The following is a 71,922-nucleotide window of genomic DNA, read 5'->3' as shown; positions in this document are numbered from 1 at the left end:
TGTATGTTGTGTGTTTACAACAGTCTCTTTTGACAGAAATCCATTGATACCTGCATGGTTTTTAGTGGCTTGGAATGAAATGTGTGACTGAATTGAAATATTTTTTTTTTTACAAAATGCCTTGAGACATTTGTTCTGAACTGATTCTACATAAATATACCAAATTAAATTTAATTAATATAATTATTATGGCTGTTAACATTTGCACCTATATTTTGTTTTACAAGTACAAACTTGTTTTATTTTTGATTTTATGTGATAGACAAAAATACAATTTTATGCATATGTGTAAAGTGAAAAGAAAATGACAGCTTTCAATATTTTACAAATCCAAATCTGAAAAGTGTTTGTGAATTTGTATTCAGCTTCCATGTCACTGCAGGTCTTTTGGACAGCCATTCACATCTACAAAGAATACAATTTGTACATGTGCAGGTAAGGTCAAGTACAGCCAGCCTGTGTGGAGAGCAGCTGTGAACATCAGTTTTCACATTCTCCAACAGGTTCTCAACAGTCCACAATACCACCGATAACTATAGATTAACTAGAATTACTCATGACTAGGATTTTAATATTTGTGTCACTTTCTCCATCTGATCTTTAGAAAAGAAGCCATTATGGCTCAGAACCTGCGAAAACATAAATATTTTTGTTCTTATCTTACTTCATACACCCTCACATAAGAAACGTTTTCACCACAGGGGGCGCTACTGTGGCATGTTTCAAAACAGCTATAAACATCTTATCTTTTTTTCTCATGTGTTTTCTACACTTGTCTTGTTGTGGGTTGACTTTAAAACAACATGTTTGTTCTAAAGTAAATGAAAGCATGGAGTGATGTTCTAAATGGGGTTCAATGAATGATACAACATTTCTGAAGATTTTCTGTAAAATCTCTTTTCCTGTAAAAACTACACAAACTACATAAAGTCTTTACAGCAGTGGTCCCCAAACATTTGTCCGGCCCCCTGAACAATACCAGAGAGCATTTTGATTTTTTTTTTTTTCATATACCGTATTTTCCGGACTATAAGCCGCTTATATGTGGATTTTTCTTCAACCACCAGGGGGCTCTTTAGCAGGAAGTCAATCATTGGAAGTCAAAATTGGAAATAAAAGAAAGCGCCCATTAAAACGGAATTAGGTTTTAATAGGGAATTGAAATGTGAGAATGTTGTTGATCAGTTAAATTGCATTGAGGGGAAAAAGAAGATTTTTCGTTTTTTTTAAATAATACTGGGATCATTATGAGAATTTGAGGTATAGATATTAGGATCCAGTAGATGGCAGTAGAGCAACAATAATAGATGCAAGTTGCCGTTGAAATCTAAAGAAGAAGAAGAAGCAGCAGAAGAAGAAGGAGGTGCCTATTTTCATTTAGCACATGCTAGTAGCAACACGAAGGATCAGCACTTTTACTGTTACAGTTACCTTTCGGAAACTTCCGTAATCAGTTCAGTTAAATCTAATCTTGGCACCTTTTTCTTTTTGAACCGTAATAAATGTGATATTCAATTGACCTGTTATTACTCAAATTTTGGGTGTCCGCCCCCCCTGCTGCTGCTGCATCGCTGTGGAAAACCTGGAGCAGCAGAGATATCTGCGGCTCATAGCCCTGTGCGGCTTATATGTGTATGTTTATTGGTTTAAAAAAAAAAAAACTTTGGGGGTGCGGTTTATAGTCCAGTCTGGCTTACAGTCCGGAAAATAAGGTATTTATTTAATAAATAGTGTTATTTCCTGGATTTATTCTGTGAAGAACCCAGAGAGGGTTATTTGATTGTGCTTTCTGGAAAACAATAAATTTTTACATTTAGGCACTCCTACAATTGTCACTTTTTCTGTTACAAACTGTCTCCGGCCCCCACAAGAGAAGAAAAAAGTTATGTGGCCCTCACAGGAAAGAGTTTGGGGACCCCTGCTTTACAGCTTTTACTGACAGGCCCTCTGCACCACATAGGAACTACTCTAATTACCTGTAGTATTTTGGTAAAATCAGAAGAAGAAAACACATCATGAAGTTGGTAGCTCAGAGTTTTCTGAGCATCTGTGTAACATTTATTGTAAATGTGCATGGGCAGGAATCCTGGAATAACTGCTGTAGTGTCACAGTGATTGTGTGAAAGGAGTTGAGGAAGTGACCTGGCATTCTGTATGCTGACATAGACAGACGACACTTCCTGTCTCTTGCAGAGAGGTTCTTGCGGGTCTACATTGCGTTGGAGAATAATGAGTACATCTTGTTCCTGTATTTTATTTGTACTTCAAACTAAAACCACAAAAATATCCTTTATAGAATATTTCCATCTACGGTCAAACATGTCATTCAAATTAACCTGAAATGGACAACCAATTTTGTTTTGTATAATGGTTTTATCTTCAAAATACTGATCCATTTTCTTCAACCCACCTGTTAGATCCTGACTCAGGCAGTATTATGAACACAAACGGACATTCGAGAAATTGTTTCACCTAAAAACTTATATTGAATTCCCTTGTTGTGCCTCCAATAAAGAATTTAAATTGTCAGCATTTCATTAGAATGCTGAGGGGCTTACAGCAGACAAAGCGTCCGCTGTAAGTTTATTTGAAACATTACACTTCCCAGTCTTTGCTTTTTGAGGTTTTTTTTATCTAAAGGAAATCAAAATCATTGAGATCAGATGTTCCATGCTGCTGTCAGACTAAATTTAAACACTGTAATTCAGAAGCAGTCCGTTTCCTGCTGAATGAGGCAAGGCTCTGCTTGTGTGTGAGTGTGTATGTGTCTAGGTGTGTGTGTGTGTGGAAGTTTTAGGCTGCACAAGACTATCTCTTGCTCTCAGGAAAGAGCTTATCAACATCCACACACAAGTTGAATTGCTGTCTGAAGTTTCTGTCCACTGCAAAAGAAAAAAAGAGAGAAAGAGAAAGGGAACCAGTGCAGAAGATGCAAGGTGACAGAGAAAGGTTGAACAAAGCAGTTGGATGAAAACTGACCTCCTCCTGCTTTTCCCCACCAACCTGCAGTCAAACAATCGCAATCTCCACACCCCTTTGTTCAGGACTCTCATCAGTCTCGCAGTGGGAGGTGTGGTCAGAAAGAGGAGGAAATTGCTCTGAATTTGGAGGTAATTGAAAACACCTATATCCCCCCTGCGTCTCCATCTTTATCTGCTTTATAAACCTTCACACCCCTTCTTTCTCTCTGGCGCCCACTTTCTACACCAATACTGTCCTAATGGCACCCCATACCCCTCCTGCCCTCCATCTCCTATTGGACTGAATTGATGCAAACGATTGTGTGTCCATTTGCCGTCTGAAGGAGAGGTTACCCACTTGTGTGCTATGCCCACTGTTTTCTGCCCTTTTTTCCCCAATTGCAGGTATTGATGCCCTGCTATTGTTCCCCCCTGCCCAGGGGGTGGAGTGGTTTGTGGGAAAATTGGGGGACCCCTCAGGTGTTTGATGGCTTTTATTGATTCACACCAGACTCTCCATCTCCTATTTATCGAGTGCTATGCTGTGCAAGCTTTACAGATAGCAGCTAAACCGCAGAGGTGGTTATTGTTAAACGGCATTATTCTGTTTTAAAATGTAGAGGAGCACTTTTTGCCTTTGTGGGTGTGTAAGTGTGCATGCTGCTGATCGATGCTGTTTCTCAAATTAAAGATGTTCTGATTTCTAATGTCTAATTAATGTAACTCCTGGTTACTCAGAACTCCTTCAATTATCTCAGCAACAATTCAAGCACTTTAAACTTAAACTATCAACCATGAAAATAGAGCCCTAATAATCCCTGCAGCTTTCATTCCTTGTTCATGCTGTTCTTTTCTCTGAAGTTACAGTTGGGTGCAATGTAATTATGTTTGTGAAAACTCTTCTGTTTGTTTCTTTTTTGACACTCTTGAGTGTTTTAGATTATTAAACCAATTTCAATATCAGACAAAAAACCCCAGAGAAAATTAAATAAGCATTATTCTGTGGGGTACCATTAGTAAAGTTACACAGTAATAATGAACAGCAATAATTTGGGCTAGTTAGCCTGTTATAAGACAAATGTCTACTTAATCTAAATATTTAGGTTAGCACATTTTTTAGTTAACCAATTGAATATTTAACTCACAAGCTAAATTGACTTCAAATCAAATCATTAGCTTTAAACTGAACATTTATATTGCTAGCTAAATTAGCTTAAACTAAATATTCAGTTTGAAGCTTAATATTTAGTTAGCAAACTAAATATTAAGCTTAAAATTATTGCTGTGTACTTTTTTATTTAGTTTTAAAAAAAGAAGCTTTCTAATCCAGTCTGGGTCGATATCAAAAATAATTGCCCACCTTGGTAAATTATGAATTCATTCTTTTTTAAAAATTTACTTTAAATTTTTCACCTATTTTTGATTTATTGTCTGAATCAAATAATCAAGAAAGCATTTCTAATATAACTTCTCTAAGTGAAGTAGGCAAAAAGATTTAACTAGCAATTAATTATGCACCAATCTAAACAAATTCAAGAACAAATGAGAGGCAAAGTCACTGATATGTAAAAGGACTTCACAGCCATTTCCAGGGCCGGCCCAAGCCTCCATGGGGTCCTAAGTGAAATGGGGTTTTGGGGCCCTCTATTTATGCTAATAATGTGGACTGTCTGCAATCAACAGTCATGTGATTAGATCATTCACACACCTGTTATATGTACTGCGTTTCTGACAGTGCTGTTTACATGATATGCTATATGCATATAGTATACCTTTATCAACCGGTCAATTTATCGGCCTTTTTGGACCTTCAAGGAGGCTTTACAATGAAATCAGTCATTCCCAACACATTCACACTGATGATGGCTAGCTACACAAGTGCAGCCACAGCTGCCCTGGGGAGTCCCACTGATTGCAGGGCAAACTCTGTCGCCACCATCGCTCCAAATGAAGGCAAAGATAAACTGACTAAATGTAAAAAATATATATCCAAAACATTCAAATGCCCCCTGAATCTTATAAATGCTTTTGCCATCCATGCATTAACTGTGGAGGAATTTTGGTCCATCCTTCTACTCACAAAACAGTTTAAATTTAGTCAAACTGCAGTGTTTTTGACAATGATCAGCCTGTTTAAAGTCACGCTACAATATCATATTTAGATTTAAGTCATGACTTTGACTAGGCCACTCCGCAATCTTGATTTTATTTTGAGATTTTGTTTTTCGTCTTTGAAGGTTGGACATGCTTCATCTTAAGGTCCCACTCTGTTTCAGGGTCTTCTGGTAGAAAGGAGTCTTCTAGGCCCAGTATATGACTGACATTCTTTATGTAAACTGAGGACAACATTCATCTAGTCTGTTGGTGGTGATGGACATTGCCCAGAGATGTGGCCTTTTTAATTTTTCTCTGACATCAATAAACCTCATTTTGATATATGTGTTGTTTTCTCTTTTAAATCGTTGCTGTCAATGATGCTCAATCATAAAGTTGTGTTCATGACAGAGTAACATGTAGCTATTGAGTTAAAAGCTGTGGAACATCTGAGGTTCAGCCAGTTACTGTCAGAATGTAGAAGGTTCTTCCATTTGTGTTTCCCATCATGTTGACATTGTTCCTGCCTGCTTAAAAGTTTGACAATGACTTCATCATCTCATCTCCACAGCATCTTTGTGTTCAGTCTGTCTCTACAGAGTAATTATTGTCATCATGACTTAAACTTCTGACTTTCTTCTGTTTCTGAGTTTCTGCTCTGCCTGAAACTCAAACTAGTGTGAGAAACAGTATCCACATGCTTGAAGACACAAAGACTTGCTATGGAAAGAAACTGCGACTTCAGAAACATGTAAAAAGACTCCTGGGTGCGAGACTCAGTCACTGATCTCAGGGGGAGTGTGGAGCAGAAACTGGATTAATGAGCACTTAGCAGCAAACACATAGACAACGTCAAAAAGGGAAATAACAAAGATCCTGCAGATTACCACTTTAGCAGGCTTTTCAAATGTAGAACGATGAGCAGCAGCGTTTTCCAATTGGTGGGTACAGAAATAGAACAGTTAGAGACGCTTGTGTTCAGCGGCGTGAAGAAGAGGTGAGGTGAGGATTCACAGAGTGCAGGCTCTCCATGCCGATAACCAGCTCTTCATCAGCACCCTTTTGACACCAGCATTCACCCACTGGAACATATCATTTTCAGAATGCATGATGCATGCTCTCCCGCTATTACATTTTCAACTTGAGCTGCACTTGTTTATATAACAAACCCCTCCACTCAATTAGGGTGCCCTGGGGTGGGAGGAAGTGAGGCTGCATATCTATGATCTCTCACTTTTTCTTGCCTCTCAAACACTCTGATATTTGCACTGTCACACACTCCGGATCTCTATCTACCTGCAGAACAGTTTTGGAAATGATTGGAGTAAAAACATAACTTCCATCCATTATCTGAACATGTTTATCCTTGCAGGGTCATGAGTGGTCATCAGGCGAGAGAATATGTGTAAAATAGTACAAATTATTTCACAGAAATTTTATTGAAAGATGAACAGTTTTGCTTCACTAAAAGTCACATGGTTTCATATTTGCTTGGCAGGACCTTTCATGCTTTAGCCTAAGTGTCTTTGACTTTTCAAACCATCCATAGTGGTGGTGTGATGCCACACCCCTTCCTCTGCTGTACTAAGGTCAACAGGCCGGGTAGTTTTCCTTCTTATCAGGTCACATAAATCAGAATGCCACATCCCAAGAATGAAAAAAAAAATCTAGTCACAAGTTAAATTGTTCAGGAATAAAAATATACATCCCATATTTCATACTGTCATAGTTTATTACTCTTTTTCTGGTTCCATTGGATTTAGTAGGGGGAATATCAGCAGGTTCATCAAATTATAGTTCCAACTTGACAGTTTCCAGTCTTCCCAGGACTAAACATCCCAGCAGCATAAGACAGTACAGTGATGGTCAAATAAAAGTCCTGCAACATACAGTTTTGTTCAAGGAGGGAGAAATGATGACCATCTATTATCTTTGGATTACGGAATTCAGAATTGTTTAGATATTTACAAATCAGAGAGATGTTTGGCAAAAAAAAAAAAAGATTTTAGGGCCAATAAAGAAATTTTTGCTATTTTTTCAAATAAATTTAAGGCTGTACCATATTAGATCTCTCTAAACTACATCAATCACTCCACTATTTACAAGCAAGGCATAACACACTGCTTATAAAAATGATGGCAAACAGAGAGCAATCTGATGTTAGAATGGATGCATGGCAGGAATGTTTGTTGCCCCATGTAAGTCCAGTACTGGATCGAATTCAGCTGTAAGAATATAATTTGTTATATATTTGCACACAGTCCAAAAGACTAAGGCTCAGCCCTGATAGCCGCTCTGCACCCTACACCCTTCTGTGAAGTGTGGACTCAATCAAAGTTAACAAGAGTTCAAGTGTACAGGTTACAAGTAAGCAAAAATTAGAGAACTGGGACAGCACGCCTCTGCATGTCAACTTCAACATCCAAAATGGTGGACCAGTCGCTAATCAGGTGTTTGTGCTGCTAAAAGTTTAACTACAACAAAAAAAATTAACTTTTTAGCAGCACAAACACCTGATTAGCGACCGGTCCCCCTGACCACATTTAAAATCAACTACAACAAAGAAATTGATTTTAAATGTATAGTAAGGGTATTTTTGCTTTCCAAAGTCACTGCTGGAGATATTTGACTGTTCAAAAGTGTTTTACTACGACTTGTTTAATAAAGAGCAATATTTATTGTATTCACACATGTCCAGCAGAGTAAAACAAAAATAATTTCAATACTTTAAATCTGAAAACTGTTTGCCTTTCATACAACTTAAAAAAATGTTTTTTAATAAAATTTAAAAAATGCCATATTTCCACCCTTTAATTCAAAATGTCAAATGCAGTAATGAATTGTTGGTAATACACTTCACCGAAGTCTGCCTGGATGCAGGCTTAGCAGAAGTGCTAAAATAAAATTTCTCTTTTGAATTATAGAGTAACTGTGTAAAAAAAACAACAACTGCATATACTGTATTTGATATACAGTACATACATGCAGACAATGTCCTGTGACATCATTTCATTCATTCAAACAGTTTTAGAGATATCTATCTTCAACGTACCATCAGTGTTTGTGTTGTGGTTCACAGATTAACAAAACCAAGCAGGAAACTATGGAAACCTGTTTCTGCCATTCTGATAATACAATAAAATAAAATAACTCATTACAATGAGATAGTTATATCATTATATGGAAATACTATCTCATTATGATAACATTTATTTTTTCATCAGCGTGATGGAAATGGTGTTGCATAGAAAATGAACAAAGTGCTTAGTAGAAAAAAAGTTGTGAAGTGTGTGGAACACATTAAAGGTGTCCAGTTCATATAACACATAACTTCATCTAAGAAATGACACACAATGCCCAACTTTGACACAAACCAAACAAATGCAACAATTCTGCGAGAGAAAGCTGGACTTGCCTTATCTACAAAGGTGTTTCCGTTTAATACGTAGCATGTTGTAAAAAAAAAACAATAAGCGGGGGAGGTCAAAGGTAGACATACTTATTCTTTGGGAAAAAAATATGTCTACAATAATAATAATACTAATATTCATAAAAATACTAATAAAAAGCAGTGGAAATAAAAAAAACTACAATAGGTGTTCAGTTTTATCTAATTAACAGATTTCATCAGGTCCAGTTCTGAGCATCACAGATCTGGCAGCTTGACCTCTTTGGTGATCCAGCTGCATTCACCTCACATTACAACACACTGCAATCATTTGCTCTGCTTGGAGGTAATGTACTATATTAGTACGAGCATTGGGTATCAAGCTGTGCAAACACAGCCGACAGGATGTGGAGGGATTGATCTGAGGCTAAAGGTGAGGAAGTGGTGCCAACAGGTCTGGACCCCACAGAGTGGAACCAGTCAAATTGACTAATATTTGAGTTTAAACTAAGCAAAGATTAGCACAGTTTGTGACCTTGGGAATGTTACTTTATTGTTGATTTTTTATTCCATGAAAAAGAGACATTTACTGATGGAAAAACATGAGCTGTGAAGCTTTCTCCATGTTCAGATGGAGACATTTGAAGGTTTCTTTCTGCTTTTGCTCCACATATGCACTCAAGCTTTTCATCTATTGTCAGCAGGCAGATGTGAAAAGACAATATATCTATAATAATATAAACATATATGAAGTTCTTGTTCTGTTCTAATTGTCTTCACATTTAAATGTATTCATATCCCAAACCAATGCCATATTTAAGAAGAAATACCAAGATGTGTTCAAAATAACCTTTATTATCTGATGAAGAGATTTGAGCTTGAGCTAAGAGATTAGCACTTAAATGTGCAAAGTCTTTGGGGAACATAATGATGGAATCAAAAATGGTGTGTTGTTAACGTTCAAATGTTTACTTTTTTAATATTTTTTCATGTTAAATCCTTCAATATGATTTAGTCTGATAAGACATAAAGTACAGCAACTAGAAGGAAAGTGATAAAGGCAGTTTGTTCACTTCCTTCCACTGCAGTGCTAGTTGACCCCCAAGTCTATTGGGGGTCTTTTAGGATCCTTGTTATTTCATATCTAATGCTCCCACTAGCTCAGGGTGGAACAAAAAAAATACAATTATCTACCATAACTACGCAGATGATACATTACGATGCCCCCAGTTAATTCACATTTCTGCACTGAACAGATGCTTAGAATAGATACATGTGTGGACGTGGCATAATTTTCTCCAGTTGAACAAAAACAAGACTGAAGTTATTATCTTTGGACCTAAAGTGGAATGATATAGAGCAGGATTCTGCAACCGGTGGCTCTGTGGACTGTCTTCAAGGACACACACAGAGGAAAAAACATACAAATGATTTTGTTTTTTTTAAGAATGATCAAGAAGAAATGTATCAAGACAACATAACATTTGTGGTTCTAAATGAAAATATTATCCACACTGAGGTCAAGAATGGGTCTCTGTGCTATAAAGGTTGCAGACGTACAGTTTAATTTATGACAGCTGGAAACTAGAGATGAGTCAGAAATGTGGGTGTAGTGATGACTCTGACCTAGAACCTTCAGTCACATTAAAATAGTCTCAAAAGCCTCCTATCAACTGAAGAATATTTCCAGGATTAGAGGACTAATGTCTCAGCAAGATCTAGAGAAACTCATCCATGCGTTTGTATTTAGTTGCATTGATTACTGAAACACTGTTTTCAAAGGTCTGCCTAAAAAAATCAATCAGTCAGCTGCAGCTGCTCCAGAAAAGTCAGAAAGATAGAGCACATCACCCAGTTCTAAAGCCCTCCCACTGGATCCTTGACTGTGGATCATTATTTGCGGATGATGATAATGCAAAGAATTAATTTTCTTAATTTTCTTGATGAGAAAATCAAGAAAATTATGGACAGCCACGAGTTTTTCAACCACTGTTTTCCTAAGACACGAGACTGTCTTAGGAAAACAGAGTATCTTTAGTCAGAAGCTTGTTCAAATTTGCTGTGAGACAGACAAGAGAGCCTTCCTGGGAACTGCCATCACCATCTACAATAACCCTTTGAAGACTTTTAATTAATGAGTTACAGCAACACTTAATTTTCCTTTGGGATCAATAAAACAGTTTTGAATTTAATTTTAATTTGAATGTGTTTGAATGGACTTTGAATACTGCTGTTAGTTTATAAATCCCTTAACGGTTTAGCACCACAATACATTAAAGATCTGCTGTTGTAGCAACCTTGTAGACATCTCAAGTGTTTTGGTTCAGGTTCTGGTCTGCATCCCAGAACCAGAACCAAACATGGAGAAACAGCAATCAGCTTCTATGCACCACAAATCTGAAACAAACTTCCGGAAAACTTAAAAACAGCTGAAACTCTGACTTCCTTTAAATCTAGTCTAAAAATCATTCTCTGAACCATAATAAATTGGATATTGACCAACGAATATAATGAGTATTGCTGATTTTAACAATGGCACTTGCTAAAATGTAATCTTTATTGCTGGTTTCTCAGTTGGTATGTTGTTTTAATGACTATTTATTTTTGTGTTTGTATGATGTAAATCCCTTTGAACTGCCTTGTAGCTGAAACATGCTATAAACTTGATTTGATAAACATGATTGATTGTCTTTCATCAGTTTTTTTTTTCTTAAGTTTCCTAAATCTATTTTTGCAAAAAAAACATCAGTCAGATCAGACGCAGACCATCTGTGAATTTACAAATCTTGCAACACATTGATTAGATTAGCGCCAACACATGAATATGCCTTGATCTAAATCATTGTATCTCTGCTGTATATTGAGAGCTGTTGTGCTGATGGAAGGTGAACCTTAAATCAAGTTTAAGTCTTCAGCTAGATCCATTTTCCAACAACTAGGTGGATGTAGCAGTCACTATCATGTTTCACCATGGTGATGATGTGAACTCTATCATTTTTATATAGGCAGGTTTTTATCCGTCAGGGCCGCCATCCTTCACATGTCTGCTTGGCACCTTACTTGACGTGTGACAAGAGATTCTTGTTATTTTCTTTTTTCTTCTTCTTCAATGTGAAAACAAACCACACCAAATAATAAAAACAATGTCCTCTTTTGGTCCAGACCAAGGACCAGAACTAAGGTCAGGAACTTTTCAGTTTTGAATATTCATAACAAAGACATTTTGAATAATGTCAACTTTGTATTAAAAGTGTCATAATTTACCGAATGACGATTTATGACAACAGTCATAAATATTCATGAAAGTTTATTCATGTTCATGACATGTGTTATACCATGTTTATGACACAGTCATGTCAGTCTTATTCACCCCCCTTCAAATAAAGTGTTACAGAGTCTTCCACTGAATGCCACAGCGGCACACTTACTTAACATTATTGTGCCAATTCTTCCATTTTCACAATAATTCATTCTTTCCTATCTAAGGAATTACTTACCTTCACTCCTGAGTCAGAGTTTACTTATAATAAAGGCCTCAGGGGATGGCTTAAGTGTTATTATTTACAGCTGTAGGTGGAAGCAGAACAAGTTGCATGTTATGAGTTCATCCTTGGTGGTCTCTCTGGTTAGCAGAGGCCTGAGGCTGAGCCGAGTGCTTCCAGGGAGGTGTTCTCCTGCTGCCTCTCCCAGCATCAAACCCAACCAGATGGGTTGAATTATGGATAATTAGCAGTGTGATGTAAATGGAGCGCAACTCACACACCTAGCTCTGTTATTATTACAGCTTTATCTGAGCTGAACACAGACTTGATGCCTACCAAGTTGTGCTATTTTAACACTAAAACTAGAGCTGTAACAGAGACTGAACTGAATAAATTGTTCCAACTCTGTGGGTCAGGTCTGGAAACAAGACTAAGGTTTTGTCGCCAGTAACAGATGTGAGAAGGCACTTTACCTCTAACTGGATAAAGGCAACATGCAGAGACAAGCGTGTCCTGTAACTGAAAAGTGGGATCAAGTCCTGCACAGGAATGTTGCTCTTGCCCTCCCACCTTCATTTACTCTCCAACTTGCTCCCATCTAATCGTTCTCTGCATTACTTCCTTGGCCTTTTCTTGACTCCGTCTGTGATGGTCCACTTCACCCGGCTCGTAAACAATGCCCACAGTTCCTTCCACACCTTCATTCTTCCTGCCTGACTATCAGTGCTAACCTGCAGTGCTGTGGAAAACTATTTGTCTTTTGTTTTTGTTTTGCTTTTTTGGCACACATATTTCAGACAAAATATATTTTAATACCAAATAAAAATCCAACTGTCAGACAGTGACTGTTGTATTTCTTTAAGGACTTTATGAATTAATTATGAAAGATCACTTCCACTATAGGCAATTCACCTAAAAGTCCACCAAGTCTAGAGCAAATGATCATTTCTTCTGGCCTAGAAGATCTGCAGTGGGTTCATAAACCATAAAGAAATCAATTATTTTTATTTTTTTTCTACCAAAAGCAGAATTAAGCTTCCCCACTCACATTGAGGTATACTTTAGAATCAAGAAATCACTGAAACAAAACCTGGAGAAAACTCCCTCTGTGACCATTCTCAGTAATGGCCAGCCTCGCAAAATTAGCACATCAACAATTCATCTAGAGATCACCAGTGAACCTAGAACAATACCTTAAGCATTACATGTGCCATGTATCTTAATCCATCCATCCATCCATCCATCCATCCATCCATCCATCCATCCATCCATCCATCCATCCATCCATCCATCCATCCATCCATCCATCCATCCATCCATCCATCCATCCATCCATCCATCCATCCATCCATCCATCCATCCATTTTCTTCCGCTTATCCGGGGTCGGGTCGCGGGGGCAGCAGCTTCAGAAGGGAGGCCCAGACTTCCCTCTCCCCAGCCACTTCTTCCATCTCCTCTGGGGGAACCCCAAGGCGTTCCCAGGCCAGCCAAGAGACATAGTCCCTCCAGCGTGTCCTGGGTCTTCCCCGAGGCCTCCTCCCGGTGGGACGTGCCTGGAACACCTCACCAGGGAGACGTCCAGGAGGCATCCTGAGCAGATGCCCGAGCCACCTGAACTGGCTCCTCTCCTCTTAATAAAGGTCAGTAACTTTCAATAAGAAGAAAGAGACTGGGCAAACATTGTTGCAATGGGAGAGCTCCAAGACCTGAACGTACAGGTTCTGGGTTGTTTAAGTTGTTTTATTGTTCTATGTTCCTTAGTTTCTTTCTTTGACTAGATTAGCGGTTCTCAATGTGGGCGGCACCGCCCGCCAGGGGGCGTTCAGAGGTCAGCAGGGGGCGCTGGCGGACATTTTTACAAAAGGGGGGCGCTGAGATTCCTCTGGGGGGCGTTTGGTCGAAGGTAAACTTTACACCTTAAATGCACAACAATGCCAGTTTAGACTTTGAGCAACTTGGTAAAACTGTATTGTGTAACATTAAATCATGCTTGGCTGCCACTGTATCGATGGCAGCTCTTCTTCTATTCAGTGTTTGTTAGCTTCTGTTAGCTTCTTGGCGCAGCTCCGCTCTCCTGCTACTGGTAGCTAAAATCACGATACCCTCACTGAGTATCCCTCTGAAAAATGAACCCATTTAAATGAGAATAAGAAGAAATCCCTCCATGGTTGATACCACGATAGAGAGCGTTCATTTTATAGCGTTAACACCAGTGCTGTAAGTGGTCCGGTATAAAACGTGTGATAGAACAACACAGCACTTTTAAATTTCAATAATCAGAATGCAGAAATTGTTTCCATTGTTTTAAAAGGTTTATGTCAGTCTGCCTTTTCCCCATCGATACGTTTCACGACAACCCTGCACCTTAGGGGCTTAAAAAAAAGACGCGCACATTGCGCAAAACTTTGAAACAGGAGAAGCGGGACATAAAACGGAGCAAAGAACTAGATGTGAATTATGGCATAAAAACAGAGAATCCGACGCTGAACAGTGAAAAAATCAACACATGATGTGAAACACATGACGATTAGGCGGCGCAGCTGGTGATGAAATTACTGGCGGTGAGCGTCAATAAACGATCAAATAAATGTTGCAACAGGAAAGAAACTAAAGTGAACATAGCAATAAACCAAGAGAGGATAATACTAATCAAATGAAACTCAATGGAAATGAATGAAGAACAAAATGCAAGAATAAACTAAGAAACTAAAGTAAATACAGAGGAATAAACTTGTATGGCAAGACATTTCTAGCAATAATTAATACCTCTGTTTTAATTGACTGTATGGCAAGAATAATCAGACACTATTTCCAGATAAAAGGTAAAATAATATTGTTGAAATGTCATGGGTTTGTTGAGACCATATCTAGTACTGAGAATAAATATATTTTACAGACCATAACAGTAAATAACTTATCTCTTATTTATGTTTTTAACTAGATTTGATATATTTATTTCTTCAATATTATTTTTCATGTCAGTTTTAATGTCATGAGGCTGATGACTCCATGACACTTTCGATTTGACTCATTAGGATTTGATTAAGAACCAGATTTGTTCTTTGTAATTTCTGTCCATTAAAACTATTAATCTATAAATCAATAGACAGGTTTATATAAAGATAAAATCCATGTTTCTGTCTCATATTTGTATGGCATTAAAAGGATCTGGAACTTTAGTTTTTCCACTGAAAGCTCTGGTTTGCACAATAAATGTCATGTGGGTGAAGTTTTATGGATGATACTCTGATGTCCCATTCTCCTGAAGGCAGCACAGAGCTGCACCACCAGAAACCGACAGAAACACTGAAGAGAAGAAGAGTTATGATTAATGTAGTTACAGTTCTATCCATGTTTTAATGTTGCAGAGCTCAGTCGGTTTGCAACTAGTTCAAAGTTTAAACTGGCATGTTGTACATCTTTTATCTGGTTATTTTGTGGAATATTTAACAACTAGAAAATGGCAAAGAATAAGAATATTTTTTCCACTCTGATTGGCTGCCGCTAGGCCTACTGATTTTAACTTGAATGTTCATTGCATTTTCATAGACGCCTGTGAAAATAATTTCTATTCCCATAACTTTTTTGTTCTCTGGGAAATTATTTTTGATGATAAATACAGAAACAAGCATAATAATCAAAACATCTACAATAGTGATAGTAATATTAATAATAAAATAATAGTCAGTGCAAAGTAGCCTACAAATTCTTTGGTGGGGGGCAGTGAGAGACCTGGATAAAGGCTAGGGGGGCGCTGGGCCAAAAAAGGTTGAGAAACACTGGACTAGATAAAGATTATTTCTGTTTTACCTCAGCTCAGTTCTTCTTAGTTATTCTAGCTTATTATGTTTATTTCTTCTCTCTTTATTACTCTTGGATTCATTTTCTTGCCCTTCCTTGCTGCCACTTTTTCCTCAGTCTGCCTTCTGCTGTCTCCTCTCACACCTGCAAGCTGTTAGCAGCTATAAATATTTGTCCAGCATGTTTGTCCCCAACATGATTTAAACACATTTCCTGTTCTCAGTCCTTGTTGGTTCCTCCTGTTATTTCCCTGTGCATTCCCACTGTCTTTTATAATGTATTCCTGTCTTTTGTTCTGCTCTGGCTCCCTGTGCTCCTCGTCTTTTTGTTTGTTTTTCATAATTTGGATCATTGGATCCAAACATCATGACAGAAGGAACCCACCAACAGGACTCAGGTGATCTGCATAATTCCCAGGAATTTGAACATTTGAAACAGACTCTCAGACACAGTGACAAGACCCTGCAGTGCCTTTCAGTGTGGCTATGATGTGTGTAATAACAGTGCAGGACTGGACTCCTCCCTTCCCTTGGCTTGATGGAGTTGATAGAGGAGGCAAAATTGGGCCGTCAAGCAGCTCTGGCAGAAATGGCTGTCAAGAGACCTCCACCTAAGTCAGCGCTCCCAGCGTTTTACCCTTCGTCTTCCTCCACAACTCCTGCTGCTCCTTCCCGGTCTCTGTCTCCATTGTCTGCGTTTCCAACCTCTGCTTTTCCGATTCCGTCGTCCTCCCAACGCAGATATTCCGCCACCACTGCCAGCATGCCTCCACAGATTCTTCAGTGGGGCTGCAAGCTGCCCCAACAGCCTCTTATTGTGTCTGTCACTGTCTCTGTGATCCTCAGCTAGCTCCACGGCTAAAACCTTTAAAACCTGTTTCTTGCCCCAGAGCTGCAGCAGCCTCTCCTCCATCAGTCTCAGCACCAGCAACATATCCAGCAGCTGCAGTCACACCAGTTGCAGACTCTCAGGCTGCTGCTGCAGAACCCATAGCAGCCTCTCAGTCATATGTAGCCACAACAGAAGCTCCAGATTCCTGTTTGTGCCTTCCAAGGGCCGAAAGGCCGACCTCCAGATCCTCTTTGTGGGTCGCTCCCTCAGTGCTGGCACCCTCCAGACTTCAGGGTCCTCCTTTCCCAACGTCCTCCACGGTTCCTGCTCCTGCACATTAATGTAAAATTGACTGGTATTTGTCCCAAACACTTGATTTGTTGAAAGTAGCTGTTATGCTTAGAGGGTGATTACTTTTCACATAGGATCAAGTTGGTTTGAATAGGGTTTTTTTTTTTACATTTAAAAACTGTCATCTGAAAACTGCCTTTTGTATTTATTAAGGATATTACTGTGGAAAAAATGCTAGATGATCTGAACCATCTGTGTGACAAAGCATAGTAAAAATGTTAAATGTTAAAAATGTTAATGGGTGCAAATACTTCTGCCCCCTGTAACAAAAAGAAGCATAGTAAATCATATCAAACCTTTCAACAGTTTTTAGTGAGGAGACATCAATCTATAATCTCTGGAAGATGGAAAAGGCCAAGGTAAAGCTGCAGTGCTTAGGGCATGCTGAGATAATGAGAGTTCATCATTATGAACTCTCATTATCCTTTTAAACAAAGCCCAGGCTGGGTGGGAAAAATAATCACTGGTGCAACCAAAATTACAACAGAACTGTGTGAAAAGAAAGAGAAAAGGCAGCAGCTGTTGTACCAGTCAATTGTCTGAATAGAAACTGATGGGGAATGCTGTTTAGATCAATGCAATTACAAGTATGAAAAGAGGGTTTTCTTGCAAGGCTGTTGCTGCACCAAGGCAGTGCACGATTTTTCTGTTTTCACACTGGAGAGGGAATCGTTTTCAGCTCACTGCTCCGTCCCAGAGGGCACCAGCCGCCAACAATGCTTCAACAACGTTCAAAAGCCTCTCATTGAGAACTCCTACCCCTAATTGTCCCTGCAATGCTTATCAACGCTGCCAATCCCAACTTGAGCGGAAAGAGAGAGCAATTTCCCCATTACGGCAGGAGCAGAAAATGGAGGGGAGACAGGGGAGCCCGGTGTCTCCAGAGAGCAGCACAGATGGCTTCATCTCCAAGTTCAAAAACAGACAGGAGGGATGGGGCTGAGGGACGCCACACACTCACTTTTAATGTCCTTGTGTGCAGATATGCTGCAAAGGCGGAGCTGGAATTCATGCACTCTGATAACATGAAATCAATTAGAGTCTAACCTTCTTTTTGCATCCGGTTTCTTTAAAGGCTGCAGTGAAATAAAGGGTTCACTGAAAACGCTGCTGTGAGCTGACCGACCTTCTGCCACAGCAGCTCTGTCTGTCTGACTTCTATCTGCTCCATTCCAGCAGCTCTTCTGAAATGTCCAGAGCTCCTCTCACTAGAGATCTGAAATTAATTTGATTCAGGAACTCCACTTCTTCTGCAGGCAGAAGTCTGTGCAGGAATCTAGTGTTACTGTAGAAGCCTGGTGGGAGCAACAAATGATGTCCTGATAACATCATAGTATCAGAATTCAATGATCTGCAATCCCAGCTCTGACTAGACTCAGGTTTAACGGCTCAGACAGACAGAAATTATGGGACAAATTCTCCAGGTGCTGCTTAACAGGTCCTAGAGCATGAGGAGGGGTAATGCTCTGAGGAGTTATGTTACGTTAGATTTATTCTTTGATTGACCTTAGATTTGTTTAGTTGTAATAATTTGTATTACAACTAATTTGAATGTAAATATTATTGGTGCCACTTATTGTTTTGGTGTTATGTTTGTGTAAATGTTTTATTATTATTATTATTATTATTATTATTATTATTATTATTATTATTATTATTATTATTATTATTATTACCCTTTTTCTTGTTTTGTCCAGTGAAATTGACCAGTGTATAAAAGCCAGCTACTTACTGCCTTTGTGTAATGATGTTGGTGGAAATGTGATGTGCAATTCTTAAATAAATCCATCTCAAGCTCATGTTGTTATGCCTCCTCTTAAACATTGACCAGGCTTTTGAGGAATCCCTCATCAGGAAAGGAATTGAACTCGTATTTAGAATTATGAATTACCAAAAGAAATCTCCTTTGTCACTTTAGTATATCTGCTGTTTTTGTGCCAAAAGATAAGGACGTCAGTAAACTGAAGCAAAAATAAGAATGGCTTGTTTCTCTCTTCTTGACTTGATGGGCAACTTTGTTTTAGGACTTTTCTGCTTTGTCGATGGGGTGCAGAAATAAAACAATTGGTGTAAAACAGTTGCCAAAATCTAGAGGAGATTTCCCTGTTTAGTGAATTCCCCCTCAGTGTTTGTGTGTCTTTGGAGGAGCAGAGGCAGCCTACACTGAACCCTCCCTTTATTATCAATGTAGTCATCTTTAAGAGTCTGCCGTCTGGCTCCACAAGGCTTATCACATCCTCATTGGCTTACACAATTACAGAAGACACACAAACATGCTTAGCCGCACATACAGCCAATGGTTCTGGTTCTGCACTTGCAGGCACATAGGTGCAAGGAGGCATTAAGAACTCCAGTTAAGTCAAAAATAGACCAACTGAACCTTCTTGAAGCAGCAGAGTGGTTTCCCAGCCCACTATAGGACAAGAATGCAGGCCTCTCAGACAAATACTTGACAAAAAAAGCACCAACTGCTGACACAAACGGGGCTAACCTTCTACTCCCTCTCCTTTCTGAGGTCAGGGCCAAAGATGTAACCACAGATTAATGGTAGGCTGTTGGCCTAGTTTTTTATTTTATTTTTATCTGAGAGTAACTTTGCATAAATTCAACTCTACAAAAAAGCCCCATGGCCAGAAGTAAACCACGTTAAAACTTTCAGAGCTGCTGTATTTGTTGATATTATTTATCAAAGACATCCTTCAACTGGAACAGCTTCACCACATTGTCTAGTAGGCCTGCCTTTCTGTTAGCCTCTCCACCAACCACACACACACAGAACACACACATCCTGCAGGTGTTTGGATACAGATAAGAGACAGAACTGCCCCATGGTTCATGGAGGTGAGGCTGCGTTCTGCTGAGCTCTGCCCTCACCTCCATTCTGGCATTTCCGAGTTGAGACCATTCCACTGAGGAAGGCAGAAGTGACAGCGCTTATCTGTGTGGTAGCTGAAGACCAGTCACAAAGCAGAGCCAGGGGGACTTGAACTTATGGCCTGCATCCCAGTGACTTGGCTACCTCTGACTGGAAGCAGGGTCACATACAAGCCAGTGGAACCACAAGTCTATCACTCCAATAGTAAGACTGAACACCCACCCCTGCTCTGAAACCATGCTCTGCCCTCCAAACCCCACTCAGCTATGATATCTCTGTCTGAAATGCCAAGTCTCACACCCCTCACTCCACAACCCCAACACACACACTCACAATCACATGAACAACACACTGACATTTCAGACTCTCTTCCTGCCATCAACACAACTGTTCTAGCACTTGGTTCGTCACAATAAGACTACAGAGTAGCTGAAGGGTGTGGATGAGGTAATCCTAAGGTAAGACTATGTTGGGGTGAGCAATAATGTTGCCTCATCAACCAGAGGAACGGTCAAAATAAATAAATGAGTACACCAAACTCTTCATGCTTCGTAGTCACTGGTAAACAGTGATTATCATATGTTTCAGCGGAGAAGATACCTTGACAGAATCTTTTATACTTATTTACCTCTGATCCACATGGCCAAAATGATACCAACAGGTTCAAATAAATACATCCATAAAGAGGTTATCAAGTGTGCAGGGAGGTTCTAAGTACTCACTTAGAACCTCCCTACTCCAGAACATCTGGTTCTGGTCTGCTCTGCATCCCCAGAACCAGAACCAAACGAGGAGAAGCAGCATTCAGTTTCTATGCACCACAAATTTGGAACAAACTTCCAGAAAACTGTAAAACAGCTGAAACACTGGGTGCCTTTAAATCTCAACTTAAAACCCACCTGTTTAGAGTTGCTTATGGCTAAATTAAAGTTAGAGTGGGTTTTGATGTCTTCCATGTTTTTATGCCTTTTATGTTTTTAATTTCTTTTTATTTCTTTTCTACGTTTTAATAATGTAAAGCCCCCCGGAAAACGTCCCAGTTAAACAACGTTTAACTTAAGTCCTACGGGGTTTAGAGTCTCAGTTGACGGCATTCAACTAAAAACTTAGAGGTTGGAGTCCTTGTCAAACGGTGTTTTTGACTAAAGTCCCTGAGGGTTAGAGTCCCAGTTAAACAATGTTTAACTGAAGTCCTAAAAGGGGTGCGGGTTTTAATGTTTTTATCTTTTTTTTAAATCTCTTTCTTTTTCTCACTGTTTATTTAATGTCACATGCTGTTTTTATTTTAATTATGTAAAGCACTTTGAAATGCCTTGCTGCTGAAATGTGCTACACAAATAAAATTTGATTGATTGATTTTAGTCTCACTAAATATCAGACAGATCACATTGCTTCTTTTTATAAAGCATACAACAAACAGTTTTTACTATTCTGGCAAGTTTACTGGCCTGAATATAAATGGACATAAGCAGGAACTTTTCTGGGACAAGTATTTCCTTTAAAGCACATGACAATTTTGTTCCTCAAGCACAGTGTGTAAAAGCAGGGGAGTCAGAGGCACTTTTTATTTTATTTTTTTGCAACTGCTCCTCATTAAAGCTTTCTAATAAACAGACCTGTGTTCCATCTGGTCTGGTGGGTGGGGAGGGGAGAACGTTAGGAGGGTTTGGCCTTTTCACCTATCATACCAACTGTCTCTAGACAAACAACCCAGTTTGATCCCCAGACATTAATATGACACCATTTTCCCTGATCCTCATCAAGGTGATGCATCAAGTCTTGCTGGTGACGACTGTGATTGTATACGGTAGAAGATTTCACCTGCAGATGAGGATCTAAATACATAGAAAATGTTAATGTATTTCTTAAGTGTGTTAAGTTTATCAGTGAAACAATAATTTAAGACAAAAGTTAGTAGATGGTTCATTTATTTGGACTGTCGTCTTGAGCAGTAAAGTCCTTTTATTGAATCCTGGTTTGAGGTCTTTCTGTGTGGAGTTTGCATATTCTTCCAGTGGATCCATGGGTTCTATTGGATTCTATTCACAGCTCAAAGACATGCATGTGAAATTAGCTGGCCTCTCAAACATTCTGAGAGCACCTGGAGAGCATCAATGAACAAAACAGGATCATAAAGTAACATAACAAGCAGGTCAGGGAAAAGTTATCAGCTGTTATGATGAAGTCCACCTACCATACTGAAACATGATGGTGGCAGCATCATGTTGTGGGGATGCTTTTAGTCAGCAAGGACAGTGGAACCAATTTGAGTTCATGGGAGGTTGGATTGAGCTAAATACAGAGATTCCTGACCAAACTGTTCCATGTGGGTTGTTGTGACAAATATTTAAAATGCATTAATGCTTAATGATGCTTAAGGAAGAATGCCTGATAACAGATTAATATACTTAAAACTTGGTATTACAGAGATTTTTTTGAGTAATTCTTTCTAAATCCAATTCCAGGTTATTCACCCCAACCAATCTCAAAACAAAGTGAGTTGAGGGATTTGGCTTTGGCATCAATTTGAATGTGACTTCGTTTTAAAGAGGTTTGTGTCTCTACAAAGGAGAGTGACTGAGATTGCATCAGACTAGCTTACTTTCTATGGTGTGGAGAGAAATTGAAAAGACCGGCAGGACGGCTCAGAAGTGTGATGTACGCTGGACGGAAAACAGAAGCTCAAATGGCAGCAGACATAAGACATGTCCTGGTGGACGTGCACAGCCCAGAAAGTTGAAAGTGCTTTGCATCCACATGGTCACCAACAGATCTAGTAAAGCAAGTACAAGCGTCACACTGTACAGACACAACACACACTCTTTCTCCACCCAGACGTCTTTGTTAATATCAGACTTTAGCTCTGGTTTTGACTCCATGTGAGTGGCGTTGTGCACTCATACTAAGGTGAGTGTGTTATTGGGAGGGCGGGGAGGTGGGTAGCAGGCGGTGTTAAGTCAAGCAGGAACCCTCAATGTTGCTAATTTATTTACAGATTTAATTAGATGGATAGAGCCCTCACTGATATAAGAAAGAGAGGAGAGATGTTGCCAGCGTTACAGCACTTTAATTATGGTAGCAGGCTCCTGATCCCTGCGCTCTGCTGTCTGGGGAGCCAGTTAATTAAAATCCTCATTATTTTACTTTTAATTAGTTCCCCCCTCTTTTGTTTCCTTTCACCATATGGCCATGTTCCGTGGTCAAATTAACGTAATTGAGCTAATTAAGCCGATCACTTTAATTATTCAAAGCGTTCCGATTGGCCAGGAGAACTTTTCTCCCTCTCCCCTCCCTGACATTCCTGAATGAGGCTCTGAGTTGAAAAGTTGCCCTCTTTGTCATCGTGCTCCTCTGCTGTGAATTATTGCTGCAATAGCTCAGTTCCTCCGTGCTCCTAGACCGTCTCATGTTTCACTACCACACAATAAGGGGTATGCAATGCAGCTTTGTGGCTCTCAGGGTGTTCAAAGACGATTCTGAAATATTTGGAACATTTAACACACTACGGTATTTGCTTCAGCAGTCATCCGACGCTTTAGATTTTTAAGTTTCAAATGACTGTAGCAGCTTAAGAAGCTTTTTGAAGGGTTGTCAACACAGTTCAGATCTTTCAGCAGCATGCTGCCAGCCGGATGGTGTTTTTAGAGGATGTTAGGGAGAGTGCAGTGCCTGAGGGTGGATGATGCCTGTCTGTCAGCATTCTTCTAGGGCTAACATAACCCTTGTGAAGTGTTCGTTGACTGCATCATTTCTTCTCAACCTGCTTGCTTGCTTTGTTTTAAGGGAAGTATCTGACTGCAGGGCCCATTACTCAGGCCATTTCCTCTTCATTCATTCTTTTCTCTCTTTTCCTAGCAGCTAAACCTAATGTTAGAGTTGACGCCTACTTCTAACAATAACAGTTAAATTCTATATTACTTATTAAGCTATGTACAGCTATGAACTGGAACAGATAATGGATAGGAAGGAATGCCATGCTTGAACCAGAAGAGACCATGAAGCCTGTGGTAAGGAGGCGTTCACTGCAGACATTCAGTCTCAGACTCTGTTTCCCAAAACAGGGGATATGATCCTCCTGTTTAGGGATGTTATCTGTGATTTGCTCCAGTGTGATTACTCAAAGTGTTTTCCACCAAAATATTCATGAGAAAGATCTTCAGACAACAAGCTTTGGACTTCTAGCATCTCTGGATTGTTTGCAGGATGAAGCTGGAATGAATCGCAGTTCAGCATCAGATATTCTCAACATCACTGCTGTGCAGACACTAAGAAGGTCTGTCCATCTAAATCTGATTAGTTTCCAAAATCTAGTCATGTTTATTCTTAAAGGGGCAGTATTATATAAAATTGACTTTCGTGAGCTTTATGTGATGTTCTTCCCTCATCCTTTAATCTCCCAGCAGCCATGTGGGGTGCCTAAGCGCTTGTTCTCGCTAACAATCTATTTTTCCACAATGCTCCTTCTCAGAGCTTCTACCTGAAGCCAAGTTTCCGCCCTACAAAGGCTTCCCCACTCAGCTCCTTCAGACTAGCCAGCAGCAATTGGTAACACCTGGTGGAACTGCTGAGCTCATAACATGAACTACTTCTCAGTCCAATGTTTCTAAAAAATGTTGTCTACATTTGCTACAAAGAAAATAAATCATTTTCACCTGCTCAACATCCTGCTCAATATTTTAATAAATCAAAGTAGTCACATTTTTGGGAGGAAATCAGATGATAATCTTGAACCAAAACCTGAAAAGGAGATCTGCATAGTTGTCTCATTAAAAGAAACAAATTCAGCTTAAAATTCATTGGAAAATATATATAATATATATATATATATATATATGTAAAAATCACTGGTTAAATGTGATCAGATTTACTATGAAATTAAAGTAAAAGGATGGTTATTAAAAGATGAATGTTGTGTTGTACCTACCTGCTATTTGTGTCTTATAATTGTGTCCTAATAAAATAATCACTGCCTCTATCAACCATCAATTTATCCCATTCTTAAATTGTGGACACACTGTGAACACCCCTGATGTAGACTAACCAAACTAACTGGCTGCCTTCTAACAGTCGCCTCCTCATGTTTACTCTTGAACTCTGAATCTTTAGTGTGTTTCCCAAGAGAATAATAATAATGTAAAACAAATCTGGAAGGAATTTGAAAAAGCTGCTTGCAGTGACATTGCTCAGTCTCTGCTTGTAACACTCTTGTTGGTCTGTAGGGGCCCAACAGACCAACAAGAGTTGGTCTGTTGCAAGACTCGAGGTGATGACCTGTGAGTCTTGCATCAAATAGTTTGCAATCCTGCCAGCTCCCCTTTTATATAACCTGGCACAATAAAACTTACCAACCAGTGGCTTTAATGTTATAAGCATAACAAACGTTAACATGAAAGACCTTAAGTTGAAAATTTTTGTTATAGATTAATTTTCTTGGGACATTTGTTAATCAAAGTTTGTTTTTTACAATTTAATTTACATTTAGTGATAACCAGTCAGAGGTGTTGTGAAGGCCGGGCATCTCCTGGTTCACCATAACCTAGACTCACACAAAGGAAGGCAGAGATGATGGAACTTTATCACAGGAAGGTTTAGCAAAAAAAAGAAGGAAGATTCACTGGTCTTCTTCCTCTTCATCATAAGCACATAAAAATACCCCGGCATCTTCTCGAGTCTTCACACGGTGTGAGGTGAAGGAGCTTCGGCAATTACACTCATGCATGTGTTAATATGATTAATTAGCATGAATAAACACTTTCCTATGACACAGGCTACATGGTGAACCACACACCTGCAGAAGCTCTGATAAAAGACAACGCCTCGTGGCAGAGAGCTTTTTCATAAGACCTGCTAATTGGCATGTGAAAACGGTCTGGCTAATTAGGAGAAGGCAGATGATGCTTGATTAGTTTGAATGCAAAGTGTAACTTGTGGTGCGTTGGGACTCAGGAGTGTGTCGAGGTTGTATTTTTTCACCATCACGATACAAAGATAATTGTAATTGTGATCATTTGCATACGTTAATGAATTTGCGTGACGCTTCTTGATCAGACGTGGAATAAATAATTGATGCAGCATCAGCCTAGACCATGACAAGTGGGACAATTTGAAATAGCTAAGCGCATTAAAAGGGAAGTTTGATGGCAAGCCGCACACCCAGGCAAGGTGTGAAAGTAGAGCAGATGCTATCGCTTGGTTTCCTGCACGCAGCGTGCTCCACCGCTGCTATCACACAAAGATTAAGTCGCAACCTTGGATGGTATGCTGGAGATTTAACGTTTCCACGCAGCATTAGAAAGGCACAAAGTTGAATTAGGTGCAGCTCTTGGAAATCATTTTCAGAAGCCATGCAGAGTGGAACAGACCAAAGGGCACTGTGCGACCAAGCAAGTCGGGCTGTGTAGGAGATAATTGAAACAAGATAAAAAGTAAATACATCAGATTGTTTTAAAATGCCCTGGCTGTTGGGGAGGGGGAGCAGGGTTGGGGGGCACTCCCCTTTAATTAGCCCCCTTTCAGATTAGGCTTTATTAGAGGCAGCCAGCCAGTCAGCCACACAGCATATGCCCCAAGATCAGGCTCCCAGGAGCTCCAGTAGCACAGATACAGGGCTCATGCTTAATTGTTTCTGTAAATGGTCAGAGCTCAAGCCCCCTAAATCCATTCCTCGGGGTAATCAGGCATGTTTTCACCATACAGGGCTAAAGAGGGCGAGAGAGAGAGGGAGAGAAACATCCACCATGCCAGGTACCAAGCAACACAATGGCGCACTAATGCCGCAATGACCTCAGGTCGCTTCGTGACATGTTACAGGAAAATTGTTTTAATAGGATTTTTGTTTTCATACCCACAGCCCCCACCCCACCACCCATAAACACATTACACAGGCATCTGATAGAGAAACTGTACAGAAGGAAAACAGTAAAACCATCACAGCTATATTGCACGTCTTTGTGCAGAGTCTGAGGCGTGGATGAGCCGTTTATGGTGAGTACAACCCTGGATTACATCATTTAATGGCTCCCTACAACCGATCACTTTCAGTTACACAAATCATAGATGCCAGTCTCAGTGCTTGGATCTCATGATCAGCTAGAAAGATTTAAAAAAGAACAGAGGAGGAATAATATGACATAGCAAATGTAGTTCAGTCACTTTCTGTAAGTTCACAGCAGTCCATCACACTTCTGCATTGATGACTTTTGTTCCCTCTGCAGTTTTATACAGCTTTTCTGAGTCACCATTTTCCTCCAGCTTTGTTCAGTCTTGAAGGAGACTTTTTGCCACTGCAGCCCCCACATAGTCTCAAATCTTTACACAGACCACTTTGCCATTGAGTGTTAACAGAATGGAGATGCTGTTCTATAGAAAACCTCTGAAATAACGAGGGAGAAGACATCTTACAGGAAAAAGTGGAGCCTCGCTGGGAAAAGTGAGACTGGAGGAGGAGAGTAATGAGGCTCCCCAACAACAAGTACAACAGCAACAGTAGCAGTGGAGGAAGAATACATGGAGGGAAGGAGAAGGCTGAGAAGGGAAGGAGATGAGGTCGCTCTGGATTGTTCCCGCTTAGCATACCTGGAGACGGGACAGGAGAAGGAGGAACAGGTCACAAAACGCAGCAATGCTAATCTGTAAAGCTCTCTGATTGGATGCAGTCATCTTTATTTAAGCAAGATGAATTCAATCACACATAACATGAAATGTAGAAATGTGTTCCAAAGATAACCATTTGAAGATTAAGATGACAGTAAACAAACATTTTTTCCCATAAGCAGCTTCCAAAAACTTCCATAAAAAAAGGATTTCATAACAAAATAATGGTAATAATTGAATGTTACTTCTGACTTTAAGGGTCAAGTAGTCACTTCACCAGTTTGTACCCTCAGCAACAATTTCATCCCTCCATTCCTTGACTTTGTAAACAAACAATGTGGTATCCATGTGTTTAAACAAAAGTGGTTTATTGTATTTTTCAGGTCATCAGACTTATGAAGCATGACCGCTGATTAAACCCAAATGAGGGGCACATGATTAATATAAAAGTCATGTGGTCGTTTTTAATACAAGAGGCTGGTGCTACATTACCAAACCTGCAAAGGAGCAAAATGGCAACGAGGATAAAATGCAACCCAGTGTTCCAAATAAATGCCTTGCTTTAGATAAATGGCTCCTGCCAGAATGTGAGATCAGTGTGAGATCAGTACTGATGCATTAACCTGGAACCAGTTAGCAGAACAACTCTGCATCAGGTCAGGATGGAGGACTATCTTTTGTTGTGTTAAAATGTTTCATTGGAACCAGTGTTAGAGGTTAGGGATGACGTTTCTTTGTAAAATATAAAGAATGAATATGTGAAAAAAATATATATATATATATATATTCATTGAGTGCCAAATTATGTTCCTTGATGTATTTTCCAAACTCATGTAAAAGTTAGTTTTTCTTTCATGGTCAGTGTTAAAACTTGCATCCGGCAGACTTTTCTTTCCCACTGGCGTTAACTTAATGTCTGTTAGTTTTCTCTTGCTGCATGGCTCTGAAGAATCATCTCAGTAACCCTTTTATTTACCTTCTGGTCCGTCAGCACCGAGCTGCTCTGAAGTGGGGCCAGGTGGCTGTTGTGCAAAGCAGCCCCGGGCCTGTCATGTTCGCAGAAGATTGTACCGTTGATGTAATGGAAGCGATCCCCGGGAATTAGTCTGTTTCTACAGGTGGCACAGCTGAAACACTGCAAGGGAGTGTGGGGGGAAAAAAACAAAGTCTGAATGAATAATAATAAAGTCAGTAAATATATTACCAGCAGAGCATCATTGTAAATGAATCAGGAAAAAAGGAAACACCTGGTTTGCAAAGTCAGCCAAGGTGAATCAGAATAAATCAGACGGCTGAACGTCACATAAAATATAACAGTAAGTACGACTGGTTTAAGGACTAAGGGAGGGAAAAGAGGAAGACCGTTCCTTTTGTGTTCATACTAAACATGTCTTCTATGTGGCAGGAAGCAGGGTGAGGTGCAGATTAGGGATTTACCTTGATGTGGTAAACATTCCCCTGTGCCCTCATCACCATCTCGTTTGCTGGGATGGACTGACCACAGGCGCTGCACGCCCCGAACAGCCTGGAAACACACAAACATACCGCTTTGCTTCGCTGTGCAACTACTGAAACTATCTAAAACAGGCAGCACCGTCTCCTCTGCCTCCTTCTGCTCCTTCTTCTCACTTGATGTAGTCACTGCGACACAGAATCATGCCCCCTTTGCTGTAGCAGGTGGTGCCGATGTCCCCCAGCTGGGCCTGGCAGCAGGAACACTTAAGGCAGCGTGTGTGCCAGTAGCGCTCCATGGAGAAGAGCAGGAAGCGGTCTGCGATTTTCCCCCCGCATCCGGCACACAACCTGGGAGCTGGTGGGACACTTGACGCTTGGTTGTTCACCATCTTGACGGGGCCCTCTGGCTCCTGGAAGAGTTCAAACAGGTTGATCACTCCATTAGGTTTACTTTACAAGGATTAAACTGAAAATACTTAAAGTAAGCTCATCTTCCTGTGAGAACTGTTTTATTACAAGTTATAATAACTTGGAAGGATGACTGGAAGGGATTTCTTAAGATTAATGGCAGCAAGGATTTAACCTTTAACCTTAAACATGAAAAGCATTCCAAATGACTGATATTGCTCCAGTGAGAGCCGATTTACAAACTGATACAGCTTTTAATATTAAGCCTAATGTCAATCAGTAAATGGACTAATGGAACACAAGAAAAAGCTGTGAACTAAAATGTATTATTATTATTACTACTACTAACAAACCAAACCGGAGAGACAGGTTTTGCTTGTGTTTATGATCAAATAATGGAGTGTTTTCTTTCCATGCCAACAGTATGTAGCTTTGAAATGTATGGAAATTTCAAAGTTTATAAGGAGTGCGAGCTCGTAGAAGAATCTGCACGCTGGAATGCGCGCGAGGACTGAAAACAAGAAAGAAGAACAGCGTTACCTTATTAGGACAAAGCGTTTCCTTCTTCCGTCACAACTTTACAGAACTGGAAAAGTGTTGAGAGAACCTTTGGCCCGGTCACGGGTGAGTTGCTTTAAGGTTCCACATCAACAACTGTACTCACAGACTTCCATATTAAAAAAACGAGACAAAAAGGACCAAATATATCAACTAAAAGCGCGACAGCGTTGAGAACAGGGTGACGCGGTGGCGGCGGTGGTTCAGCTGCTTCTCCGTGGCATCCGGCTCTGCAGATTCAGAACTACATGGAACAAGGCGGAGGAGCCATGCCGCGGCTGCTCTCCTCTCTTCCAGCTGCCTGTCTTCAACGAGCCGTCCTCTTTCCACGCATCTGACAGCGACTCTATTCATCAAAATGCGCAAGGGGCCGTTTAAATGACCAAAAAGGAGAGGACAGCCTACAGAAGGAAAGCTGCAGCCAATCAGAAAGCAAGAGGCGTGTCTACAGTCAAAATGATTTGTAGGTTTATAGTAGCGTTTAATATGAACTTTACATCTCTTAAACTTGGCTACATGACTTTAGTGAGACTCAGTAAACATCTATTAAAAATTATCTAAAGGAGAGGACAAGATTCTAAAACACAATGGAAAGTTGCTTGAATCGTTCCAGTTTAAAACAATTCTAAAGTCAGTGAAACATTTAGTTCTAATTTTATTGCAATTGTATTAATGGGAGAAGGAAATTTAATTTTTCCACCACACTCAGCAGCACTTATCTGACCTTTATCCTCTGTTTGACTACAAAGCTAATATATAGAGAACAATCACTGGTTACTTGCAACGTATTATTTAAAAATAGCATTTCTTTCTTTTCTTTGACTTGCTGGGTTTTGTGAGGCACCCAATGCAATGCCTCTGAACACATCAAATTGTCTTTTCATGAAACGTGAATTGTTATGGCACTTATGGACTTAATGCCTCGTTTAATAGATAAGCATTTTTAAGTGTCTTCTTCTTGAGGTCTAACTGTGCTTACGGTTTTCAGTTTCCTCAGCTCTGGAATCAACTCCCTGAAAACACGAGATACACAAACTGTTTATTTCTTAACATCAAAACTGAAAACATTGTTTCCTGCAGCTTTCCAGTAAATGTCAAACATAATTTTATCAGTTCATTCTCATCATATTGTAGGTTTTAATTTCAAAGCAACACAGATTGCTTTGAAAAAATATCACTTTTCATCAAAATTAACCAAATTTGGCTGGCTTATTATTATTATAAAAACTTGTGCATTTGTCTCAAATGAATATATGGAACAGATTTGTACACTTTTATCTTCTAATTTTTTTAAAGTTTCTTAAATGCGTGGGAATTTTCTAAAACAGGGATGAGGCAGAACTCCGCTTTAATAAGTGATCAGTGTTGGAGGAAGCTGAAGCCGATCCACACAGTCTGGCTGTCAGAAGCGGCCAACAAACACAAACAGCTGTACGTCCTGCAAAACCAAGTATAGAATCACTAAACAAGCTACCATCCATTTTCTGCGATAGAGAAAATCCACAGATGTAATTGCAGCTTCGTTACAACAGTGTTTCCTCCGCAGGGTGGCTGGGCTCTCCCTTAGAGATGGGGTGAGAAGCTCGGCCATCCGGGAGGGACTCAGAGTAGAGCCGCTGCTCCTCCACGTCGAGAGGAGCCAGTTGAGGTGGCTCGGGCATCTGGTCAGGATGCCTCCTGGACGCCTCCCTGGTGAGGTGTTCCGGGCACGTCCCACTGGGAGGAGGCCTCGGGGAAGACCAGGACACGCTGGAGGGACTATGTCTCTTGGCTGGCCTGGGAACGCCTTGGGGTTCCCCCGGAGGAGCTGGAAGAAGTGGCTGGGGAGAAGGAAGTCTGGGCCTCCCTTCTGAAGCTGCTGCCCCCGCGATCGATCGATCGATCGATGGATGGATGGATGGATGGATGGATGGATGGATGGATGGATGGATGGATGGATGGATGGATGGATGGATGGATGGATGGATGGATGGATGGATGGATGGATGGATGGATGGATGGGTCTTCCTGAGGTCAGAAGGAATTACAATAACGTGAGAACTTTCTTTCTTAAACTTTGCAGATCCTCCATACAACATAGACAAACTGAATAAAGCAGCAGTCCCATGCCGGTATCATGGTGCTAATAGTGTAAGCTAATTTGCAACACTGGTCCCTAGATGGACTTTTCTAAACACTATATCTAAAGCAGGAAGTCGAGCAGTAATAATGGAGTAAAACAATAAAAAATTATAATAACAATGTAAACAAAGTCATACACATAAAAGGATTAAAATAACAGTTGGAATATAGCTGAGGAACCCGTGGTATTCAGGGCCATGGTTCCATCCAATCTATCTGTACTATTTACATTTTTGTGAGCGACTAAGGATAAAATTGGGCATCATCCATCTTGAAAGGTAAATTCTAATTATACGCACATTAGAATTGGTTTTATGCTTTGAATTGAAATAGAAGGTGCTGAAGTGTTACAGTTCCCTATTGTTGCCTCTAGATGGGAGTGAACATTCCCACTAAAACAATCCCACATCCAGTGTATCCTAATAATGAAGGCATGCTGGGTGAAAGAACTCCCTGAAAATACCTAGAAACCTCCAACAGAACCAGAACAATGACATGTACTTATCTGTGTCAACCTGGTGTACTGTAATAGTGTCTTATGTATGATATGGAGGGCGAAGTGCCAAATTACAATAAAAATAACTACCTTTTATTTGTGTACTTACTGTAATTCAGCACTGTTCATGAGTTAGTGGTTTATGTGTCAGCATAATGTGGGGTCAGAACTCCAGGTCCCCATCTGTGTGGCTGGTTATCGTTCTGGCTACAGTCATCACTGTCGGTCTGTATTTCTGTTTTACTCTCCCATAAACAAACATGACATTTAAATGTGCTCAACAAACAAGTGAATATGATTTTGATGTTAATTGTGCTGTTTATTAGACTCATGGTGAGATTTGTGAACATGCATTTGATTTTATGACTTTTGGAATTACTCTCAATGTTGATTGTCATCTAATCATGTTACCTTAACAGACAATATAATGTGTGGGTTGGATTAAATAAGTAAACATGAAGAGTATATAATAAATAAATAGCCAATTTTGGAAAATATTTAAGAAAAGTCCATTGTCATTCAATATGCCAACTGGATTTAAAAAAGTCCCTTTACTGTAATATTTAATAGTTGTTTGATTTTCATGCAGTTATGTTTCTTATGTGGTTAGTTGGTTGTTAGCTGGGTGAGCAGTTCACACTCAAAACAATTGTAACATGTTTGTTTGGCTTAGCCTGAGGTCGAACAAGGTAGGCTCCTGTCTCACTTGCCGACTTCAGTCTTCATCCACTTTCACTCTACCAGATTGTATTGCAGACTAACAATCCAGGGGAAATTTCCACAGAGTGTCACTATAGCTTCCAGCCATGTTTTATTGAGGGGTGAGAGGAACTCATACAGAAAGGCCCTCGACCTAAAGCCTAGTCAAAGTCAGGACCTTTCTGCCACAGGACAACTGGTGCACTGCCCCCACATTTATCAATACTTAAAGGGGCAGTACTGTGTGTCTTCCAGGCACACAGAGAATGAATGTTACATTCATTCTGAGGAGGAGCTAGGTCCACCCTGTCATTTTAAGTTGAAAGGTTGCCATGACGATTAAAAGATTTCTCAAATATGCATGAAATAATTAATTCAACACTCCAGACTTGTTTTTGATGGGGGAATAACATAATGTGATGTAACGGTAAAAAAAAGATGATTTTACATAACACTGGCCCTTTAAATGGCTAAAATCACACACAAGGGTCACATCAATGAGAAACAGATCTTCTGTATGCCCTTTGATAAACTGCAAAAGTATGTTGCTTTTGTTTACTTCAGACATGCAGTTTAAAAATTAATGTAAATATTTGTTTTTCCTAGCATCTGCTGTGTCTGTCCTCAGGAGGCGATGTCTTGGTCTTCCTATCATCATGTCTGGAGTATTAGTGAGATTCACTGGTCTCTGACGATTACTTCTCTTCTTACTTTAGATCCTGAAACACGTCATGAGAAGCAACTACAGTCATAAACAGAACAGATTGTTTTGGTATTTTCTCCCAAAAGAACCTAAAAGTCTTAGAAATCTTCAAAGATGGGACTTTTCTCTGAGCATGGGTTAACTGGATCCATCTACAGATGGTATTCCAACCCATCCATGGATATAATGAAGATGGAAATAAAAACAGCTGGTTCTGACTATGGTCATACAAGAACAGTTTTTTGTGCTTTTACTATGGTCTTCTTAGATATTGGCTAATTAAGGATTAAGTTGAGATGGAGAAACTACAGAAACTCTTCGCTGGTCAGAGCTTTATGGGAGAGGGGCAATGACAAAAGCTGTTGAAGAAAACTCAGATCAAGGCTGGACTAGAGCTTCCCGTAAAGCCATGTGTGGGTCTCCAAAGTCAAGGGGAGCAGATTTAATGATCTGGATGGGAGACCCAGTATTTTATGAAACATGGTACTGCATATTTAGCTGCACTTGACTAAATGTTATTTTGAACTCATAACATTCTTCAAAAGCTGGTGGAAAAAATAATAAAAACTTGTATTGTAGGAATCATTTAATGACATTTTGGAAAGACGGGCTTACCAAACAATCAGAAGGGTGACATCCAGTAGTTAAATTCCTGAAGTCTCCATTATGAAAAAGGTCACAAGGAAAAGATTAACATTCAAAAACAATCCAAGGTCGGGGCGAATATTTCTGACGTGAAACCGCTGTTAGTAAAACTGTAAAAGTTCTGTTCTTAAAAACTGTATTGTCACCGTTGTTTAAAACCCTGGGAAGGTCATTGATGCTGATTAAAAAACTATTCCGATCTGCTCAGTGCTATGTAAAAAAAGAAGATACACAACAATTTCTGTAAGAATTAAATAAAGGGATCTGATTGTTTTCTGAAGTGTTTTGTGGACCAGAACCAGGGCTTCTGAGGCAGCAGCTGAACCATGGAGACGCTCAGTCCATTGGTACAGCGTCTCATCACATCTACAATCACGGCTGATTCTGGCTTTGGGAACGAGGACAGGACTGTGAAGTCAGCTCAACCAGTCCAGATCATCATCTTCATCATCCTCACCGAACAGAGGCGCCGGCGGCGGACAGCCCTTTAAGCTCTGAACAAAATAAAGAAGAAAAAGTCTTTTTACTCCTGTGAGTCTTGGAGACATTAAAGACAAAAGGTTAAGAAGATCTGTCCTTCCTCACCATGTCATCCTCCTCTTCCTCTTCGTTTGCAGAAGCAGGGGGTTTGGCAGGAGGCGTGGTCTGGAAAAAGGATTCCTCTCCATTTTCTTGTCCTGATCCTGCAGTCAGACTGAGAGAACAGCAGAGAGAGGGTGAGACGGAACACTTCACCTGGATAAAAGGAACTTGGAGAACAATTAGCTCTGTGAAAGTCAGTTAACAGGAAGAAAGACACGGTCAGTTAAGGTCAGAGGATTCCTTCAATCTGGGCATGAATATCGCTCCCTATCTGGGCTTTTAATGATTTGTGTGGAAAATTCTACTGCCAAATTGGAATGATTACAGAAAACAAGAGTTGCAATGAATTTTAGAATCTCAAAAATGAATAGACACAGAGACATATATATCCAGAAATGATACATTTTCTTTTGTTCCAGCTTTATTGCAAATTGTTTTAAATCTTCCCTCAAATTTTTCCCTCTCTCCCCTCAAATTTCTACATACAGTTATCCTGCTAAGACAGTGTGGTTTTGGCAGAATTTGTGGTTTTTGGCAAGTTTATTAAAAATAGAAAACCAAGAAGTTTCATTTGTAGAGGCATTCACAACCTTTTGAAATGAAGCTCAAAATTGAGCCATTTCCACTGATCATCCTTGTGATGTCTCTAGCTTAAATGGAGTCCACCTGTGGTCAATTCAGGTAATTGGACTTGATTTTAAACGACTCAGAGAAGCCTATATGAAGTCCCACAGTTAACAGTGCAGGTCAGAGATTTAGTAAGGGAAGAGACCAACACCTGATGGTCACTCTGTTAGAGCTGCAGGGTTCCTCTGTGGAGAGAGGAGAACCTTCCAGAAGGAAAACCAGGTGAATTAGCAAAGTACTAAGGTTAATAAGTGATCATAGACAGCTTTTATCAGAAGCTTCAGGTGAGGTAAGGATATTTATAACCCTTGACCTATAGGTTACTTCAGGAGGAGATCTTTTGGTTGGTATGGGTGATGAAGGTTTTCTGAGAAGACCCAAACAAACACATTCCCTCAAGTTTGGTAGAGAGGTTTTCTGACTTCACTGTCATCACAACTTGGATTCTATATCTGGACCCAATAGGATGCTAGCATTACTAAATGTCTCAGCTACATTGTGTGAGTGTGTTACCTATACCTCTATCTTAGTGAGACCCAGCATCCTCCAACTAGTCTGTGGTTTTCCATAAGTGGCTTAGACTAGGACTGTGGTAACGGAGGACTTCTGGGACAACGCCACCAGAACTCACCTTCTGTCGTCTGCAGAGCTGTTCTGTTCAACAGTTGGAGGTGGAGGTGGGTTAGTTGGGGGTCCAAATGCTTTCGGAGGAGCAGCAGGTGTTTCTCTGACCTGATCTTCGTCTTCCACCTCACTGCTCCTTGCAGCCTCCTCCTCTTCCTCAGGTAGAGGGCTCTCACCAGGTCTAGTATCAGCACCCACACACTGGTTCACCTCTGATTCTTTAGTACATGACTCAGAGGCAGCCAGCTGCTCCTGGTGCTGCTGGACTGCAGGTTCTGGTTCTTGATGCTGGGATGCAGGCTCAGCACCGGAAGCTAGATGGAGGTCCAGAGTGTCCGGAGTCTCTGAGTCCTCCACCTGGCTGGACATCTCAGATGTAGATACCGGCTCTGGTTTCACCTTTTGAACCATCTGCGCCTCGTTGTCTTGGTGATGATCTGCATTGACCACATGTTCCTCCTCTACAGTCTCTTCCTCTTTCACTTCCTGTTCCCCGTTCACATGGACATGAGAGCTGTGCTCCAGTTGCTTCCCATCCTCCCCTTCACCGCCTTTATCGTCCTCTTCCTTGTTATCCAGTTTCAGAGAGGAGCGATCCGCGCCACTGAGCAGCTGCAGCGTTACGTTCTGAAAAACCATCAATCAGCCATTATGAAGGAAAGAAGGTTTCACTCATACAATAATTACATTTGGTTAGCCCTCGAGTTGACAGATTAGGTCAACATGACAACATGTTTGGACACCACTGCTTTGCGTAGTTTGCTCTGAAATATGAGACATCTGTAGGGATCTAAGGGATCTTCTTTGTTCTTGTAAAAGTTAAGCGGTCATAGCTTGACCCGTTAGGTCTGCAGCTGTGATTCGTTCTTCTACTTCTAGTTTAATGGCAGTTGGCAAACAACTTAATGGGGCATTACTGCTACCAACTGTTAAGGACTGTAAACTGGGGGTGGGGATTTTTCACATTTTTTATCATTTGTTGTAAAAATCTTTATAACAATTTTGATTTTTCCTTTCAATAAATTTTTATTCATGCTGCAGAATGTAACATTTATAAAAAAATATGTATTTCTTACATGTTTTCTGAACCTGTCAATGTCATGACAGTATGGCATGAAACAGACAATCTAATAACATACTGTCATAACATGGTGACCGTTTTAATATGCAAAAGAAACCATTATAAAAGTTGCATTCTGCAGTTTTAATGTAAAAAAAAAAAACGGACATCAAAATTTTTTTTTTACTTTTTCTTTTTTTTTTCCACTGTTTGCTCCACAAGAGCATCAATAAATAGTGAATTTGAAAATATGATTCAATGTAGTTTAGTCAAATAAATGACACTTTTTTTAACTGGCTTTATGAAGAAGCCAGTTTAAAATGGGAATGGTTCTCAAGACCAGTATTTGTGCTGCTCTCATTGCTGTGTCATGCATTCACAGCCATACAGTTGCCTAAAAATAATCATTATCACAGTACTACCACAAAATATTGTGTTAAAAATTCTAAGTCCATATCATCCCTAAAAATAGAATAGGTAGATTTTACTTCTCCAGTCTTTCTGAAATAAACCAATAAGTTCTAGTTTGCCATATCAGAGAAAATGATCTGGATGGAGTATGAACTGATTTCAATGTGTCTGTTTCATTCCACCATCACTTTAGACCAACAGAAAATCTTTGTTAGTAGATTAGAGTGAAGGTTTACCTTAATAGTGGTAACGATGACCCCCAGCACACTCTGGCCACTGTAGGACTCACTGAGGTCAAATTCTGCTCTGAGGGAGTGAAACACTCCATTCATCACTCGCTTCACCTGCAGCAACACAAACCTCATGTTCAGCTCCATAACCTGACAATTTAACGTACTTCAACTCACAGGCCTTCATCTAAATAAATAAAGTATGCTTTATATAGCTGTGTTCCCATTGACTACACAATTGCACCAATTGAAATTACGGAACTAAGTTTGCTTAATCGGAAACATGCAAATTTCAAGTAAACTCACATTTTTTAATTCTGTTTTTTTGCGCCAACAAGGGCTGGTTTCTCCAGCTTGTGTGGTTCACAAAACTGCAATTAGAACACCTGTTTGTTTGTATCCAGCAGCAATGCACTTATTTGCAGGCACTAGTCTATTTGGCTCCACTAGAGAGCCAAATAGAAATAAATTCAGGAGCGGCAGCTCGCAGGCAAGTTTTATATCACGTTCCAACGAGAAAGTTCTCTCGCTTGAACAAGAATTTATTTCAAAGTTAAACTCTTCTCTCAGCATTGCACAGTTCATCAAACATTAACTTTGCCGAGTGTTGATCCATAGCTCTTCTGTGAAATCAGACACTACAGTTTTCCCAAGATGCAGCTTATATATGTAGCCACTCCCTAGTATAAGGGGCTTGTCACTCCAACACCTGAATAAGACGCCTGATGTTCTCTGATGAGCTATAATACCGTGGCTGAAATATAGATATACATCTCATGAGCGTTTACATCCATCTCCATCATAATTTTTAATGACGCATCACATGAACAGACTTATTCACTTGTGATTTTAATTGCATTTCATGTGTAATGGAAATGCAAAATTTACATTACACATGAAATGGAAAACACAATAACAAAATTGTGCTTTTTGAATATCAGAAAAATTTTGCACACATTTTTAATGGAAACACAGCTAGAGATGATCTGCAGTTTAGAGATGGAAGAAAGCAGCAATAGTCGGTGAATCCTGAATCCTGTAGGATTTTCATTAGTGGACGGTCTTCCAGAGAACCATTGTGACGCCCTTTATGGACGTCTCATCAGGACAGAAGTCGGAACAGCTGTAAACCTGCAGTGAACTCTGGTTTGCCTCGTTTGTTCTGTCGTTTAGGCCTCCTCACCTCGGCTGCTGTGTCCTTTGAACTCTGCTGCTCTTCCACAGTCCTCTCCAGTTCAGCCATTTGTCTTTCCAGCCGTTCCTTCACAGCGCCTCCATGCTGCTCCAAGGCTGAGTACTTTCATGGGAACACACAGAGATGAAAGATGATCAGGAACTGCCAAGTTTCAGAGATTTAACAGCAAAGCCAACTATCTGTTAAGAGCATTGCTGCATCAAAGATATGATGTGCACCTTTTCTTGCAGTCGAGTTAGCTGATCCTGAAGCGCTTCCCTGCTCTCCACTAACTCAGACAGCTCTCTGCGGTGCTGCTCTTTAGCTACGGCCAACATCTGCTCACTCTTCTTCCTCCATTCTTCCTCCAGCTCCGCCTGCATCTGTGACAGCTGTGACATAAATCAGGACATCTTAGTGGAACAATGAAGTGGAAGCATTTTGGTCACCTTAAAGCATTGGTCCCGCCGACGGTACCCCTCAGGCTCGCTATTTGACCAGATCCTCCTCCAGGACGTACCTGCTCAGAGGCCGCCGAGTCGCTGCAGGTCCTGGCTTTACGTAGCTGAGCTCGCAGGCTGTCCAGCTCCTGCTGGCTGCTCCTCCGGAGCTCCTCCACCTCCTCATCCCGATGCTGACGCTCCGCCTGCCACTTCTTCTTCCTCTCAGCTAGAGCCTGAACATAAAGGAAGCAAAGCACTCACCAGAATGGCCCATCTCCAAAACTCCAGCCTGAAACAAGTTAGTGTTACAGGGCTGGGCGATAAGTCCATGCTTTTGAATCTTTGGAGAAATTTTGGGAAAAATTTGGATTTCTTTTTACCAATGCACAATTTTATTGTAATACAAGAAGAAAAAAGTAATTTTATGACAACTCCAAAACAAAACAAATTCCGATGAGGAATGCTGAGCATTTTGTGAAGGTATAGCAGAACTTTGAGACGATCGTGGAAACAACTGATTCAATTTCAAAGAAAGGACTTCACAAACTGAACTGCTTACATCGATCCTGGAAACTATCAAAGATTTGTCCCTCAATACAACATTTTTTCACGCAATTTTAAGAACTTTTGTCTGGTAAAATTACATCCTTATTCTGCTAGTATGACAAAAACTGTTATTCCTGTCTGCTTTCACTGAGACAAACATGAGCTGGACATACTCTTCCTAGGTTCTCTTTATCAGACTTCAGGTCCTGTAATTCCTCTTCCACAGCGCCGACTCTCAGCTCCATCTCTTTGCGTTGTTGCTTCTCTAAGCGGTACTGGTTCTGAACCCGCTCTGACGTGTCCTTCAGTTCTGAAAGTCCACAACACAAAAAGAGTCCATTGGATCTGGAACATGTAGTGGTGTTTGGTCTGCAGTCGTCATCAGCAGAACACACTCAGAAGTCCTGAAGGAAAGCAGGACTCCTAAGTCAGCTGTGTGTCACTTTTACTCAAACTGCACATGACATTTTCCATGCTCATGAATTCATTTAATACTTTCTTCCAGATTCTGATCGAGTCCTATGAGCATGGTTTAACCCTCCTTCAACTGAAATTATTAAAGTCTGGCAGGAAAAATAAAAAAATGCATAAAAAAAAACACTCAATGTTGTTCTTTTAAGTTTTGCAGATTGGAGTCTGTGGTGCTATCCGACCACACTGCCTAGTTTTAGTGACTCTCTCTGCCCTGATCACATGATGCAGCTTTTTTTTAAGCTTAATTCAATTTTATTGGAATTTTTGAGACTGTTTGTAATCAGCTCTATTGGGAAAAATATGAATATGCAGAAATGATGAGCAGAATTTAAACAGCCATTTTCCCCACCAAGCCCTGTCTCATGAGGCATTTATTCCAGATGGACATTGACAGTATAGTTAATGTTTTGTTCAGGTATAATGTTCCTAAACACACCACCTGTTTTTAAAAGTAGAACTGATTGCCTTGTGTATTAAGTTTTATCTTTCCTCTGAATAAATTGTGCAAAACATTGAAATAATCCAATTCTCTTGCAGGTAGTTTTCTTAGCTTTCTCTACCATCTGATACTGTATCTGACCGCTCCCACCACTAGAACTAGCAACCTTGAGTGCAATTAATCAACAGTAAAGCCTTAATAGATGCAAAGGTGCAATGAGGCTTGAAATGCCATTCTTTCCAGTTTTCCAGACCTTCCAGCTGGGCTTCCAGGGCAGCGATGCGCTGGCAGCGGCTCTCTCTGTCCTCCAGCGCTGAGCTGAGTTCACCCTGCAGCTTTGAAGCTTTCCCCTGGTGAGCCGAAGCTTCCAGCTGCAGCTGGGAGACCCGAGCTGTGGAGGAAGCCAGCTCCTCTGTCAGACGGACCTAGTTCAGATGGAGAAAGTGGAGGAGGAAGGTAAGCTGTCTGAATGGAGGGAAACTTCCAGAGACAACAGACTGGTGAGAAGCCTGGGTGAGTGACGACTGGCGATCATTCCTGTGGGAGGAAAATGGCCAACGGCTGAACTGATGGAAAATGAGAAACCAGAAGAAAATCTTGTTAAAGTGACGATGAGGATGACGTGAGGAGGATGATCCAGTGGCAGCAAAGAGACTGGGGTCAAATAGCCTATACCACTAATTAGGTTGTTCTTTACAGCTGGAGTCTAGATAAATAACTCTCACCAAAGCAATGAATGGTGTCCATTTAAAAGGGCGCCATTATGTATTTTCCAGGCATCTATAAAATTATTGTGCCATTTTATAGCACAATCAAATAACAATTGCTATAAAATGCTATATAGGCTACATCAAATATTCCTTAAAAGAAGTGCTACGTCCACCCAGATGTTTGTATGGTTTCCATGGAGATTCCAGAATTTCTCAGACATGCATGAAAGAATGAAGAAAACAGTCCATGTATACTTTAATGAGGGAATAAATAAAATGAAGTGTAGGTTATGAAAAAAAAGCATTTTTTTCATAATACTACCCCTTTAACAGAAACTTATTACATTCAGAGTTAAACTGTCACATTTGGTTTTTCTTTTGGTTTATTTTCTAAGCGCTAGTTGACCCCAGTCTGGTGGCAGAACACTGAGAAGGGGGCTCACCTGGCCGGAGCCACGGTCCAGTGGCCGAGCACGCTGCTGGGAAGAGAGAGCAGTCAATGATAGATAGTAGCATCAGCAAGGCTAACACTCTGCTAAAGCTTTAACACGCCTTAAAACTTCAGATTTTATCACATTATACCCACAAACTTCTATGAATTTTAATATTTTTTGTGACAGATCAACAAAGTAGTGCCAATTGTGAAGTAGAAGGACAAGACAAGGTTTTCACATTTATTTTACAACATCTTGTGAGTTCTGTATGCATCAGTTTTCAACCAGTTCAACTCTTAATATTAACAGATAATCATATGCATGAACCATTTCCCCTGTTAGAAGTCTTTCCACAACTAGAAACGGAAATTTTACCCATGGTTCAATGCTCTCAAACAGATTGACTGGACGGAGCATGTCAGTGAATATCCAACTGCAAGTCTTGCAATATAATTTCAACTGTATCAGTCTGTACTTTGACTGGGCCATTCTAGAATATGAATATGATTCCATCTAAACCACTTTATCGTAGCTCTGCTTGGATGTTTCAGCTTGTTTTGCTGGAAGGTGAACCTTTGCCACAGTCACAGTTTGCTTTAACAGCTTTGCTTGGCCCACATTCTTAATGGTGGGGATGGCGTGTCAGGACAGTGGTTCTCAAAGTGTGGGGCGCAGCCCATGACTGGGTTAGGGGGTTGGATGGACCTTCTAATTAATCTAATATATTTAGGTAAAGGGGCTTTATAAAATGACACTTTTGAGACTTGACAGTTCTGCCCTACTGTGTGTTGATCAATCACATAAAACACCAATAAAAAACACGGACATTTGTGGCTGTAACATGACAAAATGTGAAAAGGTTCAAACAGTATGAATATTTTTGTAAGGCACTGTAAATGCTGTAGATGTAAAACGACTAAAGGATGTCAGCACAATTCCCTCCGACAGTGGCAGACTAAGTATGCAGAGGATTTGAATATTTTTAGAAGCACAGACAGAGGAAGATTAAGCTGCTGTTAAAACCGATGTTCTGAAATGTCAGCATCTTTTAAGCAAAGCCAGGCTTTCACCTTTTTATCAGAAAAACTGCAACAATCCCACCATCCCAGTTTATTTAGAGCGAGTCCTATCCTGGTTGGCAATAGACGAACCGACAACAGCCCACTGTTCAGATTTTCATCAAGTCTCTGGAGGTGTGTGAGGTTCCATCCAGCTTCAAACACTCCACCATCGTCCTGGTCCCCAGCAAATGCTTCACTATGGGCTTAGATGACTATAGACCTGTTGCCATGACGTCTGTGGTTATGAAATCCTCTGAGCAACTGGTGTTGAAACATCTGAATTAGAAATGGGTCGACAGACGATGCAGTCAACCCCCGGGAGCGTTCTCCAGGATGGTGTTTGGGGAATTCAGTTTGACCTTCACTCCCATCAAACCCATCAACCCAGAATCATCAGCAATGGCGCCCCCCAGTGGTGTGTCCTTGCCCCCTTCCTTTTCTCTGTGTACAAAAGATTGCGCCTCAGCAGATTCTTCTGTGAAATTCTGTTTGAGAGGTCACCACCACCATGACAAGTGTAACTGCTAACATGATGTGGATCTGAGGGTCTACTAGTGTGGTCAGAACCTCAACTATCCTTAAATTGTTTTTTGGCAGCATTTTGGGGTTGATAAATGGCAACGGAGTGACAAAGACACGAACAACATGCAAGAACTGCAAATTCTTCAGGTGCTGAAAGCATCGCTCTAACAACCAATGGGTAGACGTACGTTAGGCAACATCACAGTAACACTGGTACGCCATATCAGCAGCAACAAGGAAATGGTAAATGTACGGCAGGCCATGCAAAAAGAAAAACATCACTTTGTGACAAAAGAAAAACAAAAATAAAACAAAAATTTGCAGCATAAGTTTGATTATAAAATGTTCTTCAAAGTAATATTAAAATCTTGTCTGTGTGAATTCTGTATTCACACGAACAAGATTTTACATATCGTAACACGTCCCTTCTCATACACAGAACATGTACAGTTTGAGCTGCCACAGAGAAGGTTTGCTCCTCAGGCTGTCTGAAAACACCAACGACTCCCACAGATATCAGGGATATTTGCACCAATTATGCGGGAGGAGCACCGACTCTCACCTTGTCCTGCTCGGCCTGCAGCAGCCGGGCCTGGTTATGTTCACTGGAGGACTTGAGGGAGTCGTTCCTCTGCTCCAGCAGCTGGTGGCTCTGCTCCATGTATCTGGCAAACCAAACATCAGGCACCACATTATACTGATTGCACAAATGTAATCTTTCCCAGGAAATTCTTTGAGCAACATAATCCCGCCCCAATATTCCCCTCCACAGTGCTGTGGAGGAATTCTGGCCCACTCTCCTTTACAGAATTGCTTAAACTTTTCCACAGTGGGGGGCTTTTAAACATGAACAACCTGTTCAGAGTCTTTGGCAAGGCCACTCCAGAAGTCCTCATCTAGAGTTGGACCGTCTGGTGTGCTTTAGATTGCTCTGATCTAATTAAAGATCCAAGTCAGATGTAATGAAATGAATGTCTTCTGCTGACCAGTCCAGAGGATATTTTTGCAGGAGCCTCAAGGATCATCAAGGTGTTCATGGGAAAAAAAGGCAGTAGGCCTTTGTGGTCATCAGTGGTTCTGGTCTGAGAGCTCTGCCATTTTCCCAGAGTCTCTTTTCTATTGTTGAATCATGAACTCTGATTATAACAGAGGTTGGTAAGACTTGCAAAGCTTTAGATGCTGTTCTAAGTTCTGCTGTGAACAGAATGAGTAAATTAATTAAATCATTTGAAAATTGCTTTTTGTATTTACTCAGGTCATCTTAGTCTGAGAATACAACATACAAGTACAAGCCATTTACAATTTATTTTTAATGTTCAATGTTTTTTTTTATTTATATTAACTGAGTTGCAGAATATTTTTAATGACAGTTTAATGTCTTAGTATGTGTTTAATTCTAGTTTTAATCAAGATGATCTCCGAAAGAAATCTGGACAGTGCGACTCAAACCCGAGTCTATTTCACCCTCTGAGACTCACTTCTGGTTCTGGTTGATGAGATCCCCAATCTTACGGTTCTGCTCCTCAATACGAGAGCTCTTCTCAAACATTTCCTTTTTCAAAGATTCATTTTCCTAAAACCAAAATGTGAACCATCAGAGCAAGTCAAAAATATATGAAACACAGTCAAATAAAAAACAAAAGACCTCTGCATATGTGTACCTGAACAATCCGGCTGATATTGTGCACAATCATTGAGGTTTCCATCGTCATACCAGAAACACCAACAGTCTGAGTTCCCTGCTTTTCAAGATCACTAATCTGTTAGAGTGAAGGGAAAAAAGCCAAATATTAACTTGATAAACAAACAAAAAAAAAAAAAAATCAAACAAGATACTATAATTATAACAGGTTTGTACCTTGGAGGCTAGTTGATCCACCTTATCTGCTACTTTTCCTATGGATAACCTGATCTCCGTGTTGTGCTGCCGAGCCTCCGTCATCAGGAAGTTATTCAACTCCCCAGAACCTGGAAATCAAACTAATCAGTCGCATCAAAGTGGTTTTGGCTGACTTACTGAAATTGTAACGTCAATAAACTACAGAGATCTACTTTTTCCTTCATAAAACACAAACCTGCTCCCTAAATGTTAAGACCCTTTAAGGCCAGACAGTTAGCTACAAGCAGCACTCTGCTCCAGTCTGAATCAGTCCAGATAAACATGGTGAGCTCTCTTACCCATGTATGGGACAGTTTGAGGCGCGTAGACCTGGCCAACGGCCTGCATCTGAGTCGGAGCTGCAGACGTCTGTGGGTGGGAGGTTTTCAAACATTATTATCAAACTAGTTTCTGTTTAGTTATAGGATTTTGTTGGTAGATGTGAGCAAACATCACCTGGAAAGCATGGCTGCTAGCTGGCAGCCCAGGATACAGGTTGACTGAAGGAATGACGGGAAGCAAGGCAGATGACGGAGCTGTGTGAGGAAGAGGATGGGCTGCAGGGGAAATACTGCTGTTAGATAGATGATTCTGATGTGCAGGGAGATGAAACTGGGCCACCTGGAAGGAGCAGAAGAAGGAAGCTCACCGTGGGCAGGAACTGGAGCGGCAGCCATGATGGGCCCCGCAGGCGGAGCTGCAGGACCATCCTTCACTCTGCTGATGCTGGTATCCTGGAGATGAAGATGAAAGAACGAAGAAACACACAGCTGAGACTGAAACTATTCATCTGATTTATTATTCTGAATTGATTAATCGTCAAAAACTTCAACAATCCACTAATCATTAAGTGCTAAAGTATAGTAATCATTTCATCAAATGACCTTTTAAAAAGGGACATTTGTTGAAAGAAAAACACTCAGAACAAATAAGACTATTTGTTTTCCAAAAATAAGATAAGGTAATAAAAACATTTTTTTTCTGTAAATAGGTTCTACCCAGAACTCTTCGAGTGGCATAGTGTTAGTTTATTTATAAACTATGAATTAGTTAATCCAAAAATAGTCAACAGATTAGCCTTCTACTGATCTGATGTTAAGTCAAGCAGTAAGGACTTTTTACACTCTGATGTTAGAAATGTTTTTAGCTGCAGATGCAGCCTTTGCTACAAATTAGTAATCATTCATTAAAGGAATGCTGTTAAGCATTTTAGGCAACAAAATGCTTATTTTATTAATTAAAAAAAAAGAATTTAATTGTTTATTTACATTTTTAATATGTAAAAAAAGGCTTAAGTGAAGTGAAGGTGAAAAATCTGCAGAATGTGCCAATTTGTTTATCCAATTAATCAATTATTTTGATGATTAACCAATAGAATAAGTGATAAATAAAATAGTTGTTGGTTGCAGCTCTAAGCAACACACAACATTACAAAGGGACGCTGATGGTTTTGATGATCCAGTACAGGTTGCTATGGTGACGGGTGTACCCACCAGCAGAATGGCTATAAGTACCAACCTCCAGCTCAGAGTCACTAGATTCAGGCTGGCCTGCAGCTCCGGTCAGAAAGGGCAGCATGGGCTGCCCCATCTTTGCCATGCGGGAAATCAGCTTGGCTTTAGTGGCGTCTGGGTTCTGCTGTTCAAACAGAACTATTTTTATTCAGCAAACGTTCACAGTAATTAAAGATTCTAAAAGTTGAATGCAGTGAGTTTTTTTACCCCCAGCTGCTCGGTCAGAGAGTTGGACTTGGCTCTCAGTGGCGGCTCTCTTGGGGAAAAAACAAACCAAGGATAAAATCAGTTACAACAAAGTAATATAAAAGTTGATGTTGACGCCTCATTCGCTGCAGCCAAGTCTCACCCTGGTTTCCCCGAAGCTGATGAAGGTTCTGAGGTCAGACTTTCTACACTGGGGGCTGGAGACGGAGCAGCAGATTCTCTGGAGCTGGCGCTGGCCAGGTCAGAACCACCATCTTTGGAAAACTTCACCTGCAAGACGAGCTTCATAAGCGTCTTCACAGTCCAACATGAGGGACCAAGCAGAGAGGCAGTGGAGCTACTGAAACAAGAGAGGCAAAACGTAATACCCGCCGCAGCTCCACTTCAAAGATTAGCGTGCTGTTAGCTGGAACTCGGTTGGGAACGCCCTTGGCTCCATAAGCCAGGCTGGGTGGGATGATGATGAGACGACGGCTGGCTTTCTTCATCCCCAGCATTCCTTCCTCCCATCCCTGTCCACAAATTCACCACAGGAAGAGAAGAAATCAGCTGGAAAAACATGACATGATGCCATTCTCCAAATATCAACCTACATGCACTGTGGAATCCTTCATGCCTTCATTTTATTTAGATTTTAATGATTTTTCTCTTCAGGTTTTAGGAATGTGGATTTGTAATCTTAAATTCAGCTTTAGGACTATTCACCAGCAAAGCCACCTGAACTACAAAGATGGCAGCTTCCAGTCATTAAAAGTGGGCTCACTGGAATCAGAACCCTGTAAATGATGATGTTAAAAGTCAGATGACAGAACTGATGCTTTACGTCATCTTTAAGCAGCTCCTGCCTTCATGAGTTGGTCAGTAGCTGCAGCTCCCTTTGCTAAAAGGTACTGAGTGAGGAGGGCTTAATGTTAGCCATTTGAAATACTTGTAAGGTATTAAAAGTCAGAAAAAGACTAACAGGCAACCACATGGGAATGGAATAGGATTATTTATCCATCTGTCTGTAACAAACACAGGATTCATTTTAGTGCATTGGATAGTGATTAGTAAGATGCCTGAGGTCTTTCAAAAGAAAAATAAAGTCATGGATATTAAGACCTTTCTGTTCAGTTATATGTTATTTTCACTAAAGCATGTGTTCAAAAAACTGGACTCTTTGATACAGATACAGAAGGAGAAGATCCATCAGAGAACGGAAGAACTGAATCTGGACCTGTGGGCTAGAACATCACAATGTTTGGAATATTTACTGAAAACTGGAATTATTGGATATCTAATGGTTATTGATAATTCCTTGTAGGGCTCAGCATTTATTGTATATTGGTTATTTATGGTGATAATCATGTTATAGCTTTGTTTATGATGTGTCTATTCTTGTAAGGTTTCTTGACTGACAAGAAAGCCGACTCACCTTACTGCAACCAAATCTACCTTATAGTAAGAGCTGATTGATTGATTTGATGTTTTTCAAGAGCAGTATTTGTGTTTGTGGTCCTATGATTCATACAGTTGACCAAAAAAAGTAATAGTTCTTATAATCACTTCAATTGTTATCACAATAGTACTATACATTATCGTGATAAAACTTTAATCCATATCATGCACACCTAATTCCTCGCATTGCATGGTTTATTACAACTGAACAACCATTATTACTATTCTACCTGACTTTGTGTCGACTCACCTTGATTACTTTCCCAGCTCCAAGTTTTAGTCGCAGCAGCTTGTCTTTGTTCTGGTTGGAATCAAACATCTGAAAGCAAACACCAATGCCGGTCAGTTCAATCAACCACTGCATCGGTGCGTGCTGAAAAGGTTTTAGAGCGCCACCTGTCCGATGGCGTGGTTCTGCAGCAGCCAGCCCGTGTACACCACCTCCATGGAGTCTCCAGTCTCCACATCTTGACCCTCACCAAGAATCACATCCTGAGTCACCACAGACTCCAGAGAGGATGAACTGTTTGCTTTGGCCAGACACACCTAGGAATCAAAAACAAACACTAAATCATTTTATAAGTTTAAGAAAAGAATTACAACTGTGAAAAAAAGACAACCTTGAGCTGCCAGTATAAACAGTTTGCTTACTTGTTGTGTTGATCAAAGCAGTGGCAGACTGTACCGTTTATGATTTGTAATATTGGACACATAAACCATCATGTCCTATTATAGCATGTCCTCAGAAATTAGGTGAAAATAGCTTTAGAGCAGATATGCTCACACCCCTCCTCAGCACAGCGAGTACAAGATGCCAGGTTTCTGCTAGTGGCAGAAAACTGGCCACTAGCCAGTAACCTGAGGTTACAAGAAAACCATTTATCCATGGCCAGGCGGCTAGGCTAACTAGCCTGAGCATTCACAGCAGACTCTGCTGTGAAGAAAGGAACTGTAGTGCAGCAGAAAGCAAGGGGCAGGGTGTCAGCAGCACGTACACGAGCATGATTGACAGAGCTAAGACCCTCCTCCTGGCTCTGATTGGTTGTTTCTGACAGAGCTGAGTATTTCTACAGATTTCTAAGGACCACCAGGAGGAGGCAAAGGAGTTGGATTTGGTTCAAAGATTATTTGTCACACATTAAACTGTCACGACAGTTTTAACAAATACGTAAAAAAAAAAAAAAACATTTTCATAAAATGTACTTCCTGCAGGTTTAAGCTCAGTGGAGAACCTGTGATGCTGTCACTCTGCCCTGCATGTTTCTGAGGTTTCCCTGCTGTAACACACCTGGTCCGGATAATTACAGTTCGGCAAAGGCTGTTATCAGTCACCAACTGAAATCAAGTGAACTGAAGCAGGAAAATGTCTAAAACATGCGGGGTGGTGTGTCTGAAGGAGCGGCGCTGGGAAACACTGCTCTACAGGAACTGAGGATGGGCGCTCACTCTGTGTTGCTCACCTCTTTGCAGAAGTCTGATGCATTTTTCTCTGAATCAAACATCAGTGACCAGTTCTGCCTCTGGTCATCATAAAAAGTGCAGTAGTTGTTTAGCTGTACCTACAAGACAAGAACGACATATGACACCACATTCACGTTTTTCTGAAAGGAAACATGTTAAAACGGCAGAAGTTCATAACTGATTCTATGCTTTCATGACGTTACCGACCGTAAAAATAAAGCCCACGTGAATCCTGGCAGCAGTCACTTGTTTCTGTTGGCTCAAATACAGCAGAAGCTTGTACTACAAAAAAAAAAATTACAATTATTAAAACAAGAAGTCCCACCAATAATCTCAAAGGAGTGACTGAGATCAAGGCCAACCTCTTTAGTAGCGTGGTTGCCCAGCACAGCTGCCCCCAGCTTGCCCTGCTTCATGTATTGTCCATTAATACTGGATGAGACAAAAGCAGCAGAAAAGAACTTAGAGAGGGAGGATTTGGTGAGCTCTCATTTTAATTAGAGAATTAAATATTTCTACTATTTCAAAGCATTTCAAAAGAGACTTAAAAAGAAAGAATGAGCTACTTAGAGATGGTTAAACTGACTATTTAAATGCCTGAACTGCTGAGGCCAGTAGGACTGCAGGTCCTGCAGGCTGCTTCTGGCTCTCTGCTGCTGCAAGGATGAAAAGGACAGCGTCAGTGCAGCCTCCGCATCACGCATCATACACATACTGAGGTGTTTGTTCCTCTGGTCTTACCCTGAGCGGTGGTCTTCCTGGGCTGTTTGGGGGCTGTGTACTGGAAGGACTCATTTCCTTGACTGGATTTCTGGTCTAGTCCAAAAAGGGAAGCCAGCTTGGCTCTATGGAAACAAAAATGTGAGAAATTTCTAAACATGGATACTTTTATTAAGAAATGCATAAACTGCTGTGGGCTGTTCTTTATATTCTTCACTGTAATGGTCAGAGGATGAAAACCCAACCTTTGACACAAATAGAAAGTAAAAACACGCTCTTGTAGTTTTTCTGTTCATGAATAATAGAAAGAAAATCCATGTCTTCTTATTACAGACCTAAAGCAGGAAGCAAATACCACTAACTGCAACCAGTTCATTTTTGTTCCACTGTCCCAATTTTTGTTGAGATTATGGTTGTGTCAAGTTATGCTAAAATGAGTTAGCCTGTCAGTAAAGCTATTCCAGCCTAAAACAGCATCTCAATGCTAAACATGCAGCAGCAGCACAGACATCAGCGTCCACAGTCCACATCTCTGGAGACGTTCCAGGAATGATCTGGAGTTCCTGAAACACTGGAAAGCTGAATGTCTAGAACAGATTAAAAACTACAAGTATCTCTGCTGTTGAACTCACATGTCTATTTATTCAAAAATTTAACAGCAAAAAGGGGTTTTGAATTGAAAATCTTGCTTATTTTGCTGATATATAGTTTGATGAAATTGAAATTAATTGATTACACACAGACCCTCACAATTAATTTGTTAAAAAAAAAAAATTAACCGAGTCCCACAACTGACTAAAACTTTCATCTGTGTCATTGCTCTTCTGCCTGATGACCCAGCGAATCGTGAACGCCTCATACTAACCCCTGGAACTCCTTCCACTGGTAATCACTGGTGTCTCCCAGAACAGACATGTTGAATGTCCTGAGGGCCTCATCCCCGGTGGTATAGAAGACGAGGGGTGAGGAGGGACAGCCCGTTTGCATGCGTGAGCCAGAATCTTCGGGCTGTTCTGCTCCAGTGCTTTGGTCCAGGGCTGCCACCGCAGTGGGAGATTCAACAGCATCGCAAAAAAGGAGTGGAGCGCTGCAGCTTTAGAGCCGGGTCTAAGCTGAGCAGACTCGGACTACAGCACAGCCTTTCTCCTTTATTCTACTAACAAGTCGCATGTGAAAGGAATTAGTTTGGGAAAAAACACTCCCCCTCTTTCAGAGCTGAAAATCCACTGGCTGACAGTGGTCATGCTGAAAGCCCGGCCCTGTGCATGTCTGAGAATGTGGCAAAGCTGTAACTGAGTGTCTGATGGCTGAAAGGGGAGGTGTATTTATAGCAAGTTGGCCTGTCTCATAACAAAAGGATTGCAGCACTTATTATCTGTGACCTGAGGGCCACAGCAAGGCTGAAAGGCCCTCAGTCGTGATCACTACATGGCAGATCACAGTCACTGAGGCCATGTGATCACTCATCTACCATAGAGGATGAATGCTCAGTTTAGCATCCAATTCCATTCACTTTGTCATTTTGCGCTTGAGTAAAGGGCTGTTTCACAGCAGCCTGGACCACCTCAGATCAGCTCTGCTGGTGAATCTAATTAACTTAAGATAGTCTAATCTGAACTGGAATAACTACAGAGACTTTAAAACTGCTTGTGATCAAGGAAACTTTTGCTTCATTTGCAAAAACAAAGACACAAAAGGCATATTTTAATGTTTTTATGGAGGAGTAGTTTAATGACTCAAACCTGCACTGATTTCATATTCTATAAAACCTGTTTTTCAAAAAACTTCTATTTTACACATGTAATGCAATTTTAGCGTTCGAGTTCCCTTAATTAATCTAAAACCAATATGATCTGACCTATATTACACTGCATGAAAATTTCTGAAAATATTTTATAACTTTCTCAGGGGAAAAAAAGTTACATTTTATATATTTTTTTTAAATCATCTTCACAAATTTAGATCAAGTCCATCTTCATCATTAGCTGAAGTCTTTTAGCTGACTCGGTGTGAGGCAGTTAAATGTGTCACTAAAAAGCATAACTTTAAAGAACGAGTGAATTGCGCAAATTAATAAACCTGTCTAAGAACTGCGGTTTAGATTAGCTTTGTTCTCTGAACAACAAGTCACCAAGTGATGCTAAGCTAATTAGCTCGCAGGCTACAGAACGACAGCAGAATTCAATGGAACAAACTCACCCTCCTGTGGGGGACAGAAAATCTCCGTCTTCATCTTCCCCGCCGAACATCTTTTAACTTTGAACTCTTCTCTTATCAAGAAAAACAAACGACTTAGCTATATTACCATGACTGGTTGGTCACTTCCCCTTCCTGTTTGGGGTGAAGTCAGCTGACTTTCCACCTGACCCCTCCTCAGATAGCACCTAACAGGGGCTGTCGGAAGAGGGCGCCATAGACTTTCAAGCCCTGAGGCTGTGCTTTTCAGAAAGATTTAGTCAACAAAGAAGATTAAATAAGGTCACTTTGTACTTTGACGCTGCTGTTGCACTTGAATTTCCCCACTGTGGGACAGTAAAGGGTATTTCTATTCTATTGTCTCAGACATTGGGCATGGTAAATACACTGAATTAACCTTAGTAAATAATCTGGTTCAACCCAGCAGTATCAAGCTAAAAATAACAGAATTGTCAAATCACTATAAAGTCCCCTAAACAGTACAGAAATTCTGTCTATGATTTAAACTTCATTCAAGCAAAACAAATTGAGAATACAGTAATAATAAATTAAATCATATTTATGCTGATTAATTTTCTGTCCACTGATTAATTTCTGACTCATCATTTGTCTGTAGAGTTTTTAACTAGAAGCAAAATCCTGATCAACATTTGACATAAAAGAAGTCAATGAAAAAAATCTCAGCTGTTCCCACTGGCCAACACATACATAAATATAATTCATTAGCTTTATTCTCTGTTAATATTTACACAATCATTTTACAGAATTATTATTTTACTTATATGACATTTAAGTCACAAATATCAAAAATATACAAAAATAAAACTGCATCTGTTTGTTCCTTTCTCACAGCTTTAGCCAGTCCACTGCTTTGGCTGATTGTTACTCAGAGGTACGTGATTTCCGGTTCCGCTTTGCTCGACCTGTGGGCGGAAATCGGATGAACTCAAATTTGCTTTGGTCCGTGTTGGGGAAGTGAGGCGGGCCCATGTGGAGCCTCTTGATGAAATGGACCTCTCTCTGGTTCTGCCTTGTCCTGCAGGCTTTGATGGGCCTCCCCTTCCTGGTGAAAGCCACATACCAGCCTTCGTACTTTGCATTCTGCAGGGCCGTGTAATTGTTCTCCAGGACGATCTCAGTAAAGATACAGTCCCTGCTGCGGCCGTTGGGCTGTGTGAGAGAGCAGAGAATATTTTTGTGACTGTTATTGATAGAATGATCTCTTAAAAACATCTTCAGGTAAATAAACATCAATAGACACCTAAAGGATTTCACAGAACTACAAGCAGCTTTGTCACCAATGTACAGTTCTGAAACGTAAAACAGAAATCGATGATTAGATGAGGAGCAAAATTGTGAAAGAAAAATAACATGGTTCATGGTTTTATTTTATTTTTTTATGTACAAATCAAAATCTAAAAATGATGGCTTTCACTGCGAATACAGCTGCAGGTCATCGGTGTGTCTCTACCAGCTTTGCACATCAAGAAAACAGACTTCTTTGTTTGTCTTTTTTCCATTTTTATTTTCTTTGTTATGTTTGCTAACAGGTTTGTCTGGACTTTGACTGGGCCAATCCAACATAGCATGCTTTCATCATCCCATCATGTCTGTAGCTGAATGTTTAGCTCTGTTGTGGTGCTGGAAGGTGAGTCTCTCTTACAATCTAAAGACTCTTGCCGTCTTTAAAAGTTTTTCCAGAATTTCCATGCCTTTAGTTCCATCTATCATATTATCAACTCTGAAAGGCTTCTCTGGTATTGATAAAGACAAGCACCACACAGCATCACACCATCACCACCATGTGTTAAATTGAAGATGATATGTCCAAGGCCTCGCCTTGCATCCACATCAACTTCTTTCAGATGCTTGCTGTGTCAGCTACCCATTTTGTGGAGAACTGCAAATAGCGATTTTCATAGCTTTCTTTCTATGATGGTCAAGTCACAGTCTAGTCAAAGTTTATTTATATAGAACATTTACTACAACCTCAGCTGACCAAAGTGCTCAGGTAGAGAAATGATAAAACATAAAATAAAATTAAGTTTGGTAAAAATAGTAGGACAATTATAAATTTGGCAGAAAATACCAAAACCTAATGGTGTTATTTTTGTCATAATACCATAGCAACCAGACTTAGATAATAGATTAGTTGTACAATAGATAGCATAACTAATAACTGTCCTGTTACATTTCAGGTACATTTCAGTGTTCTTCCATTATAACACAGTAAGTTGTAATTGTTGTTGTAACATCCGACTCGTCTTAAATGTGTTCCAGTTGCATGTTAGAAAACCAGTGAGGTTTAAAATGGTTGTACTCATAGTCCATATTGGCTTATTGACTATTAGTACAACCATAGTCCACAAGTAAAATATGACTTATGGACGATGGTTATTATTATCGATATTATTGACGATAATATGTCAATAATATCGACATATTATTCTTCCTCAATGAGGAAGAACTGTCCTTATAATTCACGATTATGACACTGAAAGTGTTAGAAGTTTCCAACTAATAGTGACCTCCATATATGACCACCAGATAGCAGATAGTGATAACTGTCTCATAGAAGTGTTTTTTTATTATATTTTAGGTGGAACCTCATAAAATCAGTGACCACAACATGTGTGTGCATGTTGTTATAATGTCCAAAAGCCTAAAATGCTAAAATGCATTGTTATAGATTTATTCTATTCACAATCAGAACCATTAGCATCTTCCGCCAGACGGGCTATTGCCTTCCTATGCAGTTCCACTCGACTCTCATCTCCCCTCAGTGCTCTGTCTGGACTTTCCCCACTGAGGAATGAGCCAATCAGTGAATAGAATAAATGCTAATAAAATGCATTATTATTATTATTATTATTATTATTATTATTATTATTATTATTATTATTATTATTATTATTATTATTATTATTATTATGAAAGTACTGTTTCAGAATTGTAATCTGCCTGTTGTTTTAGCAATAGTAGTGGAGAAAGTGAATGAAGCTTTTTAGTTTGTGTTGGCCACGCTTCAAAATATTCAGTTAACATCACACTGTAAAAAAAAATGTCTCTAACAACAATGTCTCTTTTACTGTCAACCACAGTGGTAAACTGTTCAGTGGCAAACTTGCCAATGAACATAAATGATTCAGTGGCAAGCGCCTCTAGTTTACGGTAAAATTCTGGCAACCATAGTTGCTGGCAACCAAAGTATTTATACAGTAAAATTCTGTGCTTGCCAGAATTTTACTGTATAAATACAGATTTTACCATTTTAATGCGATAAAATCTGTGTAAATATGTGGTAAACTTCCGGCAACCACAGCTGTCAGAATTTTACTATAAATTAGAACCTTTTTTTTGTTTTTTTTAAGTGTAACAGTGCTGTCATTCAGCTTGGCTCTTCTCTCTTCACAGTAGAGAATGGTTGTTTACAGTGTCGGCAATATCCAATGAGCTTTATGGTGTCGAACTGGTGCATTTCATGTCACACCAAAATATTAGCCATTGGGTACAATTTCAAAATGCCTCCTGCTACGAATCATTTCTTCATACCTGGGCTCAGACCCTCTGGATGAAGCAAATAGCAGAGAACAAGGAGATGGTTTTTACCAGACTTATCTACCACTAGTTTTCTGACTTGTAACTTAAGCTGGATGTGATGGTATACTGAGATCAGCGTTCTGGTCTCTGAGCAAAATGGAATGCAGCATAAGAAACCGCAGATTGTCAAAGCCCTCTGTAGTTATCCAAACTGACATAACTAGCTTGTCTTTTCTTATCTGGAAACAAGCAGCAGACACAGTCCCAACATTTCACCACAATGATGCAAAACAGATTTATGGCCTGTCACGTCAGAAAATATGAGTCCATCTTTTCCGTTTCCACTGAAGGAAGGGCAGAGCTGACTCATGTCCAAACATCCATGGGCAGATCATAGGACTTTCCCCTCAGAGTTATCAGCCTTGGCCAGTGAGCCTGAGCTATCACCCCATGGAGATGTTTTTTTTAAAAAGCACAATAGTACAACATGGAGCAGCACTAACACTTATAACACTGCTATGACAACAGATGCACAGCAGTTTGAAGTCGTATCTCAGTTTGGATTTCAGGACAATGTGATGTGTGAAAGTGCACACTGCTGGGGAAGGTTGGAAGCTACAAGTGATGTATTTCTACCAGTTTCAGATGATCAGTGAATATGTTTGTGATAAATATAAAAACATAAAGAACAAAGAATGTTTAATTTAATATTGTAAGGCAGTAAATGGAAGTATTGTTTTACATTATTTGATGTTTCCATCAAAATTAGCTTCAGTTAAAATCTGTTTGTTTTTCAAAGTCCATGCAATCATTTATGTTCAGAAAAAGCCAGAAACCAGAAACTTGTTCTGTACCTTTCCAACAAGTTTTCCCTTCCGGTTCATGCAGAGGTATAGCCCACTCTCTGCACCTCGTATCCTCACTCGACTGCCGAAGGTGTCAGTCTCCACAAACAGGCGAGCTGCAAGGAAAGACGGACAGAGCTTGACGAGCTGAAGAAGCGACATGCAGGAACAGCAATAAAAGTTCAATTATTCTCTGCGTGATTAATGTACCAAGTCCTTGTCAAATGAACCTATTTATTTTTCTGTGTTTCCTATAGTATTGTGACTTCTTACACTATTAAAAAAACACATGTTGACTGAGGTTTTAGGTTCAGATATGAAAAGCAAAAAAAAGGAAAAAGATTTTTCTTATACAAGGAGCATTGAAACATATTGTTACATGTTCCAACTGTTCATCCAGTCTGTGTATTCCTGTTTTATCGAGGATAACTATGATGGCAGTGTCTAGTTGCATAGTGCTAGATGAGTGACTGAATGGGAAGGTACTTCCATGTCTTTCCCTGTCATGATCAGCTTCTGACTATCCCAGTCAAAGACACTGAGCAGACAAACAGAAAAAATCCTCCCCCCAGTTGATTAAACAAATGTTATCTCTGCCCATTAACCTGGAAGCAGAATATACACTCTCAATTGACTTTATCCTCCTGTTAATTATCCCTTTTGAGCATTACAACAGACTTGTGTATTGGAACTAAGGAGCCAAAGGACTCTTCCTTATCAGCTGCTAATTTGCCAGACGATGGCCTTATGGATACAGTAGGGAGGCTACATTAACATACAGTCCTGAAAATCTGCCTCTAACGAGAGGGACGGGCAAGGCTGGGAGTGAAACTGCTAGTTTGGTCAGAGGACATTAGTCCCCAGCAGAGTTTCTGTCCCAGAAAACTTAAAACTTAAGCTTATCACTTCAGTCTTCAGAGGACATTCCCTGATATAATGATGGTTAATTGTCAGCTATAAAACTATAAAGTTGAGTTGCTGCCACAGAGCTGTCTCAGATGTTTTATCCTCATCCTGAACTAAATAACAGGTGAGTTCTACAGTGTTTTAGCTTTAAACCTAGAAAGTTCCAGCAAAAGGAACTTGTCAAGTAAACAGTAGAACCTCAAAGTCAATATGCAAAGAATAGAATGAGGACACAAACAGCATCAACAACCAATAAATTGCTTTGATCTGTTTCTAAGTGCTGCTTGTTATCCTTTCTTATTTTTACAGCATAATTAAATTAAATATTTATTATTTTAATTATTTTCTAAAGACCATCACTTGATTTGATTCCCCTCAGTGGGTTCCCTTTGATAACACTGGTGGATGTTTTATATATTCATATTGACCCTAAATTAAACTGAGATCTTTGACATATTTTTGACGCTGTTTCCTCTGATTTGGACCATTTACATTATTTCTCATGATTTCATACAGATGTCATCAGTATTTAAAACAATAAACAGTTTAATCTTTACAAAAAGAGGAGAACATTCCTAAGTCCTTGGCAAAAAAATGCAGAATTCAATCCGAGGATCCGCGCCTGAAAAGCTTGCGGTGTGTTGGAGAGTGAGGACATCAGCAGGTCCCGGTCCCTTCTTACCGTACAGGTTCCCATCCTCCGCAGTGGCGCTGACTCTCTTCCCCTGGATCTGGACGTGTTTCCCGCTGGTTCGGCTGTAGAGCTGGTAGACCCGGACCTGCCTGCGGCTGAGCTGGTCCGTCGTTGCGCCCTGCGTCCTCACATACTGGTTAAAATTAGGAGACGAGTGATTCTCCCCCTTTTTTATGCAAAGGGAAAAATAAAATCCATAATTGTGTCTGTCTCTAATCTGGGACGTATCAGTGCACTATTCATTTCAGAACCAATTTACTGCCCTTGGCTTTTTTTAATTAAACTTCAAACTACTGATATCTGTCCAGCTGTTATTAATCTAACGACTTTGTATTCATTTTCAAACGTTTGAAGCTTTCTCACCTGAGCGTGACACCACAGAATGAAAAAATTAAACGATCTGCAAAAAGGTATAAAATATAAGTTAGAGAGACAAAGAGACTCCGAGGCATCAAATTACATTTAGAAAGCCAGGAGACTTACATGTAAAAATAGCGCTGGTTTATTCCATACATCCTCACTTCTTATTTCATCCGATTAATCGAGAGATTCCTGAGGCCGATAAATGCCACGAGGATGAAGTAAATAAATCCAATGGCTTCCCAAAAGTGGCATGTGCACTTTTGATGTCCATCCACACCAGCAAAGTATTCCCAAGGCAAGAAAACAACACGGACTACCCGAATAAATTACCCAAAGACTTCACCCAGCACAAGTCCATCGATAGATCCATAAAGTGCATCAAAATCAGTCAATTCCATGATATGAAGCCTGATGGAGCTGTGTCTGCATCTGGGGAGGGATGTGCGTCTGCCTGGACCTGGTCCAGCTTCTGCCTCCCCGGGATCCGGCTGTCCACTGGTGGAATGGTGCAAGGCAGAAGTCCCTCCCTGAAATCTCTCTGCTGAAGGTGGGCACACCACAGGGACCCCAACGATCATTTATTACAACTGCAAACACGTCCACAAAACAAATCTAAGTGACACAAGTTATCTGCATTTCAACCATAAGGGCCAATACTATCTATCAGTCCAGTCCAATCCCTCTGTCTGATCTGAGCTCTGACTTATGAATTCTATGTAAAAGTGAAGATGAGTGATGGGTGTGGCAGGTGGGTGCAAACCCAACACTAATTCTGTTTTATCTCCAAACTCCTGTAAAATTCATCAAAATAAATCATCATAAAAAATGACAAAAAGAGCAGGTCACTGTTCTACCCTGTCTCGGATTGGAATCATTTCCCATAGAAGAAAAGAAGAGATGAAAGCTGGTTTACTTTTTAAAAAGTGACAAGGTGAGGCAAAGTTTGTAAAATGGAGCTTCAAATGCTTTCATCTGGGCACTGGGTCAGGTTTGCTACCAAACAAAGGGTTAAAAAGATCAGTGCATAACGGCTAGACAAGGAATAACCATAATAGACAAATAATATTTATGTTAAAACTGATTATTCCCATCCATCCATCCATCCATCCATCCATCCATCCATCCATCCATCCATCCATCCATCCATCCATCCATCCATCCATCCATCCATCCATCCATCCATCCATCCATCCATCCATCCATCTTCTATGCATGCTTTATTGTAGTTAAAATCAGGAAAAACCCACACATGCTTGGGGAGAACAACAATTCAGTTCAGTTCAGTTTATTTACATAATGCCTGTTCACAACAAATGTCATCATGAGACATTTTTCAAAAAAGCTATTTCAGTTCAGTCACAAATACATTCCGATTGATCCGAGTTATCAAACAGTACAGTAAGCTCAGTTTATTATTCAAATTAGCTTAAAACGTTTCTGTCTACCAGCAGATAGCATCTAGTCATTGGAGCTTTCACGCCTCCTGGACAAGAGCACAGCAATATTAGACAATCACTTGCATTGTGTTGGCATTACAGCAATCACTCATACAGAGCATGAATGTAGCAACAGTGGAGAGGAAAAACTTCCCTATAACAGGAAAAAACCTCCAGCAGAACCAGAACCGGGTTCACTACAAGCTTGCATCTGTGTTTGAGAAGAAAGAGCAGAATGCACAAGAGACAGATGAAATGATTTAGGGTTATTTTCTATGTTCACCAAAAGTAAATAGTCTATATAAAAGGAAGAATGATTAGTTGATGTCCTTCAACAGGAAGTTATAGCAGCCAAATAAAATGGGCAAAATGTAGCTTTGAAGGAGTGAAAAACAAACAGAGAAAACTTTAAGTTCATAGTTGAAACAACAGCAAAAATGCTACATAGTAAACTACCCAGCTGCATTCCCTTGACTTTTCTTTCTTCTTTGTTTTTGTTAATTTCTGGTTTAATATTTTTTGTATTTATTTTGATGGAAAATGGCATAAAATCACTATGTGATCTGGGTGGATTTAATTTGTAATATTTTTTTTCATTCTTCCTACTAAAACAAACAAAGCTGCTTGTCCCCATGACATTCGTTTGTATGAACAAAGTAAAAATTTCGCTCATTAGTCTGGAGTTCAGTAAACAGAGTGTTTCTTTGTAATTTTAACTGACCTAAAACAGGAAATGTTGATGTGTTGTTTTACAGTGTGTGGTTTAAGCAACAGCTTGTGTTTGAGAATTCTAAGTTGCTGTGTTTCATTTGAGATGTTGTCTGAGATGTTTCAGATCTGGGAAACATGGTCATAATCAATGTGTTTCAGCTGCAAGTTGCTAAAACCATTGAGACGCTCAGTGATCATTTACAGCAGTAAAGATCCCTGAGGCTGCAGTACTGTGATGGTGTCTGGATCCTGGTGTGGAGCAGCAGGGCACCAGGGCATGGCCAGGCATTGGTCAGGCTGGAGCTGAAGCTGGTCAGGGAGCTGATCAGAGCTGTAAGGGCTGTAATGTGTGGATGAGGCTGGCTTCAGGGCAGTGGTGGTTGCTTTAAAGCAAACGTTTAATGACAGCTATAAAACATGTGTTTTTGAAAAGTCGTCTAAATTCGCTGGATATTGATTACTCTGGTCTGGATAAGGCCATAAGTTTAAGTTCATGGTTAACTCATGTAGCCTGATTTTAATATTTTTCTAAAATGCTAAAACCAAAGTGGTTTTAATGAAAGACATGACACATTTTTTTTCTTTAAAATACATTTTTAAAGACATTATGACACCCCTTCTGTTTAAGCAAAACAGTTGAACCAATGTGTTTAGCATGGACTGAGACAAATGATCCTTAGTCCATGCTACTATAACACACTTTTTATACATGTGTTATACATTACAATATTGTGCCACCTCTTCTCCAAAGTTCACATAATTGACATAAAAAAATTAAACTTGATAAATGGGTAACTGGTTAAAAAGGGCCTGTGATAGTTCCATTAATGTTGATGATACCAATGCCTAAATTGCAGCTCAAGGTTCCAGTATAGTTTAATTAAGTTTAACAAGGCAGCAGCAAAATGATTTAAAATGAACAAAGAAGCTTGTTCGCATGTTTAATCCTCAATGGGTTTGCAGACAGTTGTCCTGTTTAAAAGGATTAGCAAGTCTGACTTGATCAGAATGACGTTCATGATTTAATTGGCAAAGTGTGCAAGTTCATTGATCCATTCATCCATCCATTTTCTGTACACCCTTGTCCCTAATGGGGTCGGGAGGATGCTGGTGCCTATCTCCAGCTAACGTTATTGATTTTGTAGAATAAGGGCAGATCACATGCTGTAGCAGAACTCTGTCTTTCTCTGAGTTTCTCTTGCTTTAAGTTCTTTCATCTGAATCAGTCTGACAGGAATCGGTTTGATGCCTGGCCTGGATGCCAAGCTGATGGCAGCATTACAGATAATGCTGCCAGAGAAACCCAGAGAAAGACAGAGTTCTGCTACAGCATGTGATCTGCCCTTATTCTACAAAATCAATAACGTTAGCTGGAGATAGGCACCAGCATCCAAGATGTTCATTTGGTTTGTCTTCTTGTTTGGTTGGTGGTGTAAAATAATCTTAAAGAGTTTGACAGTGACTGACGTGAAAAGACAAGCAGACTTAAATTGTTCTAAGTCCAAATAATTTGCCTAATAGGTTGCATACAAATGTTCAGTCTGTGGCTGTAGGAGCCAACGGGGATCATTCTTTTAACCTGATGCTGTAGCTCACTGTTGGAAAACCTTTGCATAACCTGCTGTCATCACCATGGGTCCCTCTGAGCTGCAGTTATGCAGTGTTGTCAGCAAGATGTTTAGGTAACATGATACAAAGGGAGGAAAAGGACAGCATAGTTAGAGTTCATGCCATGCTGCCTACTTAACTCCACTATGTCACCAGATCCTCACACGTCTTACATACCAACACTATCAGACAGCTTGACTTGAGCAATACACTGAGCAGTTGACGCTTCATGCCTTTACATTTTAATGAGATAAGAACACATAGACAAGAACACATTATGCAGTTTGAAAATGACTCCTGTGTGCAGAAACACAGAAACTCTTCAGACTTCAGTCTTATTAGACAAGATGAGCAGTTTGCCAGGAACAGCCTGTAAAGCTCTGTTTAATCTTCCATCCATCCATCCGTCCGTCCATCCATCTATCCGTCCCTCCGTCCATCCGTCCGTCTTGGCATATTGAGCTTCTGAGAAATACTTTTGGGAAAACATAGAAAGCCATGACATCATCATCACAGAAAGCTTAATAAAACTGATCATAGGTAACCAGAGAAATAACGCTGGTGAAATTCTCTCTGTTTTTCATACTTTAAGATGTCCCTTTAATAAAGAGTTTTTATTTTACATGGATGTAAGGTCTCAATATTTCCATAATTATGTGTTTATATAAACAGTATATAATTTTTGGTTGTCCAAAGTTATTCAGTCTTCAACTGATCCTACTTATTGGCTAAAATCTATCAATAATATTAAAGGAATTCCAAAATTGTGATGGACACAAATAAATGCAACTTGTTCATATTAGAAGGACAATTCTACTATATTTACTCATGGGCAGACTTCAAAGGAGTAAAGTTGACTTCTGATGACCCTGGGACTACAGTAGCTGTGACAAGTGAAAGGAGAACTGGTGGTCTCCAAACAGCTTTGACCACATCGTAAAAATCTCTGCCATAAAGACCAACTGGCCCCTCACGCTGACCCTCCAAAAATAAAGGCAAAGGTTCAGAAGCTGGGTGGTCCCTTTTATGGACAATCAAAAGACAAGAATAGTTTTTACAAAGGTAAATAAAAAGAAGAGTCTCTTAAAAACCACACTGTTCTTCAGCAGCTGGGCTGTTAATGTGCTTCTACCTCGATGAATGTGCCGCCATGTTCATCATTTCAGTTTCTGTGGACAGGAAGTCATTCCTGACTGTATGTTGATCCTTTAGTCCTAGAAACTTTCCATTTTATACAAAAAGATGTGAAAATATACAACTTTTTGTTACAAAGGCTGCTGACCCTGAGGTATTGCCCTGCCATTTGCAGCCTGACCATTTGAGCTTGCCAAATTTGACACAGCTGACTCAGGCAATAAATTTGAACTAGTTTCTCCACCCCCTGTATCCATGATGAGAACTGCCCTTCCAAGCTTCTGAACACACACACACACACACACGCACACACACACACACACACACACACACACACACACACGCACACGCACACATACGCACGCACACCCACACGAGAACGTCAGTAATTTTAGCTTAGGAATCATCTGTTGTGGTTATCTTCCACACCAGACAAAGTGAATCAAGAAAATAACTAATCTGCAGGTGAGTTAAACAGTGTAATTGAATCTCAACATAGGTCAGATTTATGTAAGATAAATTATTGGCTATGCAAAGTGCTAATGGATGATGTTCAATGTTACAAGGGTAACCAAACAAATCAATGTCTGGCAGGTGAAACTCAATCTGCTAATTCATGATCAACACTGAAAAGCTGCAGACGACTGATTTATTTCAGGGAAAAGACGCAGCAACATTTGTGACCACAGACTTAGTGAGTCCCCTGGTTGTGATTCTTACTGCAACAAACACTGGTTGTGTTTGGGTGGCGGTTCCGGTGGTGTGAGGGAAACAGTCCTAGCATTTGTGTTATGTTTAAGGAGCAAAGTGTCAATGAGCAACGAGCATGCTCAAGGCATGGCTAACAGGGTTAAATGGAAGGTCATGCCACTGTCACTTTGCTACAACACAACAGCCGTTGTTATTTTGCTGATGAAAGCTTTTATTGTTTTTATCCAAGTCCTTTTCTTTAGATGTAAACTAAACAAAAACTCACTCAAAGGATGACAGCTATGTAAAAAAATAAATAATTTTTTTGTTGATGAATAGAAATTAACATGTTAGTGGGAGAAGGAATCCAATAATAATATAAAAGACGTGACTAATTCGGAAAAAAATAGCTAATGAGACTCAATCTTGGGTTGTAGAAGTTAATGTTATAGTTAGTGAGGCTGTGGTAAATTAAGAGGTTTTGTGGCTAAATAATGCTAGACAGATGCAAAAACTGACTGAACAAATTCTGAAAATAACAGAAAGGTAAAATGATAAATATGAAACAAGAGTTACATGATCATGTTGTTTGAATGTTTTAATAACCCAGCCTCAGAATTCTGTTAAAACAAGTTGAATAGGGAATCCATAGCTCTGGAACATCTAGAAATGGATACAAGTTATAATATTAAATCATTGAACAGTAAACACTGTTAATTTGCATCAAGTAGGTTCTGGGTTTGAATCCTGGCCCGGTGCATTTCTGCATGGAGTTTGCATCTTCTCCTTTTGCATACATGTTTTTTCTCTGGGTACTCCGGCTTCCTCCAACAGAGACTTATTGGTCTCTCTGTAAGGTTCTCTGGGTGTGTGTGTGTGTGTGTGTGTGCGTGTGTGTGTGTGTGTGTGTGTGTGTGTGTGTGTGTGTGTGTGCGTGCGTGCGTGTGTGTGTGTGTGTGTGTGTGTGTGTGTGTGTGTGTGTGCGTGCGTGCGTGCGCGTGCGTGCGTGCGTGCGTGTGTGTGTGCATGCATTGTTGCTTGTCCTGTGTGTCTCTATGTTGTCTCTATGGGCTGACAGGTGTGCCCTGCCTCTTTCCCAATGGCTGCAGGATACATGAGTTTAGATAATGGATGGATGAAAACTAACCAATGAAAATCAGACAATGCTTTTGACTTGTGTTTCAAAAGGATCATTTAAAAAAAAATCATGAAACAGGCCAGGACAAAAATAATGGTACCTATAACTTAATATTTTGTTGCTCAACCTTTTGAGGCAATCAAACAAATTGTAACTGTCAGAGAGATTTCTTCACCTGTCCACAGGTGTTCTGGTCCACTCCTCATGGTCAAGCTGCTCCAGGTGTTTCCAGTTTAAGGGTGCCTTCTCCAGATGTTTCAGCTCCTTCCACAGATGTTCAACGGGATTGATAACACTTTACTTGAAGGGGGGTGAATAAGACTGTCATGACACTTTCATAAACATGACATAACACCTGACATGAACATGAATAAGCCTTCATGAATATTCATGACTGTTGTCATAAAGCGTAATTCGGTAAATTATGACACTTTTAATACAAAGTTGACATTATTCAAAATGTTTTTGTTATGACAACTTGACATTAACCAAGAAATCATTACTGTTTAAACTTTACCTTTAATAACATAAAGTTACCTAATTTTTAAAGTGCAATCAGTAATACAACAAATTTATATCAGTAATAATGTGTTTATGACAGTGTCATGTCAGTCTTATTCACGCCCCCACAGGAGGCCACAGGGATTTAGATCAGGACTGATGACAGGCCTGTTCAGATCACTCCAATGTTTTTCTCTTAGCCATTCTTTGGTTTTTTTAGTTGTGTTCTGGGTCGAGACCCGTGACCTGCAACTGATACCAAGCTTTCTGATTCTAGGCAGCACATTTTTCTGCAGAATGCCTTGATAGTCTTGAGATTTCATCGCCTGCTGCACACATTCAATGCATCCTGTGCCTGATGCAGCAAAGCCTCTCAGATCATAACTGAGCCTCCTCCATGCTTCGCAGTGGGGACAGTGTTCTTTTCTTGCTCTGCATTATTATTGTGTCTGTGAACACACAGCTGATGTGCTTCGTCAAAAAGCTCTGGTTTTGTCTCAACTGTTCTTAGGATATTCTCTCACAATGCTTTGTGGCTTGTCACTATGCATAGTAGCAAATTCCAATCTCACTTATTTATGCTTTACTCTCATGAAGTCCAATTTGGCTCAAACAAATTGGACTTTGAGCAAAACGAACAGATGATTGCAATGTATTAGCTAGTGCAGTTTGACACTGATATACTTTGACCTTGGAGTTCACCTTTATTTCTTTGAAGGCTGGGCTCTTTGGTTACCATTCATATTATCCTTCTCTTTAGTTTGTCATCAGGTTTCTTGTTGTGGCCTCAGTGGTTTGCTACAGTCCCACTGACCTTAAACTTCTGATTAATATGTGTAGCTGTGGTCACTGAAACATCAAGCTGTTGGAGATGGTCTAATAGCCTTTACCTTTTACAATGGTGGTGTATCATTTTCTTTCTAATAACCTAATACAACTCTCTCTCTCACTTGTGGTGGTTCATGTTCAGATTGATCTATGCCATGTCACCAAGCAACTCCATGTCTATTTGAAGACACCTGTGATACTAATTAGAGGACACACCTTAGTCTAACATGTCCCAGTGTCTTTACTAGAGGTGCCATCATGTTGGTCTGGGCCTGTTTCATATTAAATGGTTCAATTCAACCACATTTCAAAAGCAGTGTCTAATTTGTATTGTTTCATTTTAGTATACCTGTAGTTTTATTATTACTTTTGTCTGTTTTAAGTTATTTAATTTACCATTGTTTACCATTTACCATTAGGCTTTTGGTCATTAACTGAGGGGTACCAACAATTTTGTCTGTGTGTGTAAATGCCGGGTCTTCTAAAAATATCTTTACTTTGTTTAGTAATGTATTACAATTAATATTGCTGTCCTTTCACAGTAACTTTTGTGTAGGTAGACAAGGAAGATTTACATGAGAAGTGAGAGCTTTATCAAAATGGCACAGTTTGAAGTCTGTTAATCAGGTATGTTTGTATTTGAAGATTCTGTTAACCTTGCTGTCCTCTAAATCCATAGGTTGGAACCAGTCTTTTAAAAATTATGTTCTAATTTGTCAGTAAATGGTGCTTGAGAAAGTGTTTAGGAGATACTAACTGGATGCACAGTTAGTAGAACATCAGGTGGAGAACAATACCGGTGTTAAAGTATTGGAGTGATAGGAGAAAATCTGCCTTGTTAGCCCAATTTGGAGCATTCTCAGAAAACAAGCACAATAACCCTCCAGGTAGTTGAAAAGGTTCTCTGTCTGCGGTTTCCATTGTCTTACTGTGGGGAGACTTCTGTTCCCAATCAGGTGTAGAAGAGTGTGACTGAAAGGACCAACCTCCCACATGTAAACTGAATTGGTGTTCTGTTGTAGGATTTCCATACCAAATAGTGTTTGCCAATGATTAACATAATGCATAATTTCAGGGGTGTTCACAAGTGCAAGCAGCAAAATGGCACCTTTGGTTACAAGAAAATAGTTAATCTGGTAATTGTCATCACATTTGTGACTGTATGTCTGAAAGAATGCGGGTAGAGAGAGTTTACTGTTGATTGTTGATAAGAACGATGGCAAGAACAGTTCTGAACTTGTTAATTTTTGTTTAATGAGACAGACATTGGCCACACCTGGATAAGCACTTCTAGGTTTAGTCTCCACTCACCATGTAGGGGATTACCCCAGGAGAGCAAACTTTCCCAGTTTTATAACTCAAAGGGACACTACCAATCTGAGCAATGGCAAAGAGGAAGCTCTCCTGTCTATTTCTAAACATCACCATAAAAAATTCAGTTTAAACATGTTTCTTTGTTATGACTGACTAAAATTAAATTAGCAGAACAAATGTACACAATCAGTTTGAGCAGCACTCAGAAATGCCAAAATGTACTCTGCACAATGTGTGGCAAGGGCCAAAAAAAAAGGAAAAAGCATGCAAACAATTTGACCTCTGAACACCAGCAATGGGAAAGGGCTCATTTATTAGAAATTAGTTATGGTTGGAAAAAACATTTGACCTTCTGCTCCCCAGGGACACATCAGACCATTATATCTGACTGGCTTGGGAATTCAGTGACTTATTGGTAGCCATTTTCAAGATTAATTCACTAATCAGATGAAAGCTCACCAGTGAAGACATATTGACCCTCAGCAATCCCCCAGGGAATTCCTCAGTGAAATGCTTCCAAAACAAAAATATGTCTGAGACAGAGCTGAAGGAAGATGTTTTGTTTTCTCCTCAGAACAGATTACAAACTCTGCTAATTGTCCTGTACCTGTTAGACAGATAGACATTCTACCAGAGAGGGATATATGCAGTCACTTTTGATCATCAAAGTATAAACTTTACATCTTCCTTTATATAGACAGTGCTATGTGCTTGAGACCAATCAGTGCCAAACTGAAAAAGGTTTGCATGAAAAAACTAAGTACACCCCCTTGCTGTTAATAAAATGAATACAGTGCATATGTGAACCCTGCTGTAAAAGCAGGAATTTTGGCAGATCACTGGTGTGGAGCATAAAGGTGTGTGTTGGTGCCACAATGTAGTGTGGCTTGATAGAACCTTAGTGTAGTGACTAGGTGAAGATGAAAGGAAGCTCAAAATGGAAGGAGACAATTGAAAGAAAAGTCTGAACCTTGTAGCCTTGTAGCACAGAGGAGAAGACAGGCTTTTAAGCCACAGGAATTGATAACTGGAATGTAAGACTAGTGAGTCTCATTATCAAAAGCACCATGGCTGAAGCTCAGCAACAGAACGAAGACTAGAACAAGTTACACCCAGAATGATGACAGAGATGAGCAAGAAATCACAAACGAAACGTTAGTAAACCCTAAGAAAAAAGGTTTTGAACTGAAGTTTTGACTAATAAAACCAAAGTATCACAGATCATGACATAGGAAGTTTTAGTTTAATAGTTAAAACTATTTAAAGTCTATCACTCTATAGATACCCTAACACTGCAGAGGTGTTCAACAAGATTATATAGACATCTATACATGGTCGCTGAAAGATGGAGGAAAATGTAGCTCTTCCAACCCATCCAACTGGACTTCAAAGTTTCTAATGGCTCTATATGTTCTCTGCTCTCATGTCTCCTCTCTCCACAGGTCTTTAGTTGAGGCCTCTTTGAGTTATTACCCTGCTGCTTTTTAGTGAGGGGACAGTGTGCCCAGTGATGTAGCTGAAGTAGAAAACTCATGACAGCAGGCCAATGCAAGGAGTTTAATAACAGACTTAATGAAATCATTACAATGAGACAGTAAATGTTGTAATTATTAAAAACATCACTTTTTCTGTTTGTTTATTTAACTATAATATTTACACTTTAGGCAATTGTGCACTGTCCTTTGTTGTCTGACATACTGCTGCCAACAGTAAAGTTCTATCTATCTGTCCGTCTGTCTATTGAATGATCCACATTGCAACTACTCTTTGAGCAATAGTCATGAGGCTGCATAGGTATCTTTTAAAGTAAATGTTAAGTCTCTAGATAGTTCTAATTTGTCTATAGATTTCTACAATTGATGACGTAAAACATAAAGACATCTTCATTTGCTTTAGTATGAATGAAATTGATCCTTTTTTCATTCACATTTGGCTGTAATAACATCAAAGTGTGGTTATGGACTTTAATGTCAAAGATGTAATTTTCATGCTTTTTGATCCTTCCTCTGTTATGGTGAAGAAGTTTTAACTGGGTGAATCAGATTAAAGAAATACAGAAATATAGACAAATTATAACATGATTTGTTTGGCACAAAAATTACCTTCTTTTTGTGCCAAATTTCCTTTGGTAACTGGTGCAAAAATGATGAAGCAGGCTTTGGTGATAAGAATCTGGGTGACCCGTTACCAGCCTTGGGCCCCAGTCTCAGTTGGGGTGCCACAGTGGAGGCGCTTCAGCTGCACCAGCAGCTGCTTTGCACTTCACACCTGATCAACAACGACGACTGCACTTCAAACAGGAATTTTCCATTTTCTATTTTCTGTCACACAGCATGGCTCACTTCCTCTCCCACCTCTACCTCACAAGAGCTACCAGACCAATAGACAAGTGGTACTTTACAAATGAGTGAATGGTGTCAACAACACCCACAGCAGACAGAGATACAACAGCATGCCTGGTATTTCAGGACTGCTGCCAACTCAGCTGCTTTTGCTGTTCTCTTCTTTTGCTACTGTAAGACAGTGAAACTACAAAGTTGGGTTAATGAGTCAGTGTAGGAACACCATGCAAACGTAAGAATTATAAATATTTGTGGGAAATTATGGCAGTATGCTGCTACTTTAAGAAATAGGCATTACATTTCAGATATAGAGATATTTTTTAGCCCACATTCAAAAGTCGAAAAAGTTTTCTTTAGTTTATTAATGTTGCTTTAACCTTTGTAGCTCTTGTGTCACTGCTATTCTTGATTCTTTGGCTTTCTTGGTTGCAGTTTTATTTCAATTGATATCAGCCATCAAGCATTTGCTTAACTGCAATCATCTGAATTAGGTGTGTTGAAGCATGGGAACTTCTACAAAATGGAGGGCAGTGATCCTTGAAGACAGTGGTTGGGAAACACCAGTCAAAAGAATGGCAGCAGATTGCATGGATTTGCCATGGAAGTTATAACTTCCATGGATGTCACAGCCATAATGTTTTTTTCGCTAGGATGAAGTGG

The 71,922-nt window shown here is 40.0% G+C and overlaps 3 protein-coding genes across 12 annotated transcripts; all 3 read right to left on the bottom strand.

The window, feature by feature from the left end:
* Positions 1-26,585: 26,585 nt before the first annotated feature.
* Positions 26,586-30,161, bottom strand: lmo4lb (LIM domain only 4-like b). The gene is made up of 5 exons (XM_081611232.1): positions 29,780-30,161; positions 29,006-29,241; positions 28,814-28,901; positions 28,353-28,511; positions 26,586-27,358 (listed from the first exon to the last, which is right to left on the bottom strand). Exons 2-5 carry the CDS (start codon positions 29,218-29,220, stop codon positions 27,350-27,352), a joined length of 471 nt encoding a protein of 156 aa, XP_081467358.1. The 5' UTR covers positions 29,221-29,241; positions 29,780-30,161; the 3' UTR covers positions 26,586-27,349.
* Positions 30,162-34,384: 4,223 nt separating this feature from the next.
* Positions 34,385-53,382, bottom strand: fkbp15b (FKBP prolyl isomerase family member 15b). 10 transcript variants are annotated; one of them, XM_081611228.1, is made up of 29 exons: positions 53,216-53,382; positions 51,038-51,141; positions 50,883-50,952; positions 50,659-50,728; positions 50,504-50,578; positions 50,296-50,394; positions 49,232-49,381; positions 49,086-49,154; positions 47,767-47,910; positions 47,541-47,668; positions 47,399-47,447; positions 47,196-47,315; positions 46,327-46,411; positions 46,134-46,234; positions 45,977-46,052; positions 45,657-45,766; positions 45,460-45,558; positions 45,277-45,371; positions 44,361-44,463; positions 42,225-42,260; positions 41,325-41,496; positions 40,332-40,468; positions 39,690-39,845; positions 39,409-39,561; positions 39,179-39,292; positions 38,002-38,109; positions 36,302-36,921; positions 35,047-35,155; positions 34,385-34,955 (listed from the first exon to the last, which is right to left on the bottom strand). In XM_081611228.1, the coding sequence occupies exons 1-29, from the start codon at positions 53,263-53,265 to the stop codon at positions 34,878-34,880; spliced, it is 3,480 nt and encodes a 1,159-aa protein (XP_081467354.1). In that variant the 5' UTR covers positions 53,266-53,382; the 3' UTR covers positions 34,385-34,877. The 10 variants fall into 10 exon arrangements, with proteins under 10 accessions (XP_081467354.1, XP_081467355.1, XP_081467356.1 ...); XM_081611229.1 differs by having other exon boundaries at positions 47,196-47,312; XM_081611230.1 differs by having other exon boundaries at positions 50,883-50,949.
* Positions 53,383-53,966: 584 nt separating this feature from the next.
* fgf17 (fibroblast growth factor 17) lies at positions 53,967-60,138 on the bottom strand. The gene is made up of 5 exons (XM_008417368.3): positions 59,681-60,138; positions 59,561-59,597; positions 59,186-59,363; positions 57,607-57,713; positions 53,967-54,382 (listed from the first exon to the last, which is right to left on the bottom strand). Exons 1-5 carry the CDS (start codon positions 59,710-59,712, stop codon positions 54,095-54,097), a joined length of 642 nt encoding a protein of 213 aa, XP_008415590.1. The 5' UTR covers positions 59,713-60,138; the 3' UTR covers positions 53,967-54,094.
* Between the last annotated feature and the right edge of the window lie 11,784 nt (positions 60,139-71,922).

Source organism: Poecilia reticulata, chromosome 9 (genome assembly GCF_904066995.2).
Source record: "Poecilia reticulata chromosome 9, P_reticulata-male-v2, whole genome shotgun sequence".
NCBI classification, from domain to species: Eukaryota; Metazoa; Chordata; class Actinopteri; order Cyprinodontiformes; family Poeciliidae; genus Poecilia; species Poecilia reticulata.
This window is presented reverse-complemented; position numbering and strand designations above follow the sequence as displayed.

Bases quoted from the DNA above. Each gene is read 5' to 3' on its own strand.
- lmo4lb (XM_081611232.1), bottom strand. From the start codon at position 29,220: ATGGTGAACAACCAAGCGTCAAGTGTCCCACCAGCTCCCAGGTTGTGT. The intron at 28,902-29,005 runs GTGAGAAGAAGG...GTGTGTTTCCAG, and splicing joins TGTCGCAGTGACTACATCAA to GCTGTTCGGGGCGTGCAGCG. The intron at 28,512-28,813 runs GTAAATCCCTAA...ACTCCCTTGCAG, and splicing joins GGAATGTTTACCACATCAAG to TGTTTCAGCTGTGCCACCTG.
- fkbp15b (XM_081611221.1), bottom strand. From the start codon at position 52,003: ATGCAAACGGGCTGTCCCTCCTCACCCCTCGTCTTCTATACCACCGGG. The intron at 45,559-45,656 runs GTACAAACCTGT...TCACTCTAACAG, and splicing joins TGGATCAACTAGCCTCCAAG to ATTAGTGATCTTGAAAAGCA. The intron at 40,469-41,324 runs GTCTGGAAAACT...GTGGACTTTCAG, and splicing joins CCTGGAAGCCCAGCTGGAAG to AACTGAAGGACACGTCAGAG.
- fgf17 (XM_008417368.3), bottom strand. From the start codon at position 59,712: ATGTATGGAATAAACCAGCGCTATTTTTACAT. The intron at 59,598-59,680 runs GTAAGTCTCCTG...ACCTTTTTGCAG, and splicing joins AACCAGCGCTATTTTTACAT to ATCGTTTAATTTTTTCATTC. The intron at 59,364-59,560 runs GTGAGAAAGCTT...TGCATAAAAAAG, and splicing joins TTCTGTGGTGTCACGCTCAG to GGGGAGAATCACTCGTCTCC.